Source organism: Numida meleagris, chromosome 4 (assembly GCF_002078875.1).
Source record: "Numida meleagris isolate 19003 breed g44 Domestic line chromosome 4, NumMel1.0, whole genome shotgun sequence".
In the NCBI taxonomy this organism is placed as follows: domain Eukaryota; kingdom Metazoa; phylum Chordata; class Aves; order Galliformes; family Numididae; genus Numida; species Numida meleagris.
In genome coordinates this window covers 87,603,173-87,675,261 of record NC_034412.1, presented here as the reverse complement: position 1 = coordinate 87,675,261, position 72,089 = coordinate 87,603,173, and the positions used below count along the sequence as shown (strand labels likewise).

The 72,089-nt window shown below is 38.3% G+C and overlaps 2 protein-coding genes across 4 annotated transcripts; one reads left to right on the top strand and one right to left on the bottom strand.

Annotated features, from left to right (window-relative positions):
- TRMT44 (tRNA methyltransferase 44 homolog (S. cerevisiae)) lies at positions 14,960 to 30,523 on the bottom strand. 2 transcript variants are annotated; one of them, XM_021395424.1, is made up of 11 exons: positions 30,121 to 30,523; positions 27,234 to 27,351; positions 25,985 to 26,204; positions 24,856 to 24,924; positions 23,374 to 23,481; positions 22,136 to 22,207; positions 18,699 to 18,805; positions 17,964 to 18,147; positions 17,103 to 17,490; positions 15,837 to 15,953; positions 14,960 to 15,398 (listed from the first exon to the last, which is right to left on the bottom strand). In XM_021395424.1, exons 1-11 carry the CDS (start codon positions 30,488 to 30,490, stop codon positions 15,166 to 15,168), a joined length of 1,986 nt encoding a protein of 661 aa, XP_021251099.1. In that variant the 5' UTR covers positions 30,491 to 30,523; the 3' UTR covers positions 14,960 to 15,165. The 2 variants fall into 2 exon arrangements, with proteins under 2 accessions (XP_021251099.1, XP_021251100.1); XM_021395425.1 differs by lacking the exon at positions 30,121 to 30,523 and adding an exon at positions 27,961 to 27,982.
- Positions 30,486 to 67,278, top strand: ACOX3 (acyl-CoA oxidase 3, pristanoyl). Of its 2 annotated transcripts, none has more exons than XM_021395422.1 (18): positions 30,486 to 30,564; positions 36,618 to 36,806; positions 38,869 to 39,102; positions 40,188 to 40,259; positions 41,540 to 41,629; positions 42,231 to 42,374; positions 43,072 to 43,160; positions 51,140 to 51,236; positions 51,627 to 51,809; positions 53,230 to 53,352; positions 54,928 to 55,048; positions 55,758 to 55,877; positions 56,498 to 56,611; positions 57,220 to 57,335; positions 60,051 to 60,225; positions 60,693 to 60,760; positions 61,442 to 61,528; positions 66,037 to 67,278. In XM_021395422.1, exons 2-18 carry the CDS (start codon positions 36,639 to 36,641, stop codon positions 66,154 to 66,156), a joined length of 2,121 nt encoding a protein of 706 aa, XP_021251097.1. In that variant the 5' UTR covers positions 30,486 to 30,564; positions 36,618 to 36,638; the 3' UTR covers positions 66,157 to 67,278. The 2 variants fall into 2 exon arrangements, with proteins under 2 accessions (XP_021251097.1, XP_021251098.1); XM_021395423.1 differs by lacking the exon at positions 30,486 to 30,564 and adding an exon at positions 30,577 to 30,669.

Here is a 72,089-nt window from a genome sequence, read left to right as displayed (position 1 = left end):
CATATCTAGTAGGCAGTGCAGAGAAAATTGTGCAAGGTTCCGAGAAAAAAAAATAGCGTTCTGATTCGCATACCACTGTTCATGTTCTCTGCTTGATTCACCTTCTTTTAGTAAGTACCTGATTAGCAATGCTCCAAGTTAAAAAAATGTTATTTTTAATTATTCTCAAAGCTATTTCAATTATGGTCAAACAAGATGGAAGTTAGTTTAATTGCCTTAATGCTTCAAGTTTTAGAAGATTAGCTCTTGAAGCATCAAAAAGCACATCCTTCCCTGCTTTCTCCTTGCTCCCTGGGGAGAGAGAGTTATCTGCCAGCCTAACGTGGTGTTTAAAGAAGGTATACCCCTACTGTCACAATATTTCAGAAGATTCCTTCCTTGCCATGCTGCTGCAGAAAGAGAGTAAGCAGATGCATATATAAGTGCATTGGAGAGCACCACCCATGCTTACCCCAGGGATGATATTCAGCAATCAGAGCATGATTCCTTAGCTCTATCTGAACCATCCACCTACATACTTAGAGGGGTAAGGATGCCTGAGAAGCAATTTTATCCACTCTTAGGATTTTTTCTCCTTTAGACACTGGGCAAAAACTTGAGGATCTACAGATATGACATGATCCCCCACCACATCCTTATCTTTAAATTGGAGAGATATGGATTTGAAGAGTAGACTATTTGGTCAATAAGGAATTGGTTGGAAGGTCACAGCCAGAGGGTTGTGGTCAATGGCTCTATATCCAAGTGGAGGTGGTTAAGGAGCAGTGTCCCCCAGGGGTCTGTCTTGGGACCTGTACACTTTAACATTTTTATCAGTGACATAGATGATGGGATTGAGTGCATCTCCAACAAGTTTACTGATGGCACCAAGCTGAGTGGTGCAGCTGATACGGCAGAAGGAAGGGATGCCATCCACAGAGACCTTGATAAATTCAAAAGTTGGGTCCATGTGAACTTAATGAGGTTCAATAAAGCAGAGCGCAAGGGTAGCCTTGCTGAAAAGGACTTGGGGGTCCCAGAAGATGAAAAACTTAACATGAGCCAGCAGTGTGTGCTTGCAGCCCAGAAGGCCAACAGTATCCTGGGCTGCACCAGAAGAGGGGTGGCCAGCAGGGCAACGGAGGTGATTGTCCCCCTCTGCTCTGCCTTCGTGAGGCCCAGCCTGAGTACTGCACCCAAGTCTAGGGCCCCCGGCACAGGGAAGATGCAGAGCTTTTGGAAAGGATATGGAGGAGGGTCACAAAGATGGTCAGAGGTCTGGAGCACTTCTCCTATGAAGACAAGCTGAAGGAGCTAGGCTTGTTCAGTTTGGAGAAGAAAAGGCTGCAAGGAGACCTCAGGAGGTTGTGGATGCACCATCCTTGGAGATGTTCAAGGCCAGTCTGGATATGGGGTCCTGGGCAACCTTATCAGGAATGTCAGGGATGCTGGAACTTGATGATCCTTGAGGTCAAAAATAATCAAAATAATATAATAAAAATAATTATATATTATAATCATTATATAATTACATAATAATTATGACATGATATATAATAATTATTATATCATAATCAAGATGTTGATTTCAGATATCAAGCAAAGGACATCTTGATAATCATGAAAAATGTATAAATTTTTCAAGCTGGAAAAGATTGTGTTTAAAGAATTTCCCAATTTTGATGAACTTTATGATGGCAGAAAAGGAAGTTCGAAGAAAATTTTCAGCTATCCTTGGTAGTAGGAAACAATCCTACACTTCCCAGCACAAGAATAAAACTTAGGTTACTTTACTTCTGGTGCTCTGTTTAAAAACAAATTTGTGTTGGCAAAACTCATATTACTTCTAAAGCAAATGGTATATTTATTCTTAAATAGATTACTAATAGAAAAAAAAAATCCTTATATCTCAAATCTAGTTGATAGCACAGTGTGGCAAGTGTCTCTATTTCATTTTGATTACGTGTCCCCATCTTCACTCTGGTTATAAATACATTGGCAATTCTCCAGAGAAGTGTCATAGCTTAATTGTCACTTTTCTCCTGAACTGTGATAAATATAGAGTAATGTAATTAATGCAGCAGGAAGAAAAGTGCTGCTCTTTGAGGAGGAGAATTCATAAGTTCCCTTGTGTTGTCCTAGCAACTTCACGGAATTGACATAGATTCTTCACTTTGAAGGAGGAGTAGGTATATGTCAGTTCAGAAACAGTGGTGTTATCTGTCATCAAATTACCTGGAGCAATGAATGGAATAAATACTGTTTTAGCAGTCTGACTCGAAAAAAAAATGTCCTGCATGCAAAAATTTCTAAAATAGATAATCAAGCAGATGAACTTAGGCTCAATTCTAAGTTCTCTGAAATAAACAGAAACAGACTTGTCTCTTTCATTAGATTTTAGCTGAAAGATTAGATTTTTAAAGAGATTCAAACAACTAAATTTGTTGATTAACCCTCCAATAAGTTACAAAAGAGAATTGTGTCAAAATACTTTAAAATAAACTTTGGTTCTGCATCACTAATGGGAGAACAAACCTCTTCACAATTTAGTGACAGGACAAGGGGGAATGGTTTCCAATTAAAAGAGGAGAGATTTAGATTAGATATTAGGAGGAAAATTCTTTACTCAGAAGGTGGTGAGGCACTGACAGACTGCCCATAGAAGCTGCGTACGACCTATCCCTGGAGGTGCTCAAGGACAGGTTGGTTGGGCCCTGGGCAGACCGATCTATTGAACAGCAACCCTGCCCACAATGTAGGTCCATTCCAACTTAAGCCTTTCTATGATTCTGAGATAATTATTGGTGTTTCTGCCTGTTCCTGGAGATCATAACCTCTCCAGAAGATGAAGTAAAATGTATAGTGCTATTGCACTATTATACAATTCTATACAGCAATGAGTTTGACCATTCTTCCTTGGGATTATCCTTTGGGTTGAGCTGCTCTGAGTTGTTTCTCTTGGAAACAACTTTTCTATTATCCAGATACTGGCAACACACAGTTTTCTTCCTATTCTACTGCACACAAGCGACCTGCTTGTGGTTATTTCCTTTCCTGTTAGGAAGCCTCCATCAAGTTTTTGTGCTAGATGAACTTTGTGTTAACATCAAATCAAGTCTGCGGTTTCCTTCATTTTCAGTTCCCAGATCTGTACCAGCACCCTGTTCATCCTCGCATCAGATGCTTATGCTATTCTGTTTCTTTATCTATTCTTTTAAGGATTTCCCTTCAGTGCTCTTTCTTGGCTCGGATGATTCCTCCTCCACCAGTATGACAGCTGCAACTTGAATCCTGTCCTCTCTGGAGACTGACTATTCCCCCTCAGTTCCAGGCTGCCTCTCATCTGCCTCTGACAATTCTTCAAAAGGCTCAGATTTGATGCTTTCCAGCTGTCTCTATGTTTCCTGATCATAAACTGTTGATTTTCACTGCTCCTTTCTGGTTAAAGTAGATTCAGTTTTATTTTCTGCCAATATGAAGACTGAGGTTGCTGCTTTTACAAGATGCTCAATCTGTCCTTGAATCACAGACACATGCTCTGAGTCTCAAGTATATGTAGGTTGATTTGACTTTGAAAGAGCATGAAAATATGGACAAAAAATAATAATTATATCCTCCTCCGCTAGAAATAGCCACAAAAGGGAAAACATTGTGGAACACAATTAATTTTACTATGATTTCTTGGGGCTGGCAACGGACTTCAGAATGTATAACGTCTCCATAAATGATTCAGAAATAAGGCTAATGCAATGTTGAAAGTTACAGATGACAAAAAGAGTTGGAACAAAAAAGTGTAAAGATAGGACAGCTATACAGAATGATCTGGAGTACCTCAACATACAAAACAATTCAAGCCCACAAACTATTTTAATAAAATCAAATTCACATTATACATCCAGAAAGAGAAATGCAAATCATACCTACAGAATGCATTGTATTGACAAAGCAGTAACTTAAAATGAAGACTAAGTTTCAACTGCAATAGTAATTAAACAAGCCCATCAAATCAAGACAGAGTACATCTGTGAAAGAAAGGCACAATCTTTAGTTCTATAAATCTATAGCTTAATGAACAAGCAATCAAAGGAAACAAGGATCCAGACTGAAGTTGTGCCTTTGCTGCTCCCTGAAGACTCTTCCTTTTGAACTAAGGACCTCAAAAAGTAAAACAGCAACACCTACAAAGTTTTTAAATGTGTAAAGTAACACTTGAAATTGAAATAGCAGGTTCATTTTCTTCAGTTCAGTCCATTATCTTCTCTGGTTTTCGGCCTTTCTTAGCAAAGAGCACTAAGTAAAACCAACAGATTGCATCAAAAGGGAGACATAGACTACATCCCATGTAGAGAGGAATAGGCTTACTAGGCCAGATCCTCTATCACCATAAATCATTGTAGGCACATTGTTTTGTCTCAATCACACAGGAAAATATGGAATTCCCCAAACTGGGCTTTTGCTTTACCAAATTTTCACACAACCTAGCAGATATATTAACACATTCCTAATATAGTTATAAGATGCTGCAAAAACATTTTGTGATGCTGTTTAAGAGCCTTTCCAAGTAAGAAAGTGTGGAAGAAACTATAAAAAGATTTAAAATGCATCTAAGATCTATTAATTCAACCAAATAGTCCTATTCAGTTAACCAATTCTTGCTTCCCTAAGGTCAGGATGACATCAGAAACACCACACCTCTAGTGTTTAATTTGCCCATTATGAAGGGCACTAGTTAAATCCCTTCTCTGCATCCTAGTTTGGGTAATTCAACAATTATGTTAAACTTAATTCTAAAGAAGGATTTGATGAGGATCACTGTTAAGAGCCAGTAAAGGGTGAAAATCCAGACTCTCTCTTCAAAAGAGAACATTTCCTATGCCTACTCAGCCTTCGGAGAAACCAACCAAACCTCACATACCTTGTTGTCAGAATATAGCTCCATCAGCGTTATGCAGTTAGGAATGAGTCACTGATAGATCTAAAGAATAATACGTAGGTTTCAGAGAAGAAAAGTACCACAAAAAATTAATCACAGTATTAGATTAGCTTGGTTCAGGATCCACGCAAGCAGACTCACAAAAAAATTTCCTGAGAAAATTATTGATCGTGTGGGTTCCTGATCCGGCTTCTTACAGTGCCCATTTCTGGCTGGGAAAAGACCTTTCAGGATAATACTGTCCTCTTCCTGACAACCTGGATTGGGGCCCCTAGCAGGCAACAAATCTCTCTAGGGAGATTATCCAGGTGGCAGATGGGCACCTCAGTGCCTCTCAGCAAAGAATCTTCAATTACTAAGACTCTTCGCCTTTTTTTTGCGGCACTGGCCATGACTCAGGTTCTTGGCTGCACCTTTTTAACATGATCACCCCTTTCCAGTTCCAAGCTGCTATTCATATCTTCTTCTCTCTCCTACAACAGAGCTTGAAATCTATTGGTTAGTGGGTTGTTCAAACAGAATTTCCTCTTGTTAAATATGCACTGTCTGATCTTTTTCTCATTTACCATCTCATCCTCTGTGTGCTTTGAAATGGATGCCAAGAGGATATGCTTCATATTTTCAAGGAGCAAGAGGCTGAGTTAACTGTGGTTCTCTAGTCTTCTTTCTTACCTTCCTTAAAGGCACTCCTCTTGTGAGTTATCAGGGAGTAATGCTGGCTGCCGTGTGTTTTGATAAAAGACGGACAGCAGCCTCACAGTCACTGCACTAGCATCCTAAGGGAAATCCCATCCAACTTCACAGATTTTAAGAAATTCAGTCTAGGTAGTCTAACCTGTTGCTCTGCCACACTGGTTGCCATCTCCTTCCCAAACTGTGGTAGTATATGCAGAAGTCTGGGAGCACGCTTACCCATGAACTGTGAGGAGAAAGTTATTGAGCTAACTAGCACTAGCTAGCTAGCACTTTTTTTTTTTAATCCACTCTTACCATCTTTAAGGTTCTCTGCTAGTTTAAGCTGCAGCCGGACTTTGTATTTATGATATCTTTAAATACTTACGCAGAACTTTGATATTCTTTCTTTGTTGTTTTTCTCTGTTGCTCTCCAACATATTCCTAGAAAATCCTTGGGGGAAGTCTTTCTTCATCCTACTGAGTTAACCTTCCATAATGCTAGTGTAAAAATTATTTAAGCAAACACCTATTTACCTAAAGGATGCTGGAACACTGTAGTGGTGAGCATGAATATGACACGAATATGCAGACAAATATGAATGCATAGACCAAAATAATAGAGGCTTTGCTGTTTTTTTTTGGTTTTTTTTTTCTCTTCTCCAATAGCCCTTTCATGGCACCTTTCCACATCATTAAGAGTTTAGTTACAACAGCATGGAATTTTGCACAGAATTAATATTACCCTCCCCCCCAAAAAAAAAGGTTGCCAGACTTGTTGAGACCTGTGTCCATCTGCTTCAGTATCCTCCGACAAGGCTAACAGATGTCTCAAAGTAAGACAAGCCCATTGAGGACAGCTATATGACAACATGATGCTAAAGAGACTAGTTTCCTCCATTCAGATATACTTCTTATGTCCTGAAGTGTGTAGCTTCATGTCCTTTTTTAATAAAGTCTTTTTTATTTTAATTTCCTCTAATGTCTCATGAAATTTTCTCATTATCTATTACCCTTTTTAAATCCTATTATGCTTCTGGCTTCAGTGATATCAGGAGACAGTAAGGTTCAGAGGTTAATTGTGCCTTGTATTTAAAAAAGTACTTCCTTCTTTAACTGTGTTCATCTTTAAATAAAGCTAAAATAGAAAGTGAAAAAAGAAATCAATTTAAGATAAAAATGAAAGAAAAAAGAGTGAGTTAAATTATGACACTCAAATAATTCTTTCCTGGATGCCTTGGGGAAAACTTGATGGCACTGAGAATTTAATGCAAATTGCCACTGTTAAGGTTAGATTAAAAAGAAAATTTAAAAAATAACTCTTTTAATCAGCTCCTCAGCTGGTGTGATTCAGCTTAGTTCTTTGGGAGTTATTGAGCCTGAAGTGATTTATATCATTTGAAGATCATGCCCTTTGATCTTTAACTATCTAATCATTTTTATGGATCTCCTGTGGCCTTCTTTTAATGTATGCACATCTTTCTTATGCCACAGTGTACAGAAACAGACATGTAATTCACCCAAGGTCTCACCTTCCTGCTTACTCTAGATGATCTTCCTGTTCATAATTCCAGAGTCAAGTGTATCCATTTCTACAGCAAATACTATTGATCTCTAGTTTGTGACCCACCGTGCAGTTAGTAACACCCCATGTCATATTAATAATGCACCCTCCCTACTTGCAAACACACACCTCTCACCATGTATTTTGCACTTGGACTTCCTGAATTTCATCTCACTGACTTCAGATCACTTACGCATTTAATCAAGATCATTTTGAATTATAATTGTGTCCTTTACTTTCATTTTTTCTCCAGGAACTGTCATCCATTCTAACTACAAACTCAGCTGTCTATCGGAATCGTTTTATTCCAGAAATTTAACAAGTACTACAGCACCAGCATATTGCTGGCCAGATAGTTACCTAATGGGACTCACTACACCAGAGCTCAGAATCAAAGACTGTCAGATCTAGTTTGCTATTTTTGTTGATATAGTTGTTGAAATTCACATAAAAAACCTTATCCTCTCCATTTTAAGTACTCATACCAACAGCTACAGCAAGGAGGTCACGGTGCCTTCTGCAAGGCATAATCTGAAAACGTAACATGCATACTCTCAAATCTTACAAAACAAAATACGATTTCTAAGACTACCAATTTGTGCATAAGGACTCTTAATACATCTTTCAGGTTTTACGTGTCTCAAGAGGCTGTATTTCAACCAGTTAAGAGTAAAATTCATGCTTTTTACATCTACAAGGGTTTAACTCATTCATCATTCATTCATAAGTATCTTGGGACATCTGACTTGCCCTAGGTCAAATGATACATTCACACGAGGCTGACAGATATGTTAAAGGACCTAATGGAAGCCCTATATTCCTCTGGTCCAGGAGACCTGGTGAGAAACCAAGAGATAAGTTGAGATGGAATGGCAGCATATTAAGAGGCACTTCAAGTTTAAGAAACTGAATTTTCTTTATAGATTTCCATACCTTATTATTAATACGTCATTTAATATGGTGGTGCTTGCTTATGCATAAGATTCACAGAATTGGAACGGTTGGAAGGGACCTCTGGAGATCACCTAGTCCAACCCCTCACTAAAGCATGTTCCCTACAATAGATCACACAGGAGAGTGTCCAGGAGGGTTTTGAATCTCTCCAGAGAAGAAGACTCCACAAACACTCTGAGCAGCCTGTTCCAGTGCTCTGTCATCCTCAGAGTAAAGAAATTCTTCCACATATTCCGGTGGAACTTCCTGTTCCAGTCTGACACCACTGCCCCTTGTCCTGTCACTGGGCACTGCTGAGAAGAGCCCGGCCCCATGCACTTGACTCCTGCCCAAACTCAGATTTGTGTGAAGGATGCTTCTATACAAAGGAAGACTATACTGCAGCTATGTTTTTCTTTTCTGAAAGAAACAGTTTTATGCCTCTAGTCTACATTCACTTCTGACAGTTAATGAGTCAAAGAATAATAGTTCAAAGCTGCTTGACGTATTCTATAAAAAAAGTCTTTATAAGAACTGAGCACACAGACCTCATCTCTGCCTGCACGCCCTCCACTTGCTAGAGGAAAATGACGAACTGGTTGACATATTCAATGACAAAAAGTACCGTATCTGTATTTTCAGTGTCAGACAGCAACCAGAACTATTCCTGTGGACATGTATTTGCAATGTAGGCAGTAGTTCTTTCTTTCTGAAAGATCCAAGGAATACGCGTACAATTTTGCTTTTCATCCTCTCTATAAACCTTTTGTTGCGCTCTCCTACTGAGATGTATCTTATCTCTCTTCTTCAATATGCACTTGCAGGTGGAAAAGCAATCTATAGGTTTCTCTGCCAAGAACATATAGCTGACTTTCTGTTTTGCTCTCCCCAGATGTAGACATTGCTGTCTGTGCAAAATGCCACAATGCCTGGAAGAAATTAGTTCCTGTGCAAGGAGAAGCAGACTTATCCTGACCCTACAGGAGACATAACAATGATTCTTGGATGAAGGTAGTTTAAAGAATTAGCTGGGGCATACTCTGTTTCTTTCATCAGAAATATTAGTCTTCTGTTCAACAAAATTGTGTGAAAATGCTGGATTCGCTGCTGATTAAACAGTGACAATCATCATTTGTGAAGGAAACACAACAAAAAGAGCCATTTCTCATTAAGCGCACACATTTAAGAATAGTATTTCCAGACAAAGCTGATTGCCTGTTGACAAAATTACAAAATACGTCTGGATTTTATGAAATTAAGCCTGTAATCTACTGAAGTGCAGTAGAGAGCGTGGAGATATATGAGGAATGGCATCAAAGGTGTCCAAAGGAACCTGAACCTGCATCAAGGCCTGATCCTGTATCTCAAAGAAATTAACAAAAAATAAGATCATTGCTTTCAGGGGGCTTTCATAAAATGGTTTATTCAATCATGCAAAGTATTGTGTAAAGTTTTAACACAGCCAGGTATATAAGGGAGACATTTTCCGCTTACACCAGAAGCTGGCTATAAATAAATGAAGCATGGGAGATGTGGGGCTTCCCTTCCAGCTGTGGAGGTACCTCTCCCCTGCCGTCAGGTCAGATTTCAGCTGTGATGCACTGAAGTATAGATCCACGAACCTGCTTCCAGACTGACAGTGATGTGATATTGACATGATGGCATATCAAATGCCTTTTATACTGGTTTAAAGTATTTAAAGTTAGAATCTTTCCACTCAGAAGTCAATCTTTCCCTGGGGTATTGCTAAAACGCTGCCAAAGGAGAGACAAAAAGCCACTTAACTGTATCATAAACACACTTCTTCACCTAAGGATTCCTAGGGAGACACTAAATTATACAACTGTACAGGACTTTCCTGTTTTGGCCTCTAAAGATGTTCCAAGAGGACTTCAAAAAGGAAACAGCATGGCATTTCTATCAGGAGTTATCATAACACAATTCAGGACCTCCTTACTCACCAGTGGAGAAGAGTTGGCCCTTCTTTTCCCATCCACTGCAAGACCTAGAACAATACAGGCATTTTCATGAAAGAAAACAATATTTCAGAGGAATAATATTGTGCAAGGTCACTTACATATCTAGTTTCTTTAATAATGATTTGCACTTCAGATTGCAAAAATGACTTGAAATAATCTAGTGCCTTCCATCTAATCAGGACAGTTATGAAAATAACACAATTTAGTTGTAATGTACTTCAATTACTTTGCTTTGACAAATTTATACCGAAGAAAGATCCTAGAGATAACTGTATGAGAGTCAATTTTCAAAAGAAAAATACAATACCTTGGAAAAAAAGATGAAGTAATCAGTTACTTAAATCACCGGACAATATAGTTACTCTCCCAAACACTGAAAGAAGCAATCCCAGGCCCTTTTGAGCAAGGGCGTTTGAATTTGCTCCAGGAACTGTCTGTCTGCAGCTTTCTTTTTCACTTTCTCCACCTGCTGGCCATGCTGGAAAGCAGCGCAGCACCTACACAAAAACATCTGACTTCAATGAATCATATCTAGGTACTTCCACAGGTTATTAATAAAATCTTTCTGTTCTATTTTTCACTGTTAAAAGTGAGATCAGAAACAGCACACTTCAACAGCACTGAAAGAAAGGATAAAAGGTCATTAAAGTTCTTAAAAAAACAGAAAACTACACTCACTGAAAGCATTTCCTATATGCTTAGATTCCAAATACAAGAAAGAATACAACTGCTGGACTAAACTGAACAGAAAGGGTCAGTGTTTATGTTCACCATGTTATCAGATCATTGGTAATAGGCGATGTGTACACTATAGGGTATGAAGTCTCTGAAGCAACCTCACAAAATATTTAATACAACAGAAGACAAAAAAAAAAAGGACCAGAATAATTAAACCTGTACTGTTACACAGTAAAATAGAGATGATGGTAGCAATACCTGTTCTGTGCCTCATGATGGATCAAAGGCCAGTGAAGGCAGCTGCAGAGTAAAAGCATCATCTCTGGGAAGGTCACACATCCAAAGAAAATAATTAAAAAAACAAATGAACATGTTTCACTACCAAAAAATAGGCAACTTGAAAACTCGCTGTTGTCTCCATATTTTGTCCCTGAGAAATGGGTAAACAATTTTACCTTCCTCTCTCAGTTCCATGTTTATTTACTGCATTCAAAAATATTTACATGAAGCCTAGAATTTGAAGCAAAATGCTATCATGTCACCGCTTTCACACCGTTATGTATACACCTCACACAGTATCAATTAGCAGTAAGGAGAGTTTATTGCTATTATAGCCAAGTAGTCACCAAGGCGTTCAAAATCCAGGGCAAGCTTTCTGGGAGAAGAATGCTTTGTTTTTGTACACAGTGCCTGGCTAGCTGTCAAACAACAGCACTGACTGGCAGCTTGACTGACAGTGTTTTCAAAACATAGCAGGTGCACGCAGCCAGTGCTTGGCCCTTAAGCACACACACCACCACATATATGGGTAGGGTTGAATTTGCTGAGTCCTTACACAAATTTGTTCAAAGCAGAAGGTGGCTCGCTAGGAAACTAATGCAGATGGATTCAGTGTTCCCTGAATTATCAACATCCTTCTTTGCTGTTAAAAATTTTGCCTTAGCACTCATGCTGCAAAGGAATTTGAGGTTATACTCACCTATTTAGAGTTGCTGAAAACTGTTATAATGAAATTGGGCAGGGAGGAGAGGAGCTGGGTTGTGATTGATAAGCAGATTTTGTCTGGCAGAATTTTAGCAGCACCCCATTAGAAGAGACTGACAGCAGCAGTTGTAAGAAGATGGTAATTGAGAACCAAAGCAGTTAAGCGTTTCTAACTGAAAAACATTAATGTGAAGCAATTATAGGAAGGAACCCTATGATGGGAAGGAATCCCTGCCAGTAGGAGTAGGGAAGACATTGTCCCTCTGTACTCAGCACTGGCGAGGCCGCACCTCGAGTACTGTGTCCAGTTTTGGACCCCTCACTGCAAGAAAGACATTGAGGCCCTGGAGTGTGTTCAGAGGAGGGCGACGAAGCTGGTGAGGGGTCTGGAGCACAGGCCTTATGAGGAGCGGCTGAGGGAGCTGGGATTGTTCAGTCTGGAGAAGAGGAGGCTCAGGGGAGACCTTATCGCTCTCTGTAACTACCTGAAGGGAGGTTGTACAGAGCTGGGCGTCGCCCTCTTCTCTCTTGTAACTAGTGACAGGACGAGGGGGAATGGCCTCAAGTTGCGCCAGGGGAGATTTAGGCTGGAAATTAGGAAATACTGCTTTTCTGAAAGAGTGGTCAGGACTGGAATGGGCTGCCCAGGGAGGTGGTTGAGTCACCGTCCCTGCAAGGGTTCAAGAAACATTTAGATATAGCGTTGAGAGACATGGTTTAGTGGGGCTATTGTATCTTTTGGTCATACAAATTACCAGCAGTAACAAAACTTAACTGAGCAGGTGTGGATGTCTGACTTCAGCTGATGCTAGATGTTTACACACTTTAGTGAACACCTGTCCTAGTATCTGTTCTAGCTGTCAGTTGGTAGGATTGTTTCAGATTTTATTCTTCATCTCTGCTGGTTTTGAAGTATTTGCCATTATGCTGATAATTGCTCACTCTTGCTTATTTTATATTGCCAGATAAAGAATTCAGCTTATTAAGTCATGCCCTTAAGATCACGGAAGTGTTAATTACCACTTATAACTCTGGATCTGAGCAAACAACGCTCAAAACTCAGCGTAATTTTATTACAAAGCATACTTACAGGCCTGTATTTGCTGTCAGACAAGCTGCAAGACTTCCTCTAAAGGCTTAAGGCTACCTACTAATTTATAACATGAAGCACACACAGTAATTTCATAAACAGACAATGTAAGCAATACAAACACAGAAAAATTAACTGGCTTGAAATGTGCCAGAAAAGACTTCTAAAGATACATATAGATATTCCATAAGGAAAAATGATTTCTTCTATTTCATTTCAGATGAAAACCTAAAATTCAGCCCTTTACTGAGGTATGAGAAACCACTCTTTTTTTTTTTTTTTTTAATGTTGAATATTAATCTACAGGTTTTATGAAAATGTAACTCTTCTACAGATGCAATTACAAGATTTCCAGCTAGCAGCATTTCTGTAATTGTAATCTGTTGTCGAACTCTTCTGTCTCTGTTTTGTGACTATCAACAACAGGAACTGTTCTCCCTCTACAATGACACATTTCAAACTCACTACTGGGTAGCGATGGTTGTAAACTAGGCAGTGAATAACAGCATCACATCAGTGACTGAGACTTTACACTCAACTCCCTTGCATAAACAGGTTTTTATTAAGAGTTTTTATCCACTACTGGCCTTCATCTATTGCCAAAGCTGAATATTATATTAATGACCTTCTAAGACTGTGGATCATAGACAAAGCAACAAGATACAGTATTCATATAAAGTAGAGCTTTTTTTTAAACGCTTTTATCACTTACCTTCAGATGCATATTTAAACTTATATAAGGAAGAAGGATGTTCTCTTACCAATCTTCCAAACAGAGAAGTTTCTATAATTACAGATTTGTTGGAAGGCTTGCCACCTGCAGTGATGTCAAACTGAGAAGTCATGAATTTGAGACAGATCTGTATGTTGGTGAATTTAGGAAACAAACTCTATTCAAAGGAAGTAGCGTGCTACACTAATATATTAATATGCTAGTTATCATAGCATTGCACAAAGAAAACAAAAGGTAATTTTAAAACTAATAGTCTTACTGCATGTAGATTTGTAGCTTCAATAAGTCAGGCATATATTTCATTATCCTTTAATTGGGACAACAAGATGGGCTTCTGAACCCCAACTTAATGCAAATCTATCTGACTTAAGGCCTGCACAGATGAGTGAATTCTAATTCAGGAAATCACATTTCTAGTCAAATGCATTGTACCACGAATCATCAGGGAAGATAGCAATAACTGGAAAATAATTTTAAGCCTGTTTTTGGTTTTTACAGGTAGAAACAATCTTCACGTGGAGGAGTCACCACACATACCAGTAAATAAGCATCCCGGGGAGCTCTTCTTACTCTGCACATAGCCAAACAAAAGCTAAGGCAACAACATCACCCAATTACGTGCAAGTTTATATATACAACTCCATGTCTTTTCTTAACTCATGCCCTTCATAAGCTAACCATTTTTCAGAAATTGTTACAACAGTAACTATGCATCACCTTACCATGCTGTCCTGCTCCTGAGAGTTGTACTTTAAATGGCTTATTCTATTATCCTTTCCCTTCTTCCAACAACTTAACTACATTCAAACATCCCTCAAAGTATAAAGTTTCTCTCTTAAAATGCTTATGTCCTGTAATCTTTGTAACAAAGCACTGATTAGTGTTATAGTCAAGATGTTGTATTTACCACTGCAGAGCCTTTGGGAAAGGCTCAGTCAACCACAGCCCCTGTTAGAGGAAGGCAAGGGAGCTGTACCGGGCAGCGCATTAGATAAAGTGACACATGATCTACTGCAATTATTAGGTTAGTTGTTATCTTCTTCCAGGATCAGAAGAGAAATGTAAAAGGAGAGGAAGGGAACATGACACTTCAGAGAGTTCTTTGCAATCTGTTACCTGAAAGGCAAGGGAGTAAACAAAGAGCTTTGAAACCGTTCTGAAAATTTTTCCAGTTTCATCTTTCATTGCTCCTCTGCTTGGTCTTCAGTTATTTCCTTCGTTTTTAAGACTCCCTGTGTTCTTATGGCACTCTCAGATGCATTACTCACTCAGCCCTAGATCTCTTTGTCCTGTAATCACTTCCTAGTTCTAACCTTCACAGTTTCTCAGAAAGTTTTCCTTCGAATCAGTAATCATTTTGAATCAGTATGAAAGAAAGAAGGAATGGTATGTTTTTTAAGGAAAACAAACAAAATCCAGAAGTATATACATATTTTACTATAATCTTCTCATATCAATGGTACAGGAATTAAAATACAGGCAAACTTTTAAACTAGAAAAATACAATATATTGGAATGAGAAAAAACTTCAAGTTTTGCAGGTCCTCATGCACTGAGCAGTCCCAAAGTCAGTCAAATTCAATCACGTACACGAGCTTCAACATAAATGGCAGCATTTTATCACCGTATATGTTTTTTCTTTTTAATAGTCTGAGACTGTCTTAGCTCCTCAGTCCCATGAGCATATGGGCAAGATTCAGAAGGCAAAGAACAACCGTCAGGATGATGAATGAAAAACCAACAGAGACGTGTTTTAAACGCTGCAGCTGAAAGGCATCGTTTTACTTCAGGCTTAGTTTTCCTTGATGCTTTCTCTTTTCTCCAGTCACGAATATGAACTCTCCCATCTAGAACTAAGATTAAAAACAAACGAAAATCCAGCTGTTAATATACAGCCATGGGAATTGTACTGGAAAAAATGCATAGTGACAGTCAGCAAATAACATATTTTCAACAAATGGATCACTCAGACAAAATCAAATGTACAGAAATAGAAAGTAGTACACAAGAAATTGAAGTAATATAGAGATAGTCTAAAGAAAAATTATTTACTTCCCTGTGAGATGTTTTACTACCATGCTGAGGCATCTTTCTAGCATCTTCACAGAGAGTTTACAGAGGTGGGGTTTTTTTGGTTTACTAAAATCAGTTAAGATAACGTATACTAAAATCCTCAGAATTTAGACTGTAATTTAGACTTTTCAGTCAAGTTTAACTGGATAGAAGAGCCAAGATTGATGACTGAAAAAAAAAAAGCCAAGCCAAACAAAAAAGGCCTATTTATTCCTTACCTTCGAATACTTGATGATTGTTCTTGAGCAGCGTTTGCAGGCCTCCATATTCACTTTTCAGCCTCTTTAAAGTCTCCTTATTTAGATGTTCTGCTACTTCTTTCAAGGAAAGGCTTTCTGCAATAGATAACGGTGCAGCTATAAAGAAGTATATATCTAAAATCCTAGTAAACCCTAACTTCTGAATAAATTAATGCTCATGAACAGAACCTATGAATTACCTACAACTACTATAGTAACTCTGCGCTCTCAATATCACAAGTATAAAATGGATATTTTCTATGTATAAAGTCTGTAAAATGGCAGTTTTCCTTCTACAGTGCTCAAGTCAGAATTTGTGTTCCCCCTTTTTTTTTTTTTCCTTCAGTAACATACAATCCTCATTGCGCTAAGCACTGTTTATTTGAATCTAGTAAAAAGAAGAGACAAGTACATAATAAAATGGATGCAGGAAAATGGAACTACCTGAGCGCTTATAAAGTAAATAGCAACTTCTTTTCTTTCTAAGGCTAAGACAACTAAAAACTCCTCATTATGTGGTAAGCAAATGGCACTTCAAAGCACTTCTTAGGGAATTATAGCAAGTTACGTTATTATCCAAAAATATATGTAAAATCCTTCCATCTAGATTCAAAGTTATGTTTCAGTACACAACAGCTCTTTTTTTTTTAATCGACTCTGCTTGAGCACGTAAGCGTAGAGTTAAATTAAAACAAAAGTAGTTCCAAAATATACTTACGCACTTTACTTGCACTCCAGGGTGCAAAAACACATTGCAAAAACACCCAACCTAATACTTTGCAACAATACCGTTGTAAGAATAGGAAGCAGTAGATACAGTTGCTTTAAAAGTTTCGGATCACAAAGAAAGGTAGTGGTTACAATCCAGTAATAAAGAATGAATGTCTACCTCTTTCCAAGGATCAGGGCTTGCTGAACACTCCAAAGGAGGCAATCTCCAAGCAAAGATGCTTCCCTTGTGGCTGCCAGCCCTTAAATGAGGCTAGGGAGGGCTGGACCCTGAATCCTTCCCCTTGCACAGGTGAATTGCTTCCACCTGTGCTTCCAAGGGCTGGCCATGCCCCTTCACCAGGTGCTCAATCACAGGTTCAGGCTGTGACCTCACATTTCCCATAGACTTTAGGAAATACCATGAACAGTGTATCTCACTTAGTAAATTTACAACCATAAATTCATCAGAAAATACACCCTCCATCAGCAGAAGCAAAAAGGTAATGGAAAGCACTGTTAGAAAGACTATCTCACCTCCTTGATTCCAGGTATTCATATTTCCACCATGCGCATTAGAACACGATTTTGCAGGGACTGCATTTAACAGCAAGTTTGCCACGCTCAGAACAACATCATCTACAAAATCCCGAGGGAGGGCAGCACAATTTCTGGTTCGTTCTACTTTTTCTCTGGGTTGAAATCCAGGCATCCAAATTCTACTAGCAGTCTCCATCATATTTTCAGGAAGTTCTGAGCTTGCTCCTTTGCACTCATCAGAGTGATTGTTATCATTAAATCCATCTTCTCTGTCATGCGCAACCATAGCACAGGTCTGACGATTACGAATAAACTCTGTTATCTGCTCATCAATCAAAGAACATGCTGTAGGTGGATAGGTCCTGTCTTTTCCAATAAGGCACACCTATCTTAGCAGAAACAGGTAAATCACTATTTATATTGTAGCATTTATACAGAGTTCCACACCTACATCAGAGTGTTCACCCAACAACTAACATGGGTCTTATACAGGCTTCTAAACCTAACTGCCAGAGATATCCCTTGGAACTCTATTCTCATTAACATCTGAGGGTTAAGAAGAAATCCAGTAACCAAGCCATAATCTATTATGCCATACAAGCACAACCAAATGATTTAAATAATATGACTGTCAGATTTTTTAAAAAATTAAAGCTGAACACCTCTTTCTGCTCCAGAAACATTTCACTTCAAAATTCATGCTAAGAAAACCTACAAAGCTAAGCGTAAGTAACCAATATTGACAGATGGAAAAATTAAAGCAGAAAGCAAGTGGAAAAGTTTTCCATCCTTCAGAGAAGTATATAATAAATAACTATAAACTCTTTCATTCTCTCATGCATTTAGGTCCAAAATCACCCTTTTTGTTGATGGAATCCTAAGGCAGTCTTCTTCCACATGAAAACCACATACACATCCCACTTCAGCAACAAAATCAAGATATTCTCTGTACTGAGTCTTCTTGCTTTGCCTTCGGCTGTATTTTCCATGGAAATCGAAGAAGCAACATGGCAGCACAAAGTACCTACATGAATAGGAAGACCTACAAGAAGGATAACGAACTGCTAAATGGAAAGTTATTTCCAAGAACACACAAATGTAAGAAATAACCCATCAGGTACAAGCATTGATGAAAAGTTTTATGAAGTGATAGAGCTTCAAGAAATTCTATTTACTTGATGGTACTTCAGGACATTTATTGCTAAATTATTTGCTATAGTAAGTTACTGTGCCAGCTTTGCAGGAATAAATCTGTAGGCATCAAATTATTGCAGCTGGTTGTGATGAGCAGAACAATTCAAGGAAATGCAGGATCAACAGCAATTTATTTTTAAATGACCTTCACATCTAAGAAATAAATACAAAACTCAGTTTGAACTTCAAAAGCAGAATGCTACGCTGAATTCTATGACAAAATAAATACAACTTTTATGTTTCTCCAAAGGAAAAGAGAAACATTTTGTAAAAAATAATCAATTGGCATCGTAAGAATCAAATCTTGCATGAACAGCTGGTGTGGTTGCAAAAGCAGCAGTCTTGCTTTACATTTCTATTAAATTCCATCCCTCCTGCTTCCCCATTACCACCAAATACCTGGCTGCAATTACAGGTATCCATGGTGTTAATTCATCTGAATGGTTTCCTATCAGCCAGTCACTATCTGGAAAGAGTTGATTGTCACCTGGCACAATAGAAGACTCCTTAAAAAAAAAAAAAAAAAAGTAGTTTTCACTACAAGTTTCTTTAATTTTATTTGTTAATAAAGCACTGAGCAACGAAGTAAAATCCCGAAAGCAGAAAAATACAAGGGGAATGAGAACCACGGAAGGAAACAGTATTTTCTTCAATTTATACTTCTGCCAGGCAGTAATTTTCTATAGTTACAAAATATGAATTTAGCAACAGTGACCCACAAAATATTGGTCAGGCAGAGAGTGTAATAATAAGACAGATGAAGAAATTTGGCATCTTAAATATATGTAAACAAATATCATACATCACTTATGATTTCTTGCTATACACTTGTCACATTTATTTCTGGACCCATATGTATTTTCAGAGTCCTACTTCATTTGCTATGTCTTACCGACCTGGGTCTGTAATTAATCAGAACATAGCTTCCCTGCTATCTTCTCCTCTTCCATAGGCATCTCCTAAATTAAATCTCAGTATACAGGATACCACTCTTCATGTATAATAAAAGTAATCCAGCCTAACACTTCTTGTGTATGTTGCCATTGCATCCTTGTTCAAGTTCTGTCTGAACTACCTTATGATACACATGATATCAGGAGCAAATATAGGAATCAATAGTTTAGGAAAGAAAGTTTCACTGGTGACCTTAACAGTAGCATTCAGCACATAGAACTAAGGAGACATCACCTCTTGCCACCACATTACTGACTGAAAGAATAGCTGTTAGTCTTAAAAATACCCTATTATGATATTCTTTACAATTTAAAAACAAATTTAAAGAAACCACAACAACAAAACAGACTAAACACAGGACAAGTTCCACAATTCAAATTTTAGAAGCTCCAAAGTACCTTTAGCATTCATCTTAGTCACTCACGGGAATTCAAAAAAGTTAATGGGGAATTGCAGCAATATCAGCCAATTTCTATTCCATTCTTATTCCCCTCATCAAAAAGCACTGCTTTGGCCATTTTAAGTATCAACATGGTGCATCGTTGTGTACTTTAAGCACCAACGCTCTATCAATTTTTAGTTATGCATATAGATGTCCAGATAATACACCTAACAAATTTCTTTCTGGCAAATTGGTACATGTTAAAACAAGTGTTTGTCAAGTGTTTTCTCATGCTTTGTTAAACAAGTCAGTCCAACACTACATTTCAGTTTTGATTATTCAACGTAGACATAGCATCAATGCTGTACTCTGCATTTTGACAGTGACCCATAATTAAATTTGCATTCACTATGACAGCAGTTTAGCGATCCAGAGTGCCACTTGTTACGTTCCTTTATATTAATATCGGCACTGATTGTCACAGATGGCAATATCCATTCTGCAATATTTGTGTTTTAAATTAAAATCAAAACAAAATCAATTGGATGGTAAAAGGCAGCAAACAGGTGCCTTCTTCTGTGGATCCTGTGGCTACAGGAGCAATGCAAAATCATCCTGCCTGCTTATTAGGCCACTCCCTCCCACACATACTAGTAGTTTCCTTCCATTCACTTTCAGGATATTTTTATTGTTTCTGTCATGATTTTTCAAGTGTTCTGTGAAAATTCTGTTTTATTCCCTTAAACAAGACAAATAAAAACCGTTCTCTCCATGCTGCAGAGTGATAACTGTTGCTTGAGTGTCTCATGTGTGCCAGGAAATCTGAGAAATTGTAAACAGTAACAGTAAACATCCTAATATGAAATGAATGTACAAAATCCAAAGATTTCCACAATACAGAAAAAGGGGCAGAAAAGGTATATGTAACATAAAAGAAAAGACACTGTTTAGTACCATCAAAAGTGACTTAATATAGCCTAAGGGGAATGAAGGAGCACTACAGCTTCATGTTTTGGATTGCTTTTTGAAGCTGTCTGTAAGATCTAATTGCAGACTGTAAGAAAGGAATCTGACAGTTTTGGAAACCTATACCTAAATTGGCAGAGTGGCAAAGAGAAGACTCCAAAAAAATGAATGCAACAGTTCCACCTCCAAACCATGAAAGCTGCTGCTCTTTTGTTCATCTGAAGTAAGTTGTCAGAATTTGAAGATTTGTTGAGTTAAATTTTAAACAAGCCTACTAGAGAATAGCTATAGCAAGAAAAATGTATTTTTATATAGGAAGCTCACAATCTTTAAGAGAATGGGATGAGAAACTCTGGAAATTTAGAGAACAAGAAACTAGGAACATCTCACTTCCAAATGGCAACTGTTCACCACACGCTAACAAGCACCAAACCAAGAACACATAGAGCTGAAGCAAATGATTTTATACTCAAATTGTTCTTGTCCTTGTAAAAACAAGGATGAGGAACTTTAAATATAATCCCTCTTTCAAACAGATTTTACTTTCCAGTTTTTTGAAGACTCTTACTGCAGTGAGTTACCATAAGGCCAGTAAAGGAGAGAGTCATAGAATCGTTTGAGTTGGAAGGAACCCTTAAAGGCCATCTAGTCCAACTCCCCTGCAATGAACAGGGACACCTACAGCTCCACCAGGTGCTCAGAGCCCCCTCCAGCTTGACCTTGGATGTCTCCAAGGACAGGGCATCAACCACCTCTCTGGACAACATGTTCCAGTGCCTCACCACCACTGTAAAAAAAATTTCTCCTTACATCCAATCTAAATCTCCCCTCTTTCAGTTTGAAACCATTTCCCCTTGTCCTGCTGTAAAAGACCCTGCTAAAGAGCCTGTCCCCTTCCTTCTTATAGCCCTCCTTTAGATATTGAAAAGCCACTCTCAGGACTTCCCAGAGCCTTCTATTCTCCAGGCTGAACAGCCCCAGCTCTCTCAGCCTGTCCCTCCAGGGAAGGTGTTCCAACCCTCAGATCATTTTTGTGGCCTTCCTCTACACATGCTCTAACAGGTCCATATCTCTCCTCTTCTGCTGAGCCTATTATGAGGTTCAGCAGATTTGTCCCAAAACAGTACAGAGCAGTACAAGATCAGAGTCACATTCAGAGTGACACTGTTCTTAATTCATGAATAAACTACTCACAGCTTTGGACACTAACATATTTTACGAGGTACAGCACTGCAAACAAAGCTGTTCAGTATTGTACTTCCAGTAAAATCAAGGATTGTCTCAGTGTTTGTACAAGTAATAGTACACTCTTCTAAGATGAAAAAATAAGCAAACTGCAAACATGCAAGAACACGATACAGCATTCGTCTTTAATCCCCTCTATAGCTTCCTCTAGGACATATGAGTGACACCATACCAAACCCATATACTGCTTTAGACAATTGTCTGTAGCCCAATGTGTTTAATTATATTTTCATCAACGCAGTCTGAAGCAATGAACAAACAAATAAAGTTACATACATTTGCATAATACCTCTAAATGTGTTTCTGGTCCATACATGTCCCATATTTTTCTTCTCCTCACGTCAATTCCTCGACCTAAGTGCTGAAATATTTGAACAACAAAGTATCATTTTTAAGTTCCACTTTTAGTAGAAGTTCTCAAACAAGATGACTAAGTCAATATATTAACACTGACTTCGTCAGTCACACAACGAAATACAGCTTCATTTCAGGCAGAAGTTGCTAGTCTACACAGTCCTTGCTGGAAGAACAACCTTCCATCTATTGAACTGAATTGTTGGAGTCCAAATATACTTTTCCTTGTACAAGCTGATAGGAAAAGGAACAACTGGAAATTAAGATAGAAATACAAAACGCATTAAGTAACTGTATTTGAAGTTCAGAATCCAGTGCAGAAGTAATATTTACCCCAAATTAAATACTTATGGAGTCTCATGAAACTTTCAGACTTGATTTTTGACAGACAACAACGTATTTGTCACTGAGGTACAAAACAGAAACATCTACAGGGAAACATAGTACCCAGTATTACACCAAATTTTTCTGGTCACACAAGAACATAAAGCTTGTTTAATGAGCACTTCCTCTGCATTTTTTACTAGCTTTTCCCAGAAGTTCAAAATGAAATTTTCTGAGACTGACAGATCCAACGTCACAGAATTTTGTTGAATCTCAGAGCTTTTTTCTGCTACTTTTGTTTCAAAACACATGCCTCCTCAAGAATCTGAATTTTGCTGTTGCCAAAAAAGCAACACTCCCAAAAACAAAGCTCATTGTTAGGCCTTTTCAAAATAAGAAATCCCAGAGCTGCTTTTTAAGTACAAAAACACTTCCAAGCTTTGTTGAGTAGACTTCAGTTTTGATAAAATTAACTTCATAAAAAGCATCTCCTCTAGAAGATACTACAAGAGACAATCTCTACTTTAAAATTACCCATTTCTTTTTGATAGGTCTACAACATGGTAAAATTATATCATTACTTTCCCTTTTCCCCTCCTTCTCCTCCTTTTTCTTGCTTCAGAAAAATGAATAGCTTTCAGGACAACCTATTGCACTAATAAAAACAGCTAAATAATCAAAAGTTTCTAAAGCTTTGCTAAGACTTTTTCTTGGTAACTAGAGAGTAACAAAGCCTGTTCTAATGACAAGAAATAACTGAATTTCGGCTAGTTGCATGCCAGATAAAAGAAAAGCAAAAAAGAATACTGAATTATAATTTTTCATTATTATAAAATGCATTCTATTTACCCCTTCATTGCTTAGAATATGAACCAGTAGACCATTTCCACATCCAAGATCTACAAACGACTGTTTCTTGGACAATCCTTTTTCCTTTCTCTCTTCTTCCCAGAGAATCTAAAACAAGAAGAGAAAGCATTTTTGACTTACACTCTCATGTTCAGAGAATGCTGGGAGACAAAGGAGATGTGAAAGAAAGCAGTCGCTGTACTTACAGAGAAAGCAACTTCAGGAGGAAAACAAAGAAAACAAACATTAGAACTGCTTATGGAGGAAGTGAGATCATGTTTCAGAGTATCAAACGTTTTGTAAGTGCTAAGCAACCTCCACTCACTTCTGAGTGTCTAGAAGTAGAAACTAATCAGAGAGCACAGAGGTAAAATAAGCTGATAAAACAAACAGCACAAGAGATTAACAACAGGAAGAATGGGGGAGTAGCAAGTAAACTTCCAACAGTGTAACTGCAAGTAACACTATGGAAGAATTTGTATCCTCTGAATAAAACAAAGAACAGATGATAGTGCTGAAAATAAAAACCAAAACATTCTTTGTAATGATGTTTGGATGTTTGTCTGCAAGGCCTGGAGTAGACTCCTGCTGCATCTGTCAAAAAACTTTTTCCCTTCAGTGATGAATGTGTACTCTGTTGCTTCTTAACACTTCACCCTTAGTTTTCCTCTAAATAACAGAAATTGTTGAGAATATTTAACCATGAAAATTAATATTTGGTATGTTACTGCTTGTTAATTTGTCAGTTTAGCTAGGGGGAAAGAAGTTGCAGATAAGCCATAAGATCATCAAGTTGTGTTTACATTTTTAATTGTAACAGTCATTGAACTCTTGCACTCCAGACTGTATGCTTAAATCAGAACAAAAGCAAAAATACCAAAAACAAACCAAAAAACCAACTACAAGCTCACACTCACACCTTTTTATCATAACTCCTCCTTTTTCTTTGTATACCTGTAATAACTTCAGTTCAATCGAAAAGCTGCCAGAATTATAAAATGAAAATACCGATTTTCTTTAGAAAGCTTCTTCTATTAGAAAAGGGAAGCTTGTAAAATATTAGATGAAACAGGCTGGGAGAGCTGTGGTTCTTTACTCTTGAGAAGGCTCCAAGGAGACTTTACACAGAGCCCTACAGTACTTAAAGGGATTTACAGTAAAGATGGAGAGGGACTCTTTATCAGGAGGTATAAAGACAGGACAAGAGATAACAGCTTTAATCTGAAATAGGGTAGATTTAGATTAGATGTTAGGAAAAAATTCTTTACAATGAGAGTGGTGAGGCACTGGAACAGGTTGCTGCAGAGAATCTGTGGATGCCCCGTCCTTGGAATGTTCAAGGTCAGGTTGGATGGGGCTTTGAATGACCGTGGGAGGTGCTCCTGCCCAGGGAAAGGAGGTTGGGACCAAATGGTCTTCAAGCTCATTTCCAACCCAAACCATTCCATGATTCTGTGATTATTAAGCAAAGCAGCTCCTTACCAGCAAATAAGTGGCAATGGCAACATCTTCGTAAACAAACTTCTCAGGATCCGTCACTTCAGGCCACACCTTCAGAGGAAAAATAAAATTATTTTAAATACTTCAAAGAGTGCTCAGTTAAACAGATCTAGATATTCACCTTCTTTAACAGTACTCTGCACTTGACAAAATTTTGCATTTTAACCTGATAAATACTAACATAACCTGATTAATATACATAGAAAACAAGAAAAAACTGCAAGATTTTGTGAGCCACACAAAATAATGGTGTTAAAAAGTCTGCTATCATTCAATCAATAAAGTTTTGAAGACTTTTATGGCTCTGAAGTAAGTGGCTGTATCTGTTTCTGTTCATCAGAGTATGCATCCTTTTTCTTATTCTAATTCTTACAGCAAAAATACTAATATTATTCCTATTAAATGCATCAATAATATTAGTATTCATAAATTTATTTTCACAACATATGAGGCATAGAATTACACTGGCACAACAGAATATGAAGAATCGAAATATGAAGCAATGTTTTAGAAGAGCATTTACCAATTTCTCCAGTTGTAGCTAGAGTTTGGTCTCTACCAAATTATGCCATACAGCATTTAAGATTGTCATCATCATTTTTAGGTGTTTCCAGGATAAAAAACTAAAACACTGATCCTCTGACTCACACACACATATCAATGCACCTACTTTAAACACAGTAGTAAATGTTTAGCCTGCTTACTAACCACTGCTTCTTCTTGACCCCTTGAGGCTTTGAAGGACATACTATACTTAGGCTTTATTGTGAAAATGACCTAGTATTTCCATCCACCAATCTACTGCTGACTACTTATGTGAAGGTAAGCATTATGGCAAATGCCCAGCTCCACTGGATATTTAGTGAAAATTTGGCTCAAAATTTTGATTTTCCAGTTTAGTTCTTCCAAATACAATATAAGGTTTTTTTCTTCATGTACATAGTAGAAGTTGAAAAAACAACGCAACAAACTATAGTGCATACAATTCAACTAAATTGCTTATATAAAAAAACAGAATTTAGTGAAAGAAATAGTTTCACGACACAAAAAACCAACAATGAGAAGTAATGACAGGAAAGAATGACACCACTGCATTTGTCACCTAACTTACCTTTACCATCTCCTTGTATTTTTCTTTAAGGTCTTGATAAACCTTGCTGTATTTTGCAACAGACACGAGTGACAGCGTACTTCTAAACTCACTGCACTTTTGCTCCACAGACCACTTAGCCAGTTTGGACAAAAGCACATTTCCAAGCCATGGCAGTTTGGGGTATGTTATTCCATCTGAAAACCAATCTTCTGAAGATGGAGCTATAATAGACACAGACCTTAAAAAATAAAATAAAAACTTCAGTGAAGTAGAGTGTACTTATACATCTCACTACCTCAAGTGGAAAAAAAAGTCAGAAGATCACATAAACGTATAAGAGTAGACTGAGGAATAAAGAAAAACATAATAAATAAACAAAAATAAAATAAAATGGTGAAGTTACTGAATAATGGAACAATATTCCCTGGGTTCTGTTTGACAGCTCATTATGTGCTAATTTAAGCACTGTATGAGAAGCTACGCTAAATTTACTACGATGACTAAGGACTTGCATATGATGCACAACCTGATTTACCACGATAATCCGAACACTAACAAGTAATGGTGGGTAATTCACAAAAACATTAAAAAAAAAAACTAGGAGGTAAATATATCAGCTGATGCATTTCATTATTTCCTGATCTCTAAATTTACTTAGATTTCCTAAGTTATGCAAGTTGTCAGCAGGAGCAATCATACCCTCATCACTCAGGACCAAGCTGTAATGGTTTGCAAATTTCAATGTCTGAAGCTCAGCAGGTTCCAAACAGGAATTCCTATCTGTCTTTCAACCTTACTAGACCTACAGAACCTGACATTCATCACAGATGTAGTCAGCTCCTCCCAACGAGAAAACACAGCACACACAGTCAATATATAGACTTAAAGTTGAGAAATATTTGTTTCACGTTGACTCAAAGGATTCTATGATTCTATAAAATTCTAGAGTTGGAAGGGGCCATCTAGTTCAACTCCCCTGCAATGAACAGGGACACCACAGCTAGATCAGGGTGCCCAGGGCCTTATCCAGCCTTGCCTTGAAAGTCTCAAGGGACAGGGCATCAACCACTGCATTAGGTAACCTGTTCCAGAGCAAATGTGGTATGTGTTTCATTTTAACAGAACACCATGCACTAAGATCACACCATTAGTTACTTGTTAATCACACAAATTATGAAAACTAAATCACCTAAATATCAATTTTAAAACATTACATGATCCTTGCAATAATTCAGGACTTACTTTCTCTCTCACTTGCAGCACTTACCATTCCTCATCTTTTATGTGTGTAAGTTGAATTTGATAAATATTGCACTTTTTAATTTGGTATTTTCCTTCACTGTTCTCCTCCAGAGGCAGAAAGGTCACAGTTCCATTGCAAACATCTGAAAAGATATGTAAATAGTTTGTACTATGGAATAACATATCACTATATCAGTCAGCACCAAAAATAAACTCGTTTCCTTACTACATTAACTGCAAACAAGTGAGAACAATGCAGGAAGACCAACAACACTGAATTTTGAGAATTCAAACAGTGATTTCAGATGTCAGGCACACTGCAAAACAGATCTACTCAGCATCATGATGCATGGGGTTTTCCAAAATATAGAAGGTTGATAAGCAAGACTATTCACAATCTCTAAACTTAAACATCAGAATAAAGTAAAAGCTACAGATATTGAGCTATTCTAGCACAAAACTGCTGCTTTCTCCCACCACACAGTAAATCTGGAGTTCTGGGATATATATTCCAAGTTAATGGAGACTTATGGATCACTCTAACATTAGGCAAACTATCAGTGCAATGTCATGAAGTAATAAGTTATACTATCAGTAACAATTTTGCTTGGTGTTGCTTGAGAATTCTGTTTTTAGGTAAGGCTGCATGCATTATCTTATGTATTAAATTATGTTCACCTCACTGATCTTAATGGTACTTGTCACCTGTGGAATAAAATGGTTATGCCCAAGGACAGAGTTTGAAGACCTACACATTTAGGAAGAGCTGAGATAAGCAGACTAACAGATGGCCATGCCCCTCAGTGTCTCCACCATATTTCAAGAAGATGGTCTGCAACTTTCGTCACATTTCATTTTCTAACATGACCTATGCATGTATCACAATTAACTCCTACACAAGGAAGAACAGAGAGCATCTTTTGAAATGACCAGTAAAAACAAAGGAGACGGCAGCAAAACACAAATGGCATGACACAACCTAGTACTCACATGCTACTATCTTTAACATCTTAATTTATTCCCTATATCATTCCTAGAGATTGACTCTAACAGAATTTATGCTGTTCCACACAGCACACGAAATGTATCCATTATTGCCGTACACACTAGTTGCAAAAATGTTTTCAGCTGCTGTTTATCCAAGGAGATTTTTTTTTTAAATAAGGTTTCCTATTTTGAAAACTATCTTTCTGCTATCATCAAAACAAATATTCTAAAGACTCCAAACCTCCAAACTAAGAATATTACACTGGTGAAGTAACCAAAATACCAATGGACTCCAAAAGTTTGAGCGAGACAGGACAGAATGATTAGCAATACAGCAAACATTAAGGCCTGCCATCTCGGCCCATCCTCAACCAATACTCTCTCCATGTCATAGTATCTCTTAAATCTTCTCCTAGACCTTTTCCTTACAGAGAAAATTACAAGGAGTAGCTCAAGAACATCACTGCTCAACAACAGAAGAAAAAAAAAAAAACAGCAACATACACATTTCACAAAGGCTTCACTAGCACTGAGAAAGAACCCTAAATAGTAAGATCATCCAAAGTCATAGAATCATAAAATCATATAATCCCTAGAGTTGGAAGGGACCTCTGAAGGCCATCTAGTCTAACTTTCCTGCAATGAACAGGGACATGCACAGCTAGATCAGGTTGCCCAGGGCCTTATCAAGCCTCGCCTTGGAAGTCTTCAGGGACAGAGTATCAACTACAACACTGGGATACCTGTTCCAGCACCTCAGCACCCTCACTTGAAAAGATTTTTCCTTATATCTGACCTAAATCTACCCTCCCTGAACTTGAAACCATTTCCCCTTGTTCTATCACAACAGACCCTGCTAAAGAGTCTGTCCCCTTCTTTCCTGTAGCTCCCCTTTAGATACTGAAAGGCTGCTATTACATCACCTCACAGCCTCCTCCCAGAGGAACAGCCCCAGCTCTCTCAGTCTGTCCTCACAGGGGAGGTGTTCCATTCTGTGGATCATTTTTGTGGCCCTTCTCTGGACATGCTCCAACAAGTCTACACCTCTCCTGTACTGAGGACTCCCCATCTGGACACAGTACTCCAGATGAGGCGTCACCAGCACAGAGCAGAGGGACAGGATCACCTCCCTCGCCCTGCTGGCCACACTTCTTTTGGTGCAGCACAGGACATGGTTGGCTTTCTGGCCTGCAAGGGCACATTACTGGCTCATGTCCAGCTTGCCATCCACCAGTACCCCCAGGTCTCTTTCAGCAGAGCTGCATTCAATCCTTTCATCCCCCAGACTGCGCTGGTAATGGCAGCTGCCTCAACCTAGGTACAAGATCTTGTACGTGGATTTGTTGAACCACATAACGTTCACCTGGGCCCACTGCTGTCAACTGTTTCCCACTGACCAGAGAACCATAAAACAGCTGGGGTTGGAGGAGATCTCAACACCCAGTTCCAATCCCCTTATCATGAGCAGTGGCACCACACACAGCTCTCTGGGCAGCCTGTGCCAGGGCCTCACCACCTTCTGAGTAAAGAACTTCTGCCTAATGTCTAACCTTAATTTCCTCTCTTTTAGTTCAGAGCCATTCTCCCTTGTCCTATCACTATCAGATCACGTAAAAAGCCAGTTTTCCTCCAGTACATAAGCTCCTTTCAAGTATCAGAAGGCCACACTGAGGTCTCCCCAAAGCCCTCTGGACAAGCCCAGCTCCCTCAGCCTGCCTTCATAGCAGAGGTGCTCCAGACCTCTGATCCTCTTCATGGCCCTCCTGGAATTCCGAATCTTGTTCAGACATTAGAATTTAAACCACATCAACACGTATTCATGAAAATGCAAATTAAAGAGGCGACAACCTCAACACCTCCTTTCCATTAGCAGGATTTCCCACAGCGCAGCCCCACCACTGAACGGAAGCACTCGAACAAGTCACCTTGCACCACCAGCTCCTTCACAGGCGGGGCGGGAGGTCCTGCGGGCCGCGCCCGGGGCAGCAGAGCCCTCAGCACAGCACGGACCTCCCGGTCCGGCTCAGCCGTGAGGAAGGGCAGCAGGTCCCCGCGCACCTCCCTCCAGAGCCGGCCCAACTCCGCGGCCCCCGCTGGGTCCTCGCCGCTCCCGATGTGGGGAGACGTATCTCCGCCCTCCCCGAGCAGCACCGCGCCCTCCGCCTCGATGGCGGCGCCGCACAGCCGCCTGTTGGCCACCTGCGGCTTCTCCAGCCACACGCGCACCGCCGCCCAGAAGCCGCGGGGCAGCACCGCGCCGCCACCCCGCACCGCTGCCGTGGCCAACAGCCCCATGGCCGGCGGGGAGGAGGCGGAGCGTCGCAGTCTGCTGCCGTCACTTCCCGAGGCGGGGACGGCGGAGAGTGAAGGTAAACGGCGCGTCCGTGCACCCCTGTAATTAGCTGTCAGTCGGCTGGACTTGTGCGAGGGCTTTGGCACTACATCCTTATCTCTTAATTGGAGAGACGCGGGAGGTACTGTTTAGGTGGATAAAGAGTTTGGTTGAATGGTTGCAGCCAGAGAGTTGTGGTCAATGGCTTTATGTCCAGGTGGAGGCCAGTGACGAGCAGTGTCCCCCAGCGGTCCATCTTGGGACCAGTGCTCTTTAACATCTTTACAAAGACATAGATGATGGGATTGAATGTACCCCCAGCAAGTTTGCTGATGACACCAAGCTGAATGGTACAGTTGACACCGTAGAAGGAAAGGATGCCATCCAGAGGGACCTGGACAGGGTTAAAAAAGTGGTCCCACGTGCACCTAATGAGATTCAACAAGGCCAAGTGCAACTTCTTGCGCTTGGGTCAGGGCAACCCCAAATAAGAGTACAGACCGGGAGAAGTCATCATTGAGAGAAGCCCTGCCAAGAATGACTTAGGGGTTCTGGTGGATGAAAGGCTGGACATGAGCCAGCAGTGTGCTTTTGCAGCCCGAAGGTCAGTGGTATCCTGGCCTGAATCTAAAAGGGAGTGTCCAGCAGGGCAGAGAGGAGATTATCCCCCTCTACTCCACCTTCACAAGGTCCATCTGGAGTACTGTGTCCATGCCTGGGGCCCTCAGCACAAGAAAGACATGGAGCTGTTGGAATGGGGGTAGAGGAGGTGCACAAAGATGATCAGAGGGCTGGAGCACCTCTCCTATGAAGAAAGGCTGAGGGTGTTGGGCTTGTTTAGCTTGGAGAAGGCTCCAGGGAGAGCTCTTTGCTGCCTTGCAGTACTTGAAGGGAACTTACAAGCAGGAGTGGGTCCAGCTTTTTGCACAGTCTGATGGTGATAGGACAAAGGGGAATGACTTTAAACTAGAAGAGGGGAGATAGAATTATAGAATCACCAAGGTTGGAAAAGACATCCAAGATCATCCAGTCCAACCACCACCAATATTTCCCTACTAAACCATGTCCCTTAGCGCAACATATAAACGTTTCTTGAACACATCCAGGAGCAGTGACTGAACCACCTCCCTGCACAGCCTGTTCAAGTGCTGACCACTCTCTTGGAGAAGTAGTGTTTCCTAACATCCAACCTGAATCTCCCCTGGTGCAACTTGAGGCCATTCCCTCTAGTCCTGTCACTAGTTACATGGGAGAAGAGGCTGACCCCCCTCCTTGCCACAACCTCCTTCCAGGGAGTTCTAGAGAGCAATAAGGTCTTCCCTGAGCCTCCTCTTCTCCAGACTAAACGAACCCAGTTCCCTCAGCTGCTCTTCATAAGACTTGTGCTCCACTCCCCTCACAGCTTCATTGCCCTTCTCTAGACATGATCCAGGGCCTTGATGTCTTTCTTGCAGCAAGGGGTGCAAAACTGAACACAGTACTCAAAAGGCAGCCTCACCAGTGCTGAATACGGAGGGATGATCATTTTCCTGTTCCTGCTGGCAACACTATTTCTGGTACAAGCCAGAATGGCATTGGCTTTCTTGGCCACCTGGGCAAGGTTAGATTGTTTGATTCTTCACTCAGAGGGAATTCTTTACTCAGAGGGTGGTGAGGAACTGGCACAGGCTGCCCTGAGAAGTTGTAGATGCCCCATCCCTGGATGCCCTGGGCAGCCTGTGCTGGTGGCTGGTAACTCCACCCATGGCAAGTCAATGAGGTTTTGATCCCTTAACAGGTTTCCCAAGGAGGTTGTGGATGCCCCGTCCTGGGAGGTATTCAAGGCAAGGTTGGATGTGGCTCTGGGCAGCCTGGTCTAGTGGTTGGTGACCCTGCACTCAGCAGGGGTCTGAAACTTGATGTTCTTTGAGGTCCTTTTTAACCCAGGCCATTGTATTATTCTATGATTCCAACCTAAACTATTGTATGATTCTATGATAAGATCCAAGTTATACTGACTGCAGTACCTCAGTGTAGGAATGCCTTTCTGATCCCTCCTGTTCAAGGAAAATCATTTTTTTTTTTTTACTCTTCAACCATAATCAAGCAATCTGCCCTAAACTGGCAATTCAAATAGAGATTCTGCAACTGAAACCCCAAAGAGGGTTGTCCAGTCATGAACCTGAGTTACTAACAGGAGCACCTTCCATATAAAAAAAGCTTTTTAACTCAGCATTTTTTGTGTGAAACTGTACTAATTTTCAGTGAGTTCAAAATAATCCATATTGTTATTTTCTGCCACGTCCATAAGGCTGATTTCAAAATGTCAGCAGAACTCAGCTCTGTAGGGTTGAAAACAGCACAGAGGTCATTCTTCAGGGCCATCTTTGGCTGTCTTTCTCTTACGGTAATTGCCAGTTTCAATTTACTAATTAATTTTAAAGTTTCTTGCTTAGAACTAACTTCTATTAACACAAAGTGGGAAGATACAGAAAAATTTTAACTTTTTTGTGTGCAGGAGTCTTTTCATGAAAGCACAGGTTTTAGCATTTCAGCATCATAGAATCATAGAATTAGCTAGGTTGGAAAAGACCTCTAAGACCATCTAGTCCAACCATCTTGTTGATTTGCTACGTAAGTAAAGTTTTAAATAGAATTGCAGTATTTTGACGCTAGATTTTCTCTGTTCTGAGCCAGAAGCCTTGAACTTCTGCCTGATTTAACTAATTTCTAGTTCACTTTTTTCACTGGTAGGAAGTGAACATCTGTTTATTTGGCATCAGGCTGAAATGCTCTTTCCCAGTGCCTGAAGTGGGGTGGGTTTTTTTTTGTTGTTGTTGTTTGTTTTTATTGGGTTGCTTTTGTTTGAGTCTGTTTTTGTTCCTGTTTGTTTGTTTCAGCGTGTAATACTGTAATGTGATGGAAAGTACAGCAGTAGTAGCCAGGTGGCACAATCCTAGGTTGCAGCAAACAAGAACAAGCCCAAATGCAGCAGCTGTGTGTGCAGAAACAAAGGAAGAAAAACTGCTTACCTCAGTAAGACCTATGATAGGCAGGGATCTCCAGCAAAATACCCTTACCCCTACTGCCAACCCTTAAATGAGGTCTGTGAAGGGGTGGATCCTGGCTCCATCCCTTCCAGTCACTCATGCACCTGAGCTTCACATTGCATTCACACTGCATGCACCTGAGCTTCCTTGGGTTGGCTCTGCCTTCCCACCAGATGCCTAATCAGTGTTTCAGGCTGTGACTTAGCATTTCCACTACACAACTCAGAGCTGGAACGGCACTTGGAACCAATTTGGAAGTTGCATATGGAACTACTGTTCTGCAGTCCTCCTCTGCTGCATCCTTATTGTGTTCTTAGTAGGTTGAAAGAAACCAAATGGAGGAAAGAGGAGCATCAAGATGGTGAAGAAAAGGAATGACAGAAAAAGTAGAGTGCCAAATTAGTTGTTTCTACACTTCTACACTTTTCAATAGGCATGGCTGAGCCCCTCGGCCAGCCCTGGGTCCAGATGTCCTCCCAATGGCTTTGGGAATTGCTGCTCCTTGCCAGGCCCCCTGTTCTGGCCATCTCCCATTCTCCTGTTCAATCACTGATGCCTCTTTGATGCCTGACACAGACCTCTGCCATCTGAGCGAGGCACAGAAAGTGCCCAATGTGATATGAGCAGGTAGCAGCAGAGAGCACCGAGCCTTTGCACTTTGAACCTGGTTATTACAAACTGATATTCACTTCGGTGTTTATACTTCTGCATAAGTCAACAAAATTACAAGAATATGCTCTAAGGTGAGATCTGCCCCTGAAATGTGGAAGACTGTACAGCTGGAGAAAGCTTGCTTTCCTCGATCTTCTTCCCCTACAGAGGAAAGTGCAACAGAGCACTTTCATAGGCAAGATGGCACAATAACTACTGTAAAAAGGACAGGATGGTGTTGGTTCCGAGTGCAGGAAGCCACATGACAATGAAGATCCTCTTTCTATGTGGGTTCCTTCACACACTGAATGCTAATTCTGTACCTTCAGGGTATAAATGTATCTTCATGCCTGATAACACTCATCCTTCTTTAGTCTTTCTTTAATAGCTCTTCTGGAGAAGTATTAACATCAATGATATATGTTAATACACTAATACAGTTTATCTGTAGATCTCTGCAGAAATTCACAGGTCAAAGTATGGATTGATACCTGCAGTAACAATGTTCAGCCCTAACTGGCTTTTGAATGCTTGAGTGGTCAGAGCAGTTTCATTCAATAAACTGTTGCCATTTCTGTAATCAGAAAATTAATAATTAAAGAAAATCTGGAACTTAAGTCTTGATCTGAACTTTACTACAGAGTACACTATCTTTTGCCAAATAAAGGAAGAACTTTGGCTGCAGAAAACTAATTTTTTTTTCCAGAGGAAATAATGATGATGAGAAAAAGATTCTATAAATTACTCATCGTAATAAATAGGATTTATTCAACAAAGTTTGTAAATTAAATTTGAAAGCTTCATTTAAAATCAGTCAGTATATATTTTCATTGCACTTGAAAAATTCAGCTGTAACATTTCTACACTGATCTGAAAACGCTTCCAGTTTATATACAGTGGTATCTGTCATATCTAGAAATCATTATACAGTCTTTTGAAGAAAATCTCTTAAAAAGAAAAAAATCATTGTCCATCTCAGAGTCTATTCTATATAAAAAATCAATGAAGAAAATAAGAAATTAAGAGGAAAAAATATTTTTTTCTGATTAAAAAAATTAATATGCTGTGTTCAGTCCTTCATTGCTTAAGAAACATTTTAGCAAAACAGAAGTGCAAAAGTATGATTTTCATAGATACATAGAATCAGCAAGGTTGCGAAAGACCTACAAGATCATCCAGTCCAACCATCCACCTACCACCAATATAACCCTACTAAACCATGTCTCTCAACACATCAACACAACATCTAAATGTTCCTTGTACACAAATAAAACAATCCCATTATGTTCCTTGAACACAAATAACACAATTTTGTTGTGCTAGGATATTACTCAGCTATTTGGAAGCTTCCTTAGGAGGATTTACAGTCTTTGTACAGATTTTAGATGGTGGGAAAATTCTATCATGTTTCCTGAAAGCATGAGAAATTTAGCTTATATTCCAAAATAGATCATATAGCCAAGTTAAAAAAAAAAAAAAAGAAAAGAAAACAGCACCAAAAAACCCATAATGTCAAAAGATTTTATTTTGAGAACTTTGCAGATGTGTGAGGGTAGATCATTGAGGTCCTTTTCAACCCAGGCTATTCTATGGTTCTATGATTCTATGATTATGACAATTCCTTAACAAAGAACTATATATATTTAATATATTCTGGATTTGGGAAGTCTGCTTTCATACCAGCTTACTTCATTTCATTCAGGTGAAGGAGATGCAAATATGCAGAATTTTACAGGAGCTGGTTTCTTGTGGTTGGTGTACATAAGGTTATTAGCCAGTTATTTATTAATATATTCAGCCAGTGGAAGACAAGGGCAGAGTTCCTACCATTTCTCTGAAGTCTTCTGACTTGTGTTAATATGTGAACAGCTGCTCATCACTTAAGTTGTACAAAAGCAAACCTTAACACATAACCAATAATTGTTAAAATGTTAACTAGTAAAGTGGGGATAATGTTGGCATTTCCTTTGTTTGAACACGGTTTTGTTGTGCATGTTTGTGTGCTTTTATATTTTATTTTGCATTTCAGTTAGAAGTGAGGTGGCTTAATCATTTACATTATGTTATTTTAAACATCCTATTATCTTCTCTGGATCTTTAATATCCCCCTTTTGAATACAGAATATTAACTGATGTTGTTCCTGCTTTATATTGTGCTTACTTTAAAAGGTTTAGATCATATTTTAAAAACAAAGGCTATGTAATTCATTTACATTTGATCAAAGGCATTTTTTTCCTTAGCTTATACCAAGCCAATTGGATTAGAAAAATGGACAGCCAAGCTTTTAGTTGGCTCTGCACTGCTATACTCACACATTAGAACAAGTCTGTGGGTTTAATTAACAACTCTTCTGATTTCTTAATTTCCAGTACTTTGGTTCGTGATTGTAGATTTTCTTCTTTGGTGCAGAACACCATTGTTTAACTAACAATGGCACCCACACTGAATGTGAAAGAAGCCACTGGCAACCAAAGTCCTTGGGATACTTTGCTACCAGATTTCCCTAAGGGGCCTCTCTCCAAATATAGAAAGAAAGCTTCCTTCAACTGGAAGGAGATGGCAGTGTTCCTAGATGGTAAAGATATCATCCAGCTTAAGGTAAGCTAGCAAAACAGTAAGCATTTTTAATTTTGGAGTTACCTTATCAGTAGAAGCAAGTATATGATTCTCAAACACAGAGTATTTAATAATAGTCTTTAGATGTGGAACATGAAGGAGTTATTTTTGCACATCTGTTTTACAGAGCAGAACTGAATTTTAAGCAAACTATTTTGCTATCTAATAAGGCTTATTTCATTGCTAATCACCAATATGGTGGAGATGACCAGGTGCTGCATTACAGGACTTCATTGTCCATGTCAAGCTGAGAAGAATCTGTATTCTATCGGATTTCTTCATGATAGGCATTAGGTCATATATCTCCTGGTTTTACGATTTACTTAAGCTCAGCTGAGTTCATGCTACTACCAAACATGCTATTTTTGTCATTCTTTGACCTGACGTAAGCTCCTACTGTCTTCTGTGTTTGCAATAATGTTTATGTGGCATGTGTTGGATAGTTTAGCTTGCCTGCCTGAATGAAAGCTATCCCTACTAAAAAAAATAAAATTAATGGCAACACAAAAGATAGCGTAGGAATGCATGACTTGGAAGATGTAGGAGGAGACAGAATGAACATTTTGATGGTGATATAGCTTTTTGTGGATTTAAGCTAATCTTGAAGGTTCATAGTAACTATTAAAATCTTTGAAGGAGAACCAGCGGCCTTGTTCTGCATCTAACTGATACACTTAAAAGAATGTGCAAAAAAACAACTGCTCTGTGTCTGAGGGAGTTTCAAAATTGTATGGGCAAATTGTATTGTTAACACAGCAAGATGGAATGACCATAACTTTCAAAGAAGAACAGGGGGAGTCTTCTCGTTTTCTTCATTTTCACTGTGACATTCTCCTCAGAGAATAGGAAAGACTTAATTGTTTTTTTTAAAGATTTTACCTAAGGCATTGCAATTTTTTTTTCCAAAGTGACACAAAATACAACTAAAAATATATGGATATCTTCAAGAGAAAGAATTTTGAGGTAAAAAATATGCTGTAGCTTATCATTCTTGTGAGAACCTACCTGGAGCACTATGTTCAGCTCTGGGACCCCCAGTATAAGAGGCACATGGACCTATTGGAGCAGGTCTATAGCAGAGCCTGGAGATGATGAGAATCTCCACTGAAGAGAGGCTGAGAGAGTTGGAGTTGTGCAGCCTGGAGAAGCAAAGACTCCAGGAAGACATTATAGCAACTTCCGGTACATAAAGGAGGCCTACAAGAAAACTGGAGAGGGTCTGAAGACATGTAGTAATAGGACAAGTGGTATTGGTTTGAAATTGAGAACAGATTTAGATTAGATACTAGGAAGAAATTATTTATTATGAGGGTGGTAAGGCATTGGAACAAATTGCCTGGAGAAGCTGTGGATGGCCCATCCCTTGACCCATCAAGGCCTGATTGGATGGGGTCCTGTGCAGCCTGCTCTGGTGAAAGGTGTACCTGTCCACAGAAAGGGGGGTTGGAACTAGGTGATCTTCTAAACCAAATCATTCAGTGATTTTATGATTCTATCTAAGAAAAAAATAGATCAGAATTAAAACCTTAAAAGTTGCACATCCACATATAAAATGGGTGCATATGATGATTCCATTAAGGAGAGTACATTTCTGCTTTCATCTGCGAGCAGAACAGTTGTGGTAGCCTAGTTAGTGCCTTTACCATTATGACATATTTATAACTAAATGCTACATCTGGAGGTTTTTGTACTCAATCTAAGTACAAGTGCCCTTTAGAGTCCTGCCAGCAGCTTCACAGTGAAATAATGAAACAGCTATGAAAAAGCAAGTAACTTTTACCAAACCATTCTCTTACATTCAGAGTGAATCAGTCCCACACTTATTATTTAATGACAAAGAAGCTTTTGTAAAGTTGAGCTTCATGAACTGCATCTATAATGATAAACAATTTTAACAAATTTTTAATTCTGTGAGCTTTTTGCTTTATGAACTTACATCAAACCATTGTAGTTTAAGGCCTGGTATTATCCTAGATCAACATTAACTTGTTCTGTTAGTTCTTTTGTATTAACATTCTCAAATCGTTTTCTTTTCTTCCTCAAGAACAGAATCTTCTCTGCTCTAGAAAGTGATCCTTTCTTTGCACATCATCCTGGAGAAGAATTGAGCCGTGAGAAGTATCAGGAGCTGACATTCCTGCGTTGTAAAAGGCTCTTTGAGTATGATTTTCTCACTCAGCAAGAGATCATAGAGAACCCATTGAAGATATTGAATATGGTTATCTGTATAGGAATGTATGATTGGTCTCCATGTGTCCAGTTTTTCTTACACTGCGGTGTAAGTACAGCTGTAAAAATATTTTTGAAGCATCTTGTAATGCTGTTGTTTGTTCTGTTGTTTTTCTGCCTACTTTATTAAAACAAGGTATTTTCCTAACCCATTGTTTTCAATAATGAAATTCAGTTTAGCTGCTTAGAAGACTCAGAGATCTGTGGGGTAAGTTTGGCAGATCTTTGTCAGCTACCTCTCAGTTGGATTCCTGTCTGGTGAGTGGAACAGCATGGGTACAGCTACTGTTTTGACATCTTCAGTTCCGCCTTCTTTTGTCCTTTCTCTCTCCTCAATGGCAGTAGCTGCCAAAAGCACTAGGTTTTATGGGCGCTGTGTAGTGGCTATGTCTTTACTACAACTCCATATACAGTTATCAGAAACTTTCTTGCCTCCGCCCCTGGTGTGTTGATTCAGGGCAGAACACAGAAGTAAAAGAAATTTGTCTAAAGATGGTCACTGACATCAGTGGATGGGGTTCTTTTCATCTGTTTCCCCCCTAGATTAGTCTCTCAGAAAGAATATTTAACGTAACGGATCAAATAATATTAGCTGAATTATTAATTAAATACTCATTGCAGGGCAGGAGAGGTCTGAGATTTAGAGTTTTGCTATATGAACATCAGTCTAGAAAACTGAATGTAGCTCGAAAAACAATGTTCTTGTCTGATCTTGAAGAAAATACCTTCAGTTTCCAACAAACTAGAATATTCTTAAAGTTTTACTTTATTCAAGAAGATATTCACATGCACAATTGGAAAGTGAGCTCACTAAGCATTTTTTAAGAGTTTACAATGAAGGCTTGATCAGATTCAAACAGTGAAGATTTGCTATTGCAACAATGGGCCATTTAGTCTTTACTCTCACTCTTCTGTGTTTGTTCTTCAGAGGGCATTCAGTCCTCTGTAAAGAGGCTAGGAAAAGATCAAGCCCTGACTTATCTCCTCAAGGTATAGTCCAAGTAGTAGTTTGCTGTGCAGCCTACTTTACCTGGTCTCTTTAATGGACGTCACTACTACAAATTCTTATGCATATACATTTGTGTTTTCCATCACGAGGTCGCTGATTTCATTCATTATTCTCTTTTTTTACAGGTATTTGCTGGTGCAATATTGAGTGCTTCAAAAAGGTTTGCAGGCTTTGTGAAGAAAATTTATAACATGGAGGTAAACTTCCTTTGATAGCTTTTTAGAACTGAGCATTTTCAGAACCATGGCACTCAATACATCTTTGTAGTATTTCTGATCTGCATAGGTACCTAGTCACTAACAAATAGCAAAGTAAAGGAAGACTAAGAAGCACATTCAAGCACTCAGCCCTGACTATCTCCACTACCAATTGTTATGCCATTTCCTGAATCTATTTTAGACTATCCAAGCTAACATGCAGACAAAGTTTGGAGACTTCTCCCAAAAGACAATATAGATGATGCTATGTCAGTTTTGCTCTCCCTTCCCCCCGCCCCCCAGTCTTTTAATAATATTATAGCAAGTTTTGTACTTAGACACTTCCACATCTGCTTCATACACTGCGCAGCACATATCTTTGGTGAGATACTATAAATATTCAATAGCAATGCTATAAACTGGAAAATGATAGTGTCTTGATGCCATGGAAACACCACACAGAGTCCAAAGGAGAACTAGAACTAAGTACCCTGCACAGTAAGTGCATGCTGATACAGAAAGAGCCAATCCTAAACAGTTTTTCCTGGTCAGCACTCATTGTCTGGCTTGATCCTCAGGCCTACGCAAGGTACATACTTGAGTGCACTCAAACTGAGCTTCATGCTTCTTCTGTAATGACCTTTTTTTATCCTTTTTTTTTTTTGTCAGCCATTTACCTTCCTTGCTTATTTAATCTTCTGCAATTATCTCTCAGCCCACAAACAGCAATATACTTCTGCATTTTTTATTTTTCGTTGTTTTCCAAAGTTTATAACCTAGGAGTATATACTATGGGCCAAACCAGTCTTGGATAAAGGAGTGCCATATGCACATTTCAGTGTAGCTTTAAGCCCAAAGAGTAAAGAGAATCAAGTGTATGCATATATTGATATGATACAAATTTAACTCCTGCTAAATAATTTAGACTACTTGCAACTTTAAAAGTAAAAAGCTTCATTCTATTTTTCCGTTGACTTCGGGAATGAGAACTGTTTGTAATGCAGGCGAACTCACCTATTTTCACTGCACAACAGTTCACTCAGCCCAGAGCTGAAAATTGTCCATCTATGCCTGTCTAAATAAGCCAGCAGCAAAGGAAAAAAATCTTTCACCTTATTGCAGGCAGCATAGATCCTCCCAGCCTTAGGATTATATCTGATTGGCTTCTTTGCAATACAAGTTACTATTTAACAGCTGAATTTGTAATCATTTGCAAATCTTGTGGTTTTAATTGCCCTAATTAACTAGTCTTGAATTGTGCCTTTTATCTCTTTATTTAGATTTTTGGATGTTTTGCTCTTACTGAACTCAGCCATGGAACTAATACCAAAGGCATACGGACCACTGCCACATTTGATCATAACACTCAGGTTAGTTGTTAATGCACAGTGATAGTGTTCAATGCTGTTTATCTGAGGTTAGATTGTTTTTTTTTACATTCAGAAAACACAGTACTTGGAATCTAAAAATTGGAATGTTGAAGCTGTGACTACATTTCAGGATACATACATTCTACAGAATAGATGTTCTTCATGGTCCCCTAGTTTCCAAACTGGGAAATATACTGCCTTTCACACTGTTAAGCAAGCTTCCTCTCCGTAGAAAACTGCACAAGAAGAAGATGGTCCCTGTGCAGGTTTCAACAGTGTGGACTCAGCTCAACTTAAGAGCCAGGAAATGCTTCCGAGTCCATCACTTTGCTTTACTGTTATAACTGCTTAAATGGGCAATTTAAAGGCTGAAATTTAGGCCTTACGATCAAGTCATGCACTACTGCTCTAAATTTTTCTTAGCCACATGTATTCTCTCCTAAATTGAACACTGCAGAAGAGATCTCAGCTACTGGGGCAGAGTACAGAATGAAAACTTGGTAGTTAATGGGTGTTTTCAAAACATTATCTTCGTCACAAAGGAGAACTCAATAGCTTTTATAATTTTTATCGTTTTGCTCCTCTTTTTTTGTGGATACAGGAATTTATCATCAATTCTCCTGACTTTGAAGCTGCAAAGTTCTGGGTTGGTAATATGGGGAAACATGCCACTCATGCAGTTGTGTATGCTCAACTCTACACTCCTGATGGTCAGTGCCAAGGGTTACATTCCTTTATTGTACAGGTAGGATAGAAACATGGTTAATCTTTTGCCTTTTTGTGGGGGTGAGGGATCTTAAAGCTTTTTTGTTAATGCTGTTTCTTATATCTGACCACCATGTACTTTAATTAATGCCTTCAATGTTTATTGCAATTGTAACAAGTGTACTATTTTTAAATCTTCATTGTATTTTTGTGGTGGTTGTGCAGCCAATTTTATGTCAATTTTATGCAGCTGGAAAATACAGAATAGCTAAGAGGCCCAGAGATTACCACACTACCAATACCATTGAAATAATCTATGCTATATGAAGTCCTAAAACTCTTGTGTGAGGCTTAATGTGAAAAGTTAAAAAGTTCTAGATAGTAAAACAGACTGAAAACAGAATTTACCACAGAATCTAGGAATATTAGACAGAAGTTTTGTTGATTCCTTCTATGTCTTTGTATGCCTAAATGAGGTTTCAGTGCTAGTTCAATCCGTGTTAAAGTGTTTTTAACACAGTCGTGTAGTTGACCCAGGTAATTTTTATTATGGGATCTATGCCCCAAATGAAAGGATATGTAAGTGTGATTTAAATCCAGGATTATGTGCTTGGAAAACCAAAGAGCTTTCTTCAATGTAATGTTAGTAGCAAACTACAAGTTGGAATTACTTTCACTGTTTGAAAAGTTCAGTCAAGACCTAAACTGATATAGTATTTTCTTCCACTTCTATGCAGATTCGAGATACAAAAACTCTACTACCAATGCCAGGTGTGATGGTTGGTGACATAGGGAAGAAAATTGGGCAGAATGGGTTGGATAATGGGTAAGTCAATCCATTTGAGTGAGGAAGCATCCCACACTGTATCATGTGTAGTGGTGTAAATATCCTGTGTCGATTCTGTCTGTACTTCTGAGACCGTGAAAGAGCTGAGGTAGCTAGAGGCTTTTATTTGTTTAATTTATTTGAATTACATATATATATATACGTATATATATACACACGCACCAATTTTGAAGAATCTTGAATTTCAGTGTTTTCTATTCCTGCAACTTCAGATTTTTCGTTTCGTTCACTTTTTAGAATCTAAAGTGCTACTAATAACTCTCTGAATGACTCCAAGTCACAGACTCTGTAACAGTAACACTGTAATAAAAGCATGAAGCTAGGAACTAAAGTATGTCAGCCTCTAAATTCATCTGGGTATTAGCTCTGAGTTATCTAGCATGTTGATTTCCAGCCCGCAGCAAGGATAATGGAGATCCAGAGGCAAGGTTTATTGTCAGTAAAGATATAAGTCTGACCCAGTAGGGCTGGATCTTAGACCCAGGTCAGAGCTGTCTTGTTTAAATCATGGGGTTCCTGGACTAATCCTGTCCATTGCAGAATAGAAGGAGAAGGTTAATTACTTTTTCTGTATTTTTTGTGTATGGTTGAAATAAAGAAGTTTCATGGCTCCATTTCTCAGTCATGGACTGATGAGGAGGAGGTAGTGAAAGTGAGGTAGATTTCAGAACAGGCAATTTTTGAAATTATTATTTTAAATCCTCTGCTGTTTTTATAGCTCTGGGTAAATACAGAGACTAAAATAGTAAAGAGAGTGGGAGTTGATGTCACTTTTTTTTGCTTCTGATTTACTTTTTTATGTGGATTCACTTTGTTTATTCAGTTATTGTCCTACGTTGTATGTCATTGCAGTAAACAAAGTGTAGACATCCTAAGGTATATTTCTTTGTAATGTAATGGCTAAGACTGTCTTTCCAGAAGGCTGTAGGTGTTCTGTAGATTTTGTTGTCTATACCAGCTTTCTCCTATTGTCCCAAGCACCTATAATGTCAAAAATGGAAGTGAAGTTTATATGTATATAGATAATTCTCATCGATGTTCTGTTACATGAGGATACAGATGAAAGGGAAAATAAAACATGCAGAACAGGAAGTTTTAGAGGAAAACTGTGAGAGGAGGCCTGTAAAAGAGGTTCTAGGGCTTTTGGTAGGATTCTTTTGCCTGCATCTGTGTTACAAACTTGTAGCCACCAGATGGCACAGCAGCATGGGCCTGAGCATTCCAAATGAGAATCAGTTTCATATTTCAGTGGAAATAGTCAAATTCTGCTACTCATACTTCATCTGCAGTATTGCTTTAAGCATGAAATAAGGAAAAAAGAAAAAGGAAAATTTGGCATGTAATTTGTATGTTCATATGTTTATCTAATGGGTGTTCAAGAAACGTTTAGATATAGCGTTGGGAGACATAGTTTAGTGGGGTTGGTGGTGGTAGGTGGATGGTTGGACTAGGTGATCTTGTAGGTCTTTTCCAACCTAGCTAATTCTATGATTCTATGATTCTAATGAAACAGGTTAAATTAGATGCCATTATGCTATGACTTAAAGTGTTACTTTTTGTCTTTACTGCGTGCTTTGCCAGTTTTTCTCAATATACGTGTGAAGTCTGGTTCAATTACTATAGACGCTTCAGTCTTACACTCAGGATAAATGGTCAGAGTTAAAATCAGAGAATAGGGAAGTTAACAAAGATATCAGAATTTGTTCCTGTACTGAGAGAAGTTTATGCTATGATATTTCAGTGTGGGTACACAGGTTTAAACTCCTAAACAGATACGCAGGACATGGGGAAGAAATTCCCCACGCTTGGAAATGACATTGATTTATGCTATATAAAAGAACAGAGTAGGTGACTGTAGCAGTTTCTTCTGGTTTTAGAAAATTAATCTCCTGGGTTGTTTGGCTGAAGGGTGGTTTACCACTCATGCAGAGCATAATGTTTTCAGTAGGAGAAAGAATTTAAGAAGGAGGTTTGGGAGTGTAGACCCAGCCGACTAGCCTGCTCCTTCAAAGTCTGTCTTTTCAAATCATTCTCACAGCTAAAATCACATATTTTCCAAATCTATGTAATTTCAGCTATCCATTAAAAAAGACAAAATCACTTCAAAGCATTTTAAAATCTATTCCTTTCTTTCTGTCATTCACAAAATGTTGTGTAATATGTGGATGCATGATAGAAGATAGAACTACAATTTTTTCTTATGGTAAATTTAGACTCTTTTTGTGTTTTGTTACCAAAAAATAAATCAGGCTGCCACCAGGGGATGCAAGTGCTTCAGTCTTTATCTTGACAATACAAAAATGTCCAGCATTCTAGCACTCTTTGAAATGCGCAGTTCACTGAGGTCCCAAAATTGAAATATCTGCAGAAAAAAAGCAGTCACTAAAAAACTCCCTGATTTGGAAATCAGGGGCTTTTCAGTAACATGTGCCAAGTCTAAAAGGAGAGAGACATAAGGCAAGAGCTTTGGTAAGTCCTCGTGTGCATTCCTGTTTCTCTTCCTTGGTTCTGGGGCTTTTGTTTTGTTTCTGTCTACTCCGGTTCATGTAACACTGCCGAAATTATCCATTACTTCAGTGCACATCAGTAAGTGATTGGCATCAAATCAGTGGTGAACCAATTTCATGTCCAGTTTTAACTGCCACTTTCCACATTCAGAAAATGTCCACCTGCATATGAGGAAAGAGTCTGAAAATTAGTTCTGTGTTTCTGAAGTAGTACTGAACATGCCAATCTTTGTAAAACATGTTCTGAGCTCATTCAGCTGTATCTACTCCTAGCATGCGTACAGTTTGTTCAGTGTACAAAAACTATGGTAAGTGAAGAACCAGTCAAATTAAGCCATCAAAGGTACAGCAAACTACTGCCAAAGAGAAAGCTATTTATTTGAACTGATTTCTTTGTAGGAGAAAAAAGAATCTTTCTGGACGAAGAAGGATTGTTATCATTGTGTAATTATAATGATGGATTTCAGAAAACTGAACATTTTTCATTAGCAGCTTAACATTTCATATGCAATCTCTCTGCGCATACAACCTGCAAAATCATTCAGTGTGTTCTCTAACAACCTCTGAAGCCAGATTCAGTGTTCTGGATACTGGAAAACAAACACAGCACCCAAGAGGAAATGGGTAAAGGGGATTTGTTGGTCAGAAAAGCAGTAAATGATGTAAAAGAATCCATACTGGAAAGAGATTGTATTCTGGGCTTTCAGAACCTGGAATTCCTTGCATGCTGGAGAGGATGTCATGCATCATACATCCTCAAGTCCTTTGTATTATGTCTTTTAAATTGTTAATTAATTTATTTATTGTGTGGTAGTATTTCAGTTTCAGTGCCAGTAATTCATTAAGATTCTGCTACTGCTGTTTTAAGCATAGGCCAAACAAAAACATACTCCTTCAAACAGTTTTTGTCTCCCAGTGTTTATACCCTTAAATCTTATTTAGATTTCCTAATGGTTGCAGTTATTTCACTAAGAAAGTAGGAGCTGTAAATTTTAGAGCCTAAATAGTCTCTCAGAGCTTCATTTTACAATCTGAAGCAGAAGTTGGTGAAGATAAGTTGTACACTACGCTCCCTTGGGCTTTTGTTTCTACTCCCACACTGCCTTTTCCTTTGTGCTGAAACAGGCATTTGTGTAGCTGTGCAGTGGACACATGCTAGGGAACTGGAACTGTCTGAAAACTAATCTGACAAAAATATGGTCTGTTTTCAAACAGATCATTTGTCAGGTCTGGTTCACTGCAAGGCCACAGAAGAGGCTGTTCCTGTACAGGAAAAGGGACAATACAGGGATGTAAATAAGAAAGCAAGTATAGAGATCGGTCCTGCTTCTCAAGTAAATAATATTTGTATTTTTTATTGCCCTTCAGCTTCTGGCCAGAGTCACAAACAATTGTGTAAAGAGCAATAATAATGAAGCAGCTATAAAATAAAAATAGTTGTTAAAGATGCCTGTAACTGAACTAAGTGATCTGAATACATTATCATCAATCCTTGTGAGCAGTGCCACTTTGAAAGTTAAACCAAATGTTTTGTGAGACATATCTCGCATATTTGCAATTTAAGTCAAAACAGTGACTTTGCCTCATTGGTGTTTCCTTGTTATGCCCTTTCCACCTAGTTTTTACAGTCAAGGTGAAATATTGTTTGGACACATACAACGCTGTGCACATTGCTAAGATGTCACACTGCTGAAGAGAGAAGGGAACTGCTTTATCTCCTTCTCATTTTTGTCACTTCCAAGTACCTCAGAACTGCACAGCCACAGCCAGTACGTTGAGATGGCTATCTCAGTGACAGGCACTGATAGTACTAAAGGGAAAAGGGGGATTCACATCTGGTCATGCACTTGTTTTATCATCCTCAGAGCTAGGGCTTCACATCTGCAGTGCATTTCAGACAGCCCTTTTTTGTTTTTTTTCCTCAGCAGAGCTGTGTCAGCTCTTGACTTTTGTGGGAGTCTACACATTCAGAACTAATTGCCAGACTGGCACTTAAACTCACTCACTTTATGGTGAGTGGGTCCTAGTGTCTCCATGAAGTCTATTAAGATAGGATTAGGAGGCCTATGTTATTTTAATACTACTACTGAGCATTTCTGTTGCAGACCTTCATTCTTAAAGTCTTGTTTATAGAAGCTGGAGCTTAAATTCTGCCTTCTAGATTTCCCCAGCCTGTCTGTAACTCTTCTCAACTCTAACCTTTCTGTGAGTTTCAGTCTGGAATATTCAGTGTTTTCTTTCTCTTCTACAAGTTTTTCACCAAGTCTTTTAAGTATTATTCTTCCCAAGGTTTGCATAAACAGCCGTGAGATGACTTGTCTTGCAGTCTTCCATTCATCTGCTTTCTGTTTGTGCCTAGAAGGATGGAAGGAACTGTCAATGTACCATCTCTAACATAGTCAATAACAAGCTGGCAGGAAAGGCATTTGTGTGGGTCTGAAATTCACCAAAGCATATTTGAGCTATTTGTACCATAGGTAACAGCTTATTAACTTAGTACTGGCAAAAGGAGCTCATGGCTTTTCCAGCTGCCCTTTTTTTATCAGCGTTACTGCACACCAGATGAATTACTATTGCATGATTTAAAGTCAGAAAGATTAACTTTGCTTGAAATGTTCCCTAAACTACTGGCCAAAGAACCCAAACAAAAATGCTACTATTGGAATAGTTTTTAACTCTGCTCAGCTAATCTAGGTAGAAATGTACGTAATACAGTTGTTTTACTCGTGTATTAGATTTTGTAAAATTCCACATTTCTTTAGAGCTCTGTGAGGTATATTTGAAGTGACAGCTATCTGTCTTTCCTGCAGAGAGGTCTTAATATCAGAAACACTAATTGCTATGTAGAAGAGGCCATAAGTAGGGTAGCTTTCAAGCCTATGGTCTTGTCATCACCATGTGAAATGTAGCCATTTTCCAAACTTACTGGTACTTGATATCCCCATGACTGTATATACAGTTCCATTATTGTAAGATATTTCTACTTTTCCCCAATTATTTCAGGAGATTTCCCCCTAAATGCGTTGACAGATGTGGTCTGTGTCTATTCACTGTGCTTCCTAGGCTAATAACCATTAGAAATGTAATAGTTGACTTCATTACATCTTACTATTTATTTTTAATATGTTCCGATATCAAGTTCAAGTTGGCTGGAATGTCTAACGTTTTCAAATTGCAAAGTTCTTGGAGAAGGAGCATAACAGCAGTTGGCAGTCAACTCACAAGGTTGCCTAGCTCCCAGGTCCTATAACGTTCTGCTTTTATTTTCAGCACTGGTACTTATAGACAATGTATCATATTTCTTTACTTGTGAGAATTTTCTATGGGATTTTTAATTGCTAATTCTGTCTCACTCCTTGGCTTCTCAAAGTTTTTGCCGTTTTGCATTCCTCTATTTTGATAGCAGCTTACAGAAAAAAGGAAATAATAATCTCTAATGGTCATCATCAAAGAAAAAGATCTAAACTTTTGAAAACTGTCTTAGTGTATGAACTAATTTTCATATTCAGAAAACAGGTTGTTAGATAATAAATGGAAATTTAGTGTTATGGTTCACTAGCTATGGAAAAAAGTGATCGTAAGAAGGGTATGCCTTTTAAATCAAAATGATTCTAGGTAACATTTAATAAGCTGCAGAAGTAGCTACCTTATCCATATGTCTCACAGTAAGTATTTTCCAGCAGTTAGTGTCTGCCTTACTGTTTGAACACATTTGCAGCTTCTAATCTAATGCTTAGTTTGTAAGACCTTATGAGCAAGCTCCTACTTGTTCTGTGGATGTATAACTAGCAAAACAGAGTGCTGAAAATGGAACCTAAGCATTGCCATGCACATTCACTTGTAATTAAAGTAGTGAGTAATAATAAAAAAAAAACTCAAGTTCTATCTAACATACATGCAATTGCTTAAAAAATAGCAGAGTTGCTACACATTTTTATGTTTGATGGATTTAATGTATGGAGAGTGAAAAGAGTGAATTTAACCAAAAGATCTTTTCTGAATGAGACTTTTTACTTTCGGTGATAAGAAAAAATATTAACAAGTATGGATGGGACATTTTTTGTGAATTCTAAATTTTGTTCTATTATGAAGTAGCGCTGTCTCACTGAAACATGCACTTAACAAAGCACTTAGAATGGGTAAGGCCAGTTAGCAGCTGGTTCTTGGTTAGGATAGCCTGCTTTTCTCTGTGGCTAAGTCTGAAAATGCTCTGTATCTCTACGGCTGAATAAATTCAGTATGCAGATATGTTTCCTTGGAAACAACTCGTAATTTTAAAGCATGTGCAGCAATGCAGCCCGTATGTAATTTATTAATGTGAAAGACCTGGCTCTCATGGGCCTTATTAAGTAGATCAGCCTGTACTGGCAGGCAAAAGGAATTTGCTTTGATTACAAATACAGCTTTTCAAGTGCTATTAGATGCTGAGATATTAGTGAGTGGAGCAGATATTACTGCTGTTGAGCCAAGCTGTATTGCCCATTTGGGTGAGACAGTTCACAAGCCTTCTTCCTGAAGAATATGAATACTTGGGACATTCTGCCAATTCTAATAGCTGATGCTAGGGTGTCACAGTTTAGAAAAGATAATGTCACTCATTCCTTCTTAAGACGGCACATTCCAGGGAATAGGAATCCTAGTTTAAGTTTAAGCAAAGAAAAGGTCTCCATTCAGTTCCTTCTTACTGCAATAATTCAGCTGTGTCCTCATTTGTATTACAACTAATATGAAAGAGCTTCACAGATCCGTATTTTAGAATCACAAAAATGCAGCATCTCTATTCCAAAGTATTTACTGTCTCCAGACTGCACTGAGCAGCACCTCAATACGCCAGTAAGCCATTTGGTTCAGCAGAATTTTCTGTGGTGAGGAATATTTTGGAGTCAGAATTGTCCAGTCTATTTCTAAGCAGGAGAAGGAATTTGACTTCTTCATCTTCCCAAGCTTTTTAATAACTGAGATAACTAACTTTCCTACATTCCTGCAGACTGAGAGTTCATTTCAGGTTTATTTCAGGTTGGTGAAAGTGTCCGTTGCGTTGACTCTGTATAAGGTTTCTAATAAGTAACTTTACCTACAAGACTGTCCCTCCCCTTACAGAGCATACATCACTCTTCCATTAGTTGTTCTTTTTTACTTACTTACTTATGGAGCTGCTCAAAAGGCCCCCTGGGTGTTCTTTTTTAAGCATCACCTTAATTACTGAAAAAATCTCAAGGTTAAGAGTGGTAGCAAATCATTTCCCAGTTTGAACTTCCTCTGCTGCCCTGAGTATGAAAGCTTTTGTTCTTCCAGACATACTCTGTGAAAATTGCTTTCCTGTCTTGATAGATTCACTGACAAGTGCTGTGCAATCTTGTCTCTGTTGTCTTTTTTTTTTTTTTCTGTAATGTAGACATTCTTATGTACTTCAAGGTAGATTTTACATTATTTGTGTATTTGTTGGACCAGGTTTGCCATGTTCCACAATGTCAGGATACCTAAAGAAAACATACTGAATATAAGTGGAGATGTCTCACCTGAAGGGAAATACTCAAGTTCTGTCAAGGTCTGAATCAATTTTGTTTCATTAATATAGTTCATTAAATATACAGAGGTTGAGAATGTGGCCCTCTTAGGTTGGGATGCTCTAGATACCTTGACCTAAACAGCTGTTGAAGCCGTTTGATGTGAATGCTGATATTCAAACTGCCTTTCAGAGATGACTCAATTCACCTAATTGGTTTTACTGATTTCCTGCTTTTTGAGCTACCCTGACAGTCCCATATTAGTACAGAGAAACTACTTCGGATTTTTTCTGAACAGCTTAACTGAATGTATCAGTAAATAAAAATTCCCCAGCCCACTGGGCTTCTCATCATTCTACCAGAATTATATCTTTGAGGCAGGCAATGAAATATTAGCCTCACCATTTAGTCTTTGCCTTTTATTTATTTAGGATGTTAAAGAGCATTTTAGTGCAGCTCTTGGATCCTTGTCCACTGGCAGAATTCTGATCACGGCAGTTTCTGCGACCAATTTAAAGCTTGCCATATCGATAGCCATTCGCTTCTCAGCAACTCGCCGTCAGTTTGGACCGACTGATGAAGAAGAAATACCTGTTATTGAATATCAAACACAGGTAAAAACTTCGGACTTTGCATCTATAGGCTTTTATATGATGACACACAGACTCAGAGCTATTGCAAATCAAAATAGTAATGCTGAAATTGGTGGCATTAAAGTTGTCTTTCTCACGTGAAGTGTAGACTTGGGGCAGTTTTGGGTGTTCAGTCCAACTCAAGACCTCCTTACACTGCTTTTGGCCTGATCAGGCTTTTCAGATAAATTCTTGGAATAGCTAAAATACAACAAAGTATTGATGCCTCTATGAAGTACCTAGAAACATTTGTCTTCCAAAACAGTAACCTTTTCTGAGACTCTTTTCTATGTGCACCAAAAAGTATTGATGAAGAAACTAGCAGAAAAAATGTCAGTGCATCTTTTGCAACTATCCTCATTTTCTCTTTTTTATATTTTATTCTTTAATAGTATACAAATCAATTACATTCATTGGGCTGCTATCTCAAGCCATCACTAACTTTGAGAGGAATATGGCCAGTATTTTTTTCCAAAGAAAATGCAGATGAAAAACACCTTTTGATCTGAAAACCAAAAGCACAGAGATAGTTACAGTAAACTGGGAAATAGTGAGAGCTCAAATCAGCTGAATGAGAAAGTTTACTATTTAAGAAGTTTTAAAAACAAACTTATCCAGTTTGTCCTTGCAAAGTGAGTGCTTTTATTTTTTTCTTCCCAGGCTTTGCAATTAGTCTTGCAACTTAGGAATTTTTCACAGCTTAACAAACTCTAGCAAGAACTGCTTTCTTTCCACCTTAGTTGAATAAATCTGGGGCAACATCCCGCTTCCTTGTGCCTCTGCTTTGCTCAGGTTCATCCTGTTCTCTAGGCTCTGCTTGCTGAACCTGTCCTTCCCTTCTTGCTATACCACAAAAGCTTCTTTAAGCAGCTTCCCTTTCCCTCTATGGGCTTCCATCTGATTTTCACGTTAAGATGTTATTTTCTTTTTTATCCAGCCCTGTGTTTTTTTTTCACAGAATGCAGCAAGCACTAACCTACATTTAGCAATTAACAAAGAAGTGAAACTGTTACACCCTCCATGATGTTGATACTGAAGAAACATATGAATCATGACTGGCCCCTGGCATGCCAGACATTGTATAAACACAGAGTAAAAATATGTCATTGGTCCCCAAAGCTACAGTGAACTTTTGCACTGGTTTAACAGGATGTTTATCAGAAATTCATAAAATTCATGGACTGGAATAGTGCAACTGTAATTTATTTATAGACTAGTTATGCTTAATTATATTTATAAATGGTTACTGCTAAGTTGTCTTCACCATAAAATACAGTTCTCCTGTTTGAATGAAGTAAAAATGAATGTGTTGTTTCAAAATTATGAGATAGTTATGTACATAAAACTATGAAGTATATATGTTTATCAGATAGTAATCAAATCTGTTTAATTATTTTTCCAGCAATGGCGTCTTCTTCCGTATCTGGCTGCTGCATATGTCTTAGATTATTTCTCCAAATCACTGTTTGAGAACTTTGTGGAATTTTATGCAGGCTTATTGACAAAGCAAAGGAGTCAGAGACAGGTGAGATATCTACACATTTCCTCTTTGCTGACTTCTTACTACAACAGACTGGAAACTGTTAAGTGAAGGACCTACTTAGAATTATTAGGTCATTTTACAATCAAGAATGACGTCTCAGAAATGTGGTAATTCAAAGTGATGGATGAAGTTGCATTCAGAAGAGCACCCAAATGAGTTTTGATGGAGTGGTTAAAGTTTTATTGGCTTCGCTGGTATTTAAGACTATGTTTCCTTGCAGAACTGTTTATTGTAATTATACGATAATGTAAATTCAGTTTATGACTGTTGTGACTATGGTACCACAGAAGGTATTTATCAAAAACTTTCTGAAATGATGCTATTCTTAATTACTGCACAGACTATGTAAGTCTGGCTTGAGTTTGCAGTTCATATTCAAGCGTTAGGAAATACTCTTTTGGAGAAAAACATTAAGATTTTTGAGTCTTAATGCTGAATTTCTCAGCCACACTCAGTCCATCAAAAGTTACTCCTTCATAAATGAAGTAGTTTGATCTATTGGTCTCTGTGCAAGGACTGATTCTCAGCCAAAATAACTGCAGAATAAATTTTTATAGCATATAAGTTATGTGTATGTATTTAAATCTTGACAGTTTTAACTGTTAGGGCCTACACAGTGGCTGTGTATTGCTAAGATAATTTAAACATTCATATTTTTTTGCTAAAATAAAGTCTGTGATAGATTCCTGTGCTAGTAATTAGGCATCTTAACAGAAGAAGAGTCTATTTGATTGTTTAATGTTATTTGATTGTTTAATTCTTTATCTCTAGAGATCTCCAGTGCAGTCACTAATCTTAAGCAAAATACTGGCCTTCAGAGACAAATTGTAATAAAGAAAATATCTGATTCTTGACAGTTTTAACAGTTTAATCCTTATGGATTCCTTTTGTTCTACGGGTTATCAAAAGATAATAAGAAAAAAAGAAGCTAAAATGGGGAATTGCTCTCAAACTGTCTTTGGTTGTATTAACCCAACAACTCAGAAACTCTTTGTAGTGTGGAAATTCCAAGCACACTTTCAAAGGAAGGCTATCATTCGTAGTGTAAATGCAGGCTATGGTTATTCTTTGGAAATTTGGGGTGACCATTAAGATTTTCAAATTCTTGGCAAAAGTCGTGCTTAAAAGATCAATGAAGACCATGGAAGGTGGTAAATAATGTAAGTATCCCCTTGTTGACCTGAGAGAAAGGGATTGCTTATGTCACAGAGGAGGCAGAAGCTTTCTCTGGACATGCTACCTTCAACCACCTGCCACTCCACCTTTGGGAGGTAATCAGTGAGCTATCCCATGCAATGTCATGTCAGCTAGCACGTCCCAGCCACCTACCCATATGTCCGTTGCCTGGCACAAATGTCTCCTGTCCCATATGAGAATGCTGGTATGGGTGGCAAAAGGAAAAAAATGCTCTGCACTTACATAGATCTCAGAAAAATGAATGTATATACTGCAAGTTACTCTTTCTTCTTGATAAAGCAGTACACATAGCTATGGCTTTACTTGGTCACAAACTTTGTGTAAAACTTATTACTGACCTGTAACCTGTTTTTCACAAAGGCTGATTTGGGACGTGAGATTCATGCCTTATCTGCTGCCAGCAAACCACTGTCTTCTTGGACTGCTCAGCAGGCAGCCCAGGAGTGTCGAGAAGCTTGTGGAGGACATGGTTACCTTGCCAGTAAGTCACAAACTACTACGTACACTGATCAGAAAGAGAATGTTTACATCCACATGTACTTCGATTGTTGTTCATATAGCCCTGGAATCGTTTAGGTTGGAAGGGACCTTTAAGATCATCTAGTTCCAACCCCCTGCTATAGACAGGGACATATCCCACTAGACCAGCTAGACTAGACTATCCCATCCAGCCTGGTCTTGAACGCTTCCAGGGAGGGGGCATCCACAACCTCACTGGGCAACCTGTTCCAGTGTCTCACCACCCTCACAGTAAAGAATTTCTTCCTAATATCTAGTCTAAATGTATGTCATGGTGTCTGCATTTGGGGGATATTTGTTTAGATATTTATCTGTATTTTAACATTCATTTTATACCTGATAGCAAAAAAAAAAGGATTAAACTTGTCCAGTATCTGCACCAACATTTGGGCAGAGTGTCTGTGTGATTCAATCTTAGTTGCAAAAACAAAGATGCAGATTTTACAGAGGAGAATTCCCCTTCTAAGATGATTGCCACACTTTTCTAAAATCTTTGCAGTGTGTTCATTTTCACAAGCTAAACAATGAAATTCCAAGCTCACATGTTTGTAAGAATGTCTGTACATACAGGAGCAGACAACTCTTTTACATTTTTTCACAGACTGATTTAATCCCTCATAGTTTCCATTGATAAATAACAATATATTAAAATTTGCACTTCTTTTTAAAAGTGAATCGTCTGGGTGAAATCCGGAATGACAATGATCCAAACTGCACATATGAGGGAGATAACAATGTCCTGCTTCAGCAAACGAGCAACTACTTAATGAGCTGGATGAATTGCATTAGAAGTAAGTTTTGATTCTGGAATCATGTGTTGGACTCAGCAGTAAGTAGATAATGGAATTAGGAGGTACTTTCCGACTGAAAGCAACTGATAGTCATTTAATCATTTTGTAGAGCATAAATAATGTGCTACAGACTCCGTCATATGATACATGTACAAATACACAGATATTTGCTGCAATAAATGTCCTGAGCCTTGTGGAAGCTAACTAGATGTTTAGCCATCCCTAATTATGTCTTGAGAAGTGCAGTTTAGCTCAGTGAAACTACTCCTAATGTTGTTGTAAGTCATATCACCTGACTTTGTAGCAATCTCCTCCATTAGTACGTTTTTTAGTTCTGTAGATAAATGATTTTTTTTCAGTTTTCTAGCACTGTTTTTCACAGGCTAGAAAAGTTATTGATTGGAATTGAATCTTATGGGGCTCATAGGCAGTGATGTCAGTTTCTTCAGCACTTGTCCACCAGTTCTCATTTGTCTGGAGTAGGCCATAGTAAAATGAGTATTGTGTCTTAACTGCATGTGACCTATCAAGAGGATGCATGGCTTTATAGTGGGCTTTTAGTTCCAAAGAGTCTGATTTTTTTTTTTCGTAAGTCATTTTTATTTTCTTTGTTTTTTCAGATAAAGTCCCTTCTGAATCTCCTCTTGGAACAGTTAACTTTTTGCAAGACTACCATCATATCATTGGCTGGAAATTCAAAGCCAATAGTGTTGACGATTGCATGGACTCCTCAGGTAGCCTTTTGGTGTTATTAAACTCATAGTAGAATCTTAAATTCCTTTCAGATTCAGAGATTTGAGATTATTAGATATTTGTCTCATTACTATTTGATGACTTTATTTGTATTAAATGGATTTCATTTTAAAATAGCATTCTAGAATAGCATTTGTCACCTAGGCTTTTTGCCACCATATTGTTGTTTTCAAGTGAAACTATGAAGGGGTAGGCTCACAAAATGTAGACTTTCTTCTATTGTATTTTCAAAAGACACTAAGTACCTTGTTGACCTAAGTCTTAATATAGGAGAGAATATAACAAGGTAAAACATTTCATGAAATCAGAAATTACTTTTGTCAAAACTGAACTGTGTATATACCTTGTCTTTTAGCTTTGGTTCAGGTGGAACTAGTGTATGGGGAGGCATGATATGTCATCACTGTATCTTCACAGTCTATCTTACTCAGCATTTATTTATTCCAACTACAGTAATAGGCAAAGTGTTAATTAATGGATTAATTAACAATACCTTCACTTTTCATTCTACTGCAGTAGAATCTGCATATGACTTCTAGCATTATAAATGTCAATGTTAAGAATTTTGGCTTTCTTCTCTTTTGCACAGTTCCTTTAGCAGCGTATAAATGGCTGGTTTGCTACCTGCTCCGAGAAAGTGACCTAAAGCTGAGAAAGGAGAAGCAGTCTGGACAAAGCGATTTTGAGGCAAAAAACAACTGTCAGGTAGTGCTTATTCAGCTTTCCTATTTCACTTGCACATTTTCACCCATGTTTGCCAGATCCTGTTGATTTTTATCTTGTGTCATTAAGTACAATTTCCTCAAGCACAAGGCAGCAAATCTTCTAACTAATAATATGTAATACCTGTCCATTTGCATTGTACTGAACATGATAGGAAGAGGACAGTTATGATCAGCAGAAGTTTTCCAAGATATATTTCCTTTCAGAAAATTTGCAAGCATATGCTGGGTGGTGTTTCTAAGTTTGGAATCACAACTTCTGAAAACTAAATCTACTATTAAATCTACTGTGGCATCTGATTATTACATCTCCATCTGCTCTTGTGGCCAAATACATACTGTAGGAAAGAATCTTGCTCTGGCAGGTAGGTAAACTAGATGACCTAATAGGTCTTTTCCATCTCCAATTTCTATACTGCAAAGTACTCATGAAAGATACCAGACTGACAGCATTGGAACCTGAAAAGGAAACATTGACAATCTACAAATAGCAGATCCACTCTCTCACCAGAGAGTTTTAACAGCTAGTAGTGGCTTAACTCCAAATTTCAGTTTATATCCCTAAAGTCCCCAAATGCTTCTGTTACCTCCATGAGAAACTGGCTTGTATCCAAGAAAAGAAAACTTGCTGTTTGTCAATGAATAGAGAAATCTGTTCCCCGAAGATGGGCAATGTGGTTCACCTTACCTGCAAAGCTCATTAAAAGCAGTGGGAAGGAATACTCAGCTCTTCACCTATAAAGGGCCAACCTGCCTTCAAAAAGGGATGGTATCTATAAAACCACTGGTGGAGGAAGCCTTTCCTATTCTTCCCTTGAAGCAGCCTATCAGAGGTGCCCTTCAGGGTCAAATTCAGAATAAGAATTGCCATCTAGTTGAATGCAAGATAAGTTACAGAAATTCAAATCTAATTGCTTGTCACCTGGCCAGCTTTTGAAAGGCTGATGCCAGAGTCAGTGTGTTAGAGAAGGTGGTTTGCACAGCAATAAGAGCGTTATTCACCTCACTTGTCTTTTATGTTTTTTATGTGCTAAAATGTAAAGAAATGTAGGCACACAACTGCTTCTCAGATAGGCTTTGATGCAGCTCAGGTCACTAGGTTTTCTTTTCTCCCTATAATTTGTCTCCAGGACAAGAGGATTTGTTATTTTAAACAACATACCTCAAAAACATTCAAAAATTATTTCCAAACTGTGCTTTAATTCATATTTGATTTTTAAGTTTCTGAGCATGAAGAAACTCTTCTCTGTCAGCCCAGTGGCTGAGTAATGTATAGTGTTTTTTTCTTGGTCTGGGAGATCTGGAGGAGATTCCTAACCTATGTCCCAAGGCAGAAAGGAGAAAGTGCTTTATATTACTTGTCTATGGTGTCTCACACTGGCTGGAAGATTACCAGCCTCAGGAAGTAGGAAGATCCACTTATTTTCAGCCAGGAGCTTGATAGAAACAATACAGAAATGTAAGCAAAGGTAAAGGAGGAAATAGAATTTATAGGAGAGAGGAATAGGGAATTAATTCTTAATGCTTCATTTGGAATATTGAGACCTATTTCAGTCTCATTAGAGAATTAATATTGCAATGTTCTGATATAAATAAGTTCATCTAATAAGAGGGAAGTCATCCCTAAACTTGCAAGGAGTAGACAGTTTGCTATTCATACTTGTATCTGAGCTTGAGCCTAAGTATGCCAGTGTACTGTTATCAAGAAAGAGACGGTGATCTTTGGAATATTCCTTTTAAAATCTTACAATGGATTTAAATGCGAAGATGGTGTAAGTATAAAAAAAAAAAAAAAGGAAGACTAAGTGAATAATTCTAAATGATACAAACTGAATAAATGAGCTAAAAACAAACATCAGATCATATCAGTGCAACAAATCAGCCACAACAACAACTATTCATATTCCACTTCTGCTCATCAACTAGTATGTTTTCAGTCATCAGTCTATTTCATGATAGGACATACACTTTCGTAGCTTAAAGGTGAAGTATATAAAAGTTGACAAGTCTTTCTATATGATTACAATCACTGAAGGTTCTATACTTCATATTAATAGTGATTATTAAGTGTCGACTTGCCTTTCTGATCAGATAGTTGGCTAGGATTATTTGGATAGTTCCTTCAAAACATATCACACTGAATCCAGTCATCCTAACATGATCAGATTTTATTATATGCATGAACTGTAGTCAGTTTTCAAGCTGTTACTGAGCCCATTATCATCTTTCTAAATTTCTAGATATATATAAGCCTACCTTTGTCATTCTGGAGTTCTGTAGGTTTGTTAATGACCCAAACTTAACAGATCTGATTTTGCATGGTCTTCTCTCTTATGTAGCTACTTGCTCCTATTCAGTCTGGGTACAACAAGCACTGCCAAAACACTATTTATGTGTTATATTTAGGCATGCAATATGTGCTCCCTTTATATTGATATAAGAGAATCCCCAAAAGGAAAACCGAGGAAAATTAGGATCTTATTTCTTAGAGGGATTTCATGTGACATTTTATGACTAAACTTTGCAAAGAAATTGTGGAAAGACTTTACTCCTAGAGTTTCTTTTTAGACTTTATTTAATCTCAAGCTACATCAGCAGATCTAAATCAACAAATCACCACAGAAAAACTATTTTGCAGCAGCTGGGAATTGTTTCCTTGTATTTTGTTGCTCAGTATCCTTCTCTTCTTTTTCCTAAGGTGTATTATTGTCGATCATTAGCCATTGCTTTTATTGAACAAACAGCCTTACAAAGATACCATGACTACACTCATGATCCCAACATTCCATCTACTCTGCAGCCAGTGCTTAAGAATCTCAGCGCTCTGTATGGACTCTGGTCTTTAAGTAAACATCTGGCTGTGCTCTATCAAGGTGAGACAACTCCCTGAATACATTGTGCATGTTGTTTTGTAATAGCCCTAATTTAAAGATTAGAGACTTTTTTCCCATGTTGTATTTTAGCAAGGGGAGGGACCCTTTATTAGGATTTAGATTATAGCATTTTCTTATTGTCCACATAATTTAAAACACTTATTCTGGACAAAATTTTCAGGAGCAAGGATCTGGAGCTAGAAATTAACCCAGAAGACTCTCTCTTAGCTTAGAGATGATGGAGGGTTCACAAATTTTGTTGTGGTTAAAAACAGAGGATCCAAATGTCTTAGCCTAATGGTTTTGCAGTCAGCTCATTAATAAAAGGTAGTACGTGCTATTACAAAGGAGCATCTATTTAGTCTCTAAAACACTGAATGGATAAATTCATTAGTAAAAGGGTTTTATCCATGTAATCTTAGTTGCTGTAAGCTTCTTTGAAAATTTTATTGTGAATATATTTGCAGGTGGCTATGTTTCAGGTGAACAAGCTGGTAGATTTATTCAAAATGCTATTCTGGAGCTTTGCAGCAGGGTAAGTACTTCGATATTGTTTGTTGTGCTTAAATAATAATAACATGGTGTGTGGATACTGAAAGAGACATATCATTTAATCCATACTTGAAGGGGTAAATTAGGAGGCTATTGACTCAACAGTTTCCAAATAACTTGATGTAAGAGAAGATTAGCAACTGATTGACCCTAAATCTAGTCCTATTTTATTTACTAGAAAATGAGAAATAATATAACTTAAAAAATAATTATCTTTCATTTGTTGCCATTGGAAAGATAGCAAAATACTGTGATTCACTTCTATTTATTTCACTATTGTGTTGGCTCATTAATTGGTTTTGTCAACCAAACAGCTTTTAAGACTGCATCGTGTTTTATTTAAGTAAAACTTAAATAAGAATCTAGAAACTATGTTTTTAAAGTTCTAAATTCCATGTTCTTTTGTGTAAAAACAGGATACTCTTGGTTAAAATATGCTATAAAACTCCTAAGCAAAGAAAGAAGGCATTTAAAGTATAGTATCTTTTTGACAATTACAGTGAGGAAAAAGAGCAAAGTGAATTGTATCTTCTTATTGTGGACTTCTCTTAAGTTACCTCTAGCTGGTACTTTATAAAAATAATCTTTATGCTGCTCTGTAGTTCACAGGCAACCATAGACTACTGCAGAACTTGCCAAATGTATGTCTTTTCTTTTTAAACAGTTGAAAGATGACGCAGTTGCCCTTGTTGATGTCTTTGCTCCCCCTGACTTCATTCTCAACTCTCCCATTGGTAAAGCTAGCGGAGAGGTAAGACTTCTTGTGCTTCATATTTATACCTTTTATTCTTGTGTTATTCATAAAGGGAATGTGCACAAAGCGACTCAAGCAAATTTCCTATTCCTGATTTTCTCTTGTTCTACTTTGTATTGTAATGATACTAGGCTTTTGCAGTCTGCTTCAGATGGCAAACTTTGGTCTAGTGTTTTAAATATCTGACTTCCTTTGGTTCTGAATCAATTTTACTAGGTAGCTTTTCTTTTTCCTTTTTTTTTTTTCCTTTATATACTATTTTTCAATAAACAATGCAATTCCATTGACCTATGCTAAGGCCAAAATTCTCTCAGCCACTGGCTGTCACTACTTTGTTTGGTGTTAAGGTGTATCCTTGTAACAATGTTATTTATCTGAATCATATTTTCTGTTCAGGAGAGTCTTGAGTTCCTAAGAAGAGTTCTGTTTTTGGACTTCTACTTACCAGACTCTGGAAGAGTCACTCTCCAAATTCCATTTTTTTAACCCAGGCAAATTTGTGAATCCGATCACAGAACACATAACTCATTTGAATGCAAACTTAACTGCTGAAAACAAATGATCTGATAAATGATAAATAGAGTCCACAGTGCTTCTCAAAGGAATGAGTAGATGAACTTCAGCGGAGGAAATCAGAGTATTCATGATTCCACAGATTCACACCTGTGGAATTTTAACTGAATCATCAGAGTGTTTTTCTGAAAATACCTCTGCTTTCAGTCTAAAGCTTCTCTTCATAGTGTTGAACTGAAGGAGAACTGAATCCTTTGACCTAACGTGTAAGTCTTTTTGAAAAGTGCTTTGGCTATTTATATGCATTTTCAGGAGATCAAAGTGCACATAGATTCCCAAAGAAAAGCTATCTGGTATAATCTTGGGTACACCTTTAAATCCATCAATAATTAGCACTTGTTCTTTCAGAGCATTTATAATACTTTGGAACATGACTGTTTGAAGTGCTTACAAAACAGTGCTGTGAACAGCCTGTCATCTTCCCTGAACTGTCACTGCAGAGACTTCTGGTATATAGGTTGCATTGAACAAAGCAGCTCCTTAGTCAGTGTCCATTTATGACTTCGAAACCTGCCTCCAATTGAAGAAGACACTGCTTTGGAGTAACCAGAATGGAAACTGTGTGGTCAGTCACTCAAAATACAGTGCTACCTTTGCAACAACAGTTCTCAGAGTGCCTTTAGTAAAATGCACTTTTCACATACCAGCTTCCTTCTTGTCTTCTTCTCAGTGATTCCACAAGTGAAGGAAAATTGAAAAGTAGCATGAACGCTTTGCTCTTTGTACTCATGCCTTTGAGGAGAGGCAAGCTATAATCACGCTGAATGCATAAAAACAGAAGAGAACAAAGTATAAATGAGAGTATTCAAGGTAGAAATGTTTCTACTGTGGACTATGCATAATTCTGCAGAACTTCAGTTATGAGTAAATAATTTTCTGTTTGGGCTGCAGTAACTGAGCCTTTTAGTAGTGACAGAACAGAGAAAACTAGTGGGGAGCTCCACGTCAGCATAGTGACTTGTTATGGCTTAGTTATTAGCCTGTAGGAAAAAGCATTTAGTGATAGATAAGTCCTTTCAATTATTCAATTATATTTAAATATTCAAATATGTAATTATTTTTCAATACAAAAAGAAATTATTTTTTCTTTTTTTACTTGTTTTGTGATAGATTCACAGAAGTCAGCATCCCTTCCTTACTCTCACTGTTCTACTCTGCTTTGACCAACAGGAAGTGCTTCCCAAGTGTCATACTAAGCAGTATGTAGCAGTTTGGTACTAACCAGTACAAGGAGCAGCATTATTGTAGGGATCTCTGATCTTAATACAAACATGAAAGAAGGTGTTTTATCAACACCTCTCCTCACTTTAATGAGTATATAACCTATCCTCTAGTTCTGCTGTATCCTTTCAGAGGTGTCATAACCAGACCTACAAGCAGGATTCAGGATGTGGCTGTACCGTGGATTTGGTTTTACTAGGTCATGGTGCCTCTCTGCTTCTTTTTTCTTTTTTTTTCCTGACATACTTAAAGAGCTGTATTTCACTGCAAAGCCTCAGCAAACCAAAATTCATCCTTACCGGCCAACCCTCTTCAGCAGGCCAAGCTGTGGGATAACTATTGTGTGGAGACTGATGTCACAGTACAGCAGTTTGGTTTAGCATGGAGAGACCCTGCAGAGAATCACTAGAGTGTGGGGAGACTGCCAGAAAGTTTGACAGGATTGCTGAGTCAAGTGTACACAATGCTTTTCAATACTCTTTGTCTGTGTCTTCACGTCTAAAGTTGATCATTGTTCCCATGGTGATCAAGAAATACAGAAGGCAGCCCAGATGTTTCTGAAGAGACTCTGACCTAACAGAGTGATTACTTTGGTAACACAGTCTCTACAAATAAAGTAGAAAGGGCTTGCTCTGCATATCAAGCCACCTCAACGAAAGGACTGTAATTACCACTGGAAACTTTTTTCTCCTTTCAGTAGATTTTTGAGGCTTAAATTAATGAAAGCTCCCAAGGTGACTCTAAAAGAAGGAACATCATATGTAAGACTCTAAGGATATCTGTATTGGCCAAAAGCCCATTTGGGCCTAATATTCTCTCTTACACAAAAGTTCTGGATGCTATAGCCAAGAATATAAAATATAGGGCAAACACACAGTGATCCATTCCTAAAATACTACTCCCTTTCTAGCAGTCAGCTGGAGATCACTTATCAGTAGCTGATAAAGCTGTCGTGTAATGGAGTTGGCTAGCCTCTCTTCAGGTTATTTTGTGCGCTCTAATAAAAGTTTGGATTGATTTCTCACACAAATACAGAAGCCATAGGGACTTATTAATGTTAGGGATTAGTATTAGGAGTTTGGAACTGGTTTATTTCTACATACATCGCTGAAATTAGTACAGTTTAAACACGTCTTTTACAGAATGTCTTTAGTTTATTAAAACTATTATGAAAGAGTGGTGTCAATTTATTCTAGCAATTGTGTATCTTCAGCTCAGCAGCACAGCATTTTGGGACTTTTGAAACCATCAGGCAACCTTAACTGCATTAATTGCAATACCAACCTTAAGCAATGTGAGACAAGCAGATAGGAGTGTAAACACTACTGATTTCCTGGTGTACAAAATACTTGCTGAAGTCCTTGCAAAATAATTAAGTCATATAGATAAAATAATTTCAAGTAGTGATGTCCAACCCATGTTCTGCAGAATTCAGAAAGGTTTTCTGACTGCCTCTAACTCAATGGCTTTTAACTTGTGCAAATATTTTCAACTCTAGCTTGAAAAAGGCTACCAGCCCTTCAGTCAAAGAAAATGCTTAATAAAACTTCCTGTCTCCTAACTGTCTGTTGTTAATTCCCTATTCACTGCTACCTTTGCAATTTATCAAAAATGAATGCAGTCATTTTAGTACAAATTCTGGAGTGGTTTGTGCCACAAGACACAGATAATAAGCAGAAGTTGTTTTGAAATTTATTATGGGCAGCTTTTAGTACTAAGAATTCAGATTTTATTTAAAAGAAATGTTGATAATCAGGACATCATTATCCCATAGAAGCTTTGACAATCTCAGCTTAAGTATATTGTCTATATGTTAATTTAAGGTTCAATTAAAAATTGTTAAATAATGTTGAACTGAGCTTGGAATGAATGAAATAGTTAAATTTAGCCTATGTAATCACAGTGAAAATAAATCTAATATTTATTTAAATCACCACAGGTACATAGGGCCAAGCCTTCTTTTCATGTAGATGAGAAACTTTCCACTTTACATCAGTGACCGCTTTTATACTACATGCGTTGATGTGCTATTGTACCGTACTCAACCTTACTGCAGAAGATATGACCTTCATCATCTTCTTATAATGTTATTTAAAGTTTTAAGCTTAAGTGAATTATGAACTGCAAATATTTCTAAAATCATATTTTTGCAGAATTGACTTCCTGTGTACTTTTTATAGCTGTTCCACATTAAATTTCAAATTGATGAAGAGTGATGAGCTAACAATCTACTTATAAGAGAGAAATTTCTTATGTTCAGACTGAACAGTACACATCTGGAGGAGAAGTTATGTTACTTTTCAGAAATGTATTGAAATAAAGGTAAAAACAGACATGCACGAGTGCTTTCAGACACAATCTTCAGGTTTGGTCAGAGCAAAGATTAGCTTAATTTAACCTTGCTTACAAAAGTCTACTTTTGATAATACAAATCATGTCAAATTGCAAACAAAAAAAAAAGTAAGGATTACTGTTCTTAGTCCAACGATGGTGTAAATGACTTATACAAATAACTGATTCTCACAGTTCTTTGAAATTTTGAGCTTTATCTTTGTATTTACTCTTACCTGTACGTAATTATTCACATTGGTTATCTAAAAAATCTGCCACAGTCTCATTTCAGCCAGTATGTTTGATAATTTATCTTACTGAAATTTTCCTGGTTTTATTTTCTGTGTAAGTCTTTTTTTTTTCTTTTTTTTTTTTTCCAGTTATATAAAAATATGTGGGCCGAGATCCTTCAAGGCAACAAAGTTCTGAACAGACCTTCATGGTGGGCAGAATTTTGTATTAATAAACCTGTTACAGGAAGGCTGAGTTCAAGACTGTAAACCAAACAACTTGTAAGAAGCTGGAGGAAAGGCCTGAGATGAATACCATATTTCAGACATCAGGAGGAAATGAGACCATATGTCAAACACTGAAAAAGATTTTCATCAAGAAGTGCCAAGTTTTAAAAAAACTTTGAAATGAAGTCCAACTTATCTCAAGGACTCTTAATGTAATAATGACAGGAGTGGGAGCAACACATCTGCACACTATTCATATTTACTCAAATACGAAGAATGAAGATTCGTAGTGATTATTTCTTTGAAAAGTTTCTGTAAGTAAAATGTGCCAATCACTCTCTTGACTTCACTGGCATATTAGAGAAGTTAGATAATTATAAAACATTTCCACAAGGGTTTATGAACAAGCTGAACAAAAGTATTTCTTTCAAGATTCTAGGATAATACTGTTAAAATGAAAGAGAATCTGAAGGAAGAAAGGAAAAAGGCATCAAGAACACCAACAGTGATAAACCTGTAGAAAGGGATGGGAATCATTTCCCACAGCTGCTTTGAAGTCCTTGAAGCACTTCTGATTTATTTCATATGCTCTATGTTAAATGAATGGATTGCCCTGTCAGTGCGGAAGAGAACTGGATTTTTAGATAATCTGCCTTCAAATTGTGTATATCTCTGTACATACAATTAATTGAACGTGACTCATATATACATTCTAAAATGTAAGATAGTACGAACAAAAAATTATTGTATATGTTCTTTGCCGATTGTAACATTTTCCATACTGCAAAACTAATGGCAACGTTGGGATACGCTGACAAACAGAAACTGCACCTATGTTTTGGGTCAGAATATACTCAAATGGATTACTATAAATATGGTGTTAAAAGAACACGTGAAAGTGATAGGCTTTATTGAATGTATTGGGATTTTTCTCTTTCAGCTCTGCTAAGTCTAAAATAATTTCAACTGTTATACTTTTCTTTAGAAATGGAAAAGACTAACAAAATTTGGAAAATTTGAATATTTTATGCTATGAAATATATTTAATATATGCTATGAAAAACTGTTTCCTATTTTCCTTTATTACGTCTATGAGTGATGTATTGTTATACCTAAATTCTGTTTTCCTTTTTTTAGTAAACAATCATTTCAATCCAAAGAGAATATTTATCATTTGAAAGCTGAATATTATTTATGATTAATTATGACTAATTTTTGGCTCGGGCTATTAAACGAGCGTGAGTTACTTGAGTGTTGAACTCCACTTGAGCAGAATCAGACTTTTCATTAGGGAGTTTTACAATGTCAGTATTTGATAGCTTGTAAGTAAGTCTTTACACACAACGTGATCAAGTAGTTCTGTAGAGGCTCCTGCAATTCCATCCAAATCTCACAGAGCAAAGGCAACGTTTCTTTGATGGAGAATGAATTGAATGGGCAGTGTTACTGTTTCTCAGAGTACCTGGAGGTACTGTTTTCTCTGAAAAATTTTGCTTTTCTAAGAATGTCCAATAGGTGGCATCTTCCAATGGAAAAAAAAGGTCACTGCAACTAAATTTGATTTTATGAAGTCATGGAGTCATATGATTATCTACACCATTTTTCTATATCTCTGGGAAATCCAGCAAGTGTCTACCTGCATTTGTGCAGACCTGATGGAAGGTGGCAGAGCACATGATGCCCTATATCCAATGCAAACACCAGGATCTCTGACAAGGGGCAAAAGGGGGAAGATATGCCCTGCTGCACAAAATGCGGAGACCAGCAGCATCAATCTGCTGCTTCACATTCTCTATTATCGACTGATCATCAGCATTATTTAACAGTCTTACTCATGTGCAATTTCACCATCAACTCTCAGCTCTTTGTAACACAGTCTCTTCCTGCCTCTTTCCACATGGATGGGAAGGAGAAAAATAAATTAGCAGAGCTGTATATATGCCTCATATACAGACTAGAAGGCTATTTGTGAGGCCTTTGTAGCCCAGAAGAAAAAGAGTGCTTGGTACATTTTCTTAATCCAAAAAAACCTGAGAAATCAGCTGTGCTGTAGTAGAGCTGAACTGAAGACACAGCGAGCCCTGCAAAACACAACAGGAAAAAGAGTCATGTCACCTCTGTGGAAATATATCCCTAAACAGTTCCTGCTAATTTGATTTATGACTACTATTTAGTCAGTGTCCACAAGACCTGATGAAAGCTGAGCCCCAGTGTGCTGATAAGGGCTGTACAGAGTGACAGGACAGTATGCTGTTTGCACTGAAAAGCTCCTAACTGCGACTATAGCAAGCACTGCGTGGAGTCCATCAACAAGAATTTGATTATGGGCAGTCAGAATTGCATACTCAGTAAAATGCTTATGGGCATTAATATGAACTGTGCAAGTCTCTCACACAGCTTGCACCAAATTAAGAGCTTCAACAGGGTCCTTGACTATCCGTACCACACTCCGGATGGCAAAGTGCCAAAGCTGGAATAAGTAAAAGTGAAGCAGGTGTACAAGGAAACCGTGGGGAGTTGCTCTTTGTAACGCCCCACATCTGTGTACCCCCACGCAGGGGGGTGGAACACAGGGGTGCAAGCCAGGTGGTCAGCAGCTGCTGGCCTTTATATGCTGCCAGCAAAGGCTATCTCCATTTACTCACATCCAGTACAAAGCCACAGTGTAGCAAGAAGCAGGCTCATTCTGTGAGCTCAGTGATTATCAAAGGCCTAATATTTTTTACATGAATATCTGGAAAAACATTATTTAATCAGTCATTACAATGAATTTGTGAATCGTATATTAATCCCGATCAACACAACCAGATAAGAAAAATATCTTTTTCCTCTGAAGTCAAAAATAATCCAAAGGTTCTAGAGGTCTCCTATATCAGCTTTTTCAGAGCAGCTGAAATTGTGTGAACTCGCTGAGTTGCAGCGTGGAGGAAGAAAGATGTAATGAAATTTGGCATCCAGTTCTCTACTAAGTCATAGGCCAATAATTCAACACCTACCACAAGATGTCATTATTATATGCAGTTTGTTCCTCTTTATAGGACGTTAAATAAGAGACCTCTGGCTGAACAGAAAAGCCATTTCCTTCCCAGTTCAAATGCCAGATAATGTTGGATGTAACATTTTAACTTGGTTAGGGAGCTGGGTCAAAGGCTGTCAAATAGCTTCAGCCCAGAACAATTTGTCTATGGGAATCTGTTCTTTCAAGCTGCCACATGAAGGCAGGCAGCTCAGTCTGTCACCAGAAAGCTGAAGCCAAGCAGATGCCTAAAGGAGCCCTGGACTACAGCTTTTGGTGTGCCCATTGTAGCTGGTCTTCTGGATGATGGCATTTTTCTTCCTTGTGACTTTGTTAAACTTCCTGCACACCAAGAGTATTTCAAACTGGTTTCCACTGTGATGTGATTTTTGTGCTGAACCAAAAAAGTTCTTTTATATCAGAAAAATAACCTGTTCATGTGCAACAGGACACTGAATGCACACTCCTCCCTTGCTGATGTGGCACGATACGTAGATGGACACTTCACAGTACATTTTGTAGTAGCAGCGGTGTCAGAAGAAGTGACTAGGGAGTCAGATGGAATCCTACCAGCTTCAAAGCCACAGATCTGTCAGTACAGCTTTCCCACAGGTGCTTGTTTTCTGCACAGAGGCATGGACATATACACTGCTGTTTCTGACTGTAATCCTAATTCCCACAATAGTAAATGTTTTATTTTGTGTTCTGCAGTACGGTAAGTTTCTCTGCTGTTTGCTTTTGTTCATGTATTTTCTTTTCTGTCCTAATGTGTTTTCAAACCTGAGTGGTGATTTAATACTAGTACATACTGCTATCAGATGCATGAACATCCCAGAGCTTGTGCTTCCTCTTGGAGTACTGAACTCCCCAGGTCTTGGTGGTGTTTTGTTATTCCTGATTCTCATTAGCCTGAGATCAGAATAAGGCTCCGGATTGTTTTAGCTCGGTTCACTGGCCTAAGGAGAGCTGCAAGCAGAGAGGAGCTCGCGGCATGAGGCAGCCATGTGACAGTATAATCTGAGGCAGATGGATCCAGCCAAGGGAAGGTCAGCCACGATCACAGCAGGCTGCCCACAACAGTGTCAGTGGGAACAGAAGCATCAAGCTTCACTCTTCCCCAAGCAAGGCGGGCCGCAGGTTTATCGAAAACAAGCAGAACATTTCACATCACTTCCTTTCAGAGGCAGAAAGATAACTGTAATGTTTGATGAAAGCAACAGTTTTGCTGGCTAGTGTGCCTTTTTCTCTCCCAGAATTTTGTAGTGGGGTTGCACTTGTTCAGTCTTTCCACAGCATGAATCTCTCTCTTGAATAAGTGCAGCTTCTATCACAACTTCCTTCACTGTGTTTGTTAAAGAATAGGCCAGCGGGTGTGTGTCTAGAACAACTTCCAGTGGATTTCCTGAAACAGATTTACTGGCGTAAACTTTAGCATCCGACCTCTGCTGAGATTTGCAGAAGATTCCGAAGATGAGAGCTGGTGGTAGATCACCCCCAGTCAGCCCACACTCTTCCTTCCTCCTGCAGGGTGCCCTCCGCAGCTCATGTCGCCTACCCGTTTGTTACCTTCTCTGCCTTCATAATTTTGCTATAAACTCGCTTTCTGCCAAATCATAAAATATCCATAGTTATTCCTCCTTTTCTGCAAAGAATATCTTTAAGTAGCAAGTTATGTGATAGAGAAAATGCCTCAATTCATGACGATTTTGTTTAGAAGGGCAATTGTTTGCAAGGTGTATGTCACAGAGAGGTAACCCGTAGTTCGAAAATAGCCTGGGTAAGGACCAACACAGAGCTCAGTTATAGCAATACAATATGTATAGCAATACAATAAATATCAATTCAAAAGTTCATAGAAAATAGGCTTTGTCAGACAAACTTGCTTTCATTCTTGGAGAAGTTTCTAGTTGTCTTCAAATTCCTTTTTTTTTTAAATACATGTGACACACAATGTACGTGCATACCTCTAAGACACTATAGTTAGTGTTACATTACATTGTGACTTTAAAAAATCAGAATTCCACATGTGAGTAGCACACATAAATTGGATTAAGAACATCCTAACTGACAAGGTCTCAGAAGGCCATCAGTGAGGAAATAATTGTGTTGCCGTTGGGGCATTATTATGGATAATTCTAGGCCTGCTACTGCTTATTATTTTCATAAGTGAGCTGGAAGTATGTGGAAAATCTCTTTTATTAAAATGTGCAGAATTGGTGGACTGATAAATAAAGCTGTGAACAGGCTTGAGATACAGCACAGTCTGAATGGTCTGGTAAGTTTCAACCAGCCTTTTTTGCTGATCCCAGTATTGCAACATCTCCCTCAAAAAAATAAGGGTACAGATAGATTTTGTCATATAGATACAGATAAGGCGAATGCCTACCTCTCCACAATGGCTGACTGCTGTCATCAGCAACTGTTCTGCAGTAATGTATTTGGGAGATAAATGTGTGTTCACAATTTTTTAAAGGTCATGGAAGCGTCGCAAGAAAAGTGAGAAAAGATGAGATCCTTACAATTTTTTTCTTGTCCAGTCCATAACATCCAGAGTTAGACCCATGAAAACATATATCTGCCTGGAGAATAGAAACTGCATGGTGGACAGTGAAGATTTATTCGTAAGAGCAACTCAAGAGAGTCAAGGTGGACAGGCAACTAGGTGTGATATCCTCATGCAACGCAGTAGCAGAGACTCGTAACCCTTTTTAGACATGGATAACTTGTGAGAGGGGTGTGAAGGAGGGTAATTTTGTCTCCATCTGTGCTCACAGATACCAGATTCCAGACGACGGCTTCCTCAGTTCAAAAACCAGCAAAGGATGCAAAAAGGAGCCACAATATTGACTTCAAAGCTGGAGTAAAGTGTAGTACAAGGGGAAGGAGGAGGAACGCAATGTTTAGCACATCAAAGTGGAGATTAAAATATGATGCGATTACAACATTAGTGGCTTGTCCA

Excerpts from the sequence above, each read along its gene's own strand:
- ACOX3 (XM_021395422.1), top strand. The coding sequence starts at position 36,639 with ATGGCACCCACACTGAATGTGAAAGAAGCCACTGGCAACCAAAGTCCT. Across the intron at positions 53,353-54,927 it reads AGCAAAGGAGTCAGAGACAG|GCTGATTTGGGACGTGAGAT; the intron begins GTGAGATATCTA and ends TTTTTCACAAAG. Across the intron at positions 56,612-57,219 it reads CGATTGCATGGACTCCTCAG|TTCCTTTAGCAGCGTATAAA; the intron begins GTAGCCTTTTGG and ends TCTTTTGCACAG.
- TRMT44 (XM_021395424.1), bottom strand. The coding sequence starts at position 30,490 with ATGGGGCTGTTGGCCACGGCAGCGGTGCGGGGTGGCGGCGCGGTGCTG. Across the intron at positions 17,491-17,963 it reads GGATTCCATCAACAAAAAGG|GTGTGCCTTATTGGAAAAGA; the intron begins GTGATTTTGGAC and ends CTGCTAAGATAG. Across the intron at positions 15,954-17,102 it reads GAATACCTGGAATCAAGGAG|AAAGCCTTTCCTTGAAAGAA; the intron begins GTGAGATAGTCT and ends TATCTATTGCAG.